Genomic DNA, 72,089 nt, shown 5'->3' on the forward strand with positions numbered 1-72,089 from the left:
CTGTATATCAATCAAAACACGTTTAGAGTCATTCTTTATTGGTGTGTTTGGTGGACAATATCATTAAAACTAAAAACTCATTTTTATGCCACTACGTTATTGACTATAGCTTTGAAGTATTGAAGACTGGAAATCACAAAAAATATTAGAAGGTTTCTACTGGCAAATTGTCTGTAGTATAATACACACAAATTAAATTGTCATGTCAGCTATGCACTGCCGTTCAGTATTGCTTATGGGAAAAAATGAAGAGGAACAAATGGATTGAATAAACATTTCTTTATTTTGCCCATTCATATCATGGTTCTAGATTTCAAGTATTTCTTTTTCACTATACACAAAAAAATGTTATTAGAATTAGAATAAATCCCCAAAATACCACCAGGTCCAAATTCCTAGGTCCATGGCATGCTCATTTTGAAAAAAAGAAGCAGATTTAGAAGGTAAATGTCTAATATTGCTGCATTTTATTCCCCATGTTTAGGCCAAGTGTATGTGTAAGTTTTTGTGTCTTTTGATTGGCAAAACCTCAATTAACCAAGAATGGACTTATATAACACATCATGCACTGTTTGTTAAAAATAACTTTCTGTTCCCAGTTGGACCCACAGTCAAATTAAACGAATAGACCAAAGAGAGCCATGTTGCTCAGTTAGTCATGAAGAAGGAAGGATGCATCCATGCTAGTTTGGCTTTTTCAAGGGGGTTGTAATTTTATCTGTTTTTTCCAAAGGCACACCAACTGTTGATAATCATGGCCAATGACTATTCTCCTTTGAGCCTACCTACACATCCAGACTGACACTGCACTCCATCTTCTCAACATGCATGACTTGTTTGCATGCTTTTTGTAGTTTGATTGGAATTTAATGACAAATTTAATTTAATGATAAATGGCAAACAACTGATCATTAAAAAAGAGTCCCAGGTCCCCATTCCCCCAACAGGGAATTTTACATTGTGATGTTGTCATACAGATGTTCTATCTGCTTCTTGAAATATTCTTTAAGCTCTGGCCTCTTGGCTTTTAATGTGGGGGTCAGCAATCCATTCTCTATGGAGAACATCTCATTATGAATGTAGATGTCTTTTACCTGGAGGTAAAGGAACATTATGAGGTATTAAAAATAAACCAGTTTTGTATTTACTGATAACCAGCTAAAGGATTATCAAATATGGTGTACACTATGTCACACATTTCAGCAATGCACTTACTTGCTCAAATGAATGGAGGCCACCGCCTTTGCCTAAACACACCAAGTCATCCAAGATGGCTTTCTTTAGTTCCTTCAAAGTAACAGGGAAAATTCAGTCACAGTAAAATAACTGGTAGGCTTACATCTTACATACAGAAACTATTTCATTTACACTGTTTATTTTCTGCATGGTACATACCACATTTTTACACAGGTCATCATAGCATCCATCAATGCCCCTTTTCTGGGCCCATGATGGCATCACTTCAGGGTCTGGAACAACAATCCCAACCAGACAAGACTGCAAAGGAATAAAATGGGTAAATTGCATCTTTAAAACAAAGGTGAAACCTGTTATTTTAATAAAGGCCAGTTCTTTTGCTCTGACAGAGCACCAACCTGCAGGCTGTCTCCATGAACATAGAGCTGAGACACAGGCTCACTGCGAATATAGATGTTCTCGATCTTCTCAGGCGAAATATATTCCCCCTGCGCAAGCTTAAATATGTGCTTCTTCCTGTCGATGATCTTTAATGTGCCATTCTGAAAAACAAGAACAGCTAGCATTTAATGCCAGTGTAATAACATTTACACAAATGTATGTTTTTGTATGTTTTGTGGGTTTGTAAAGTATTCATGCCCCTTCTGTTTTTTAACATACACTTTATTTTATTATATTTTTATTTATTTAAATTAATATTTACTTATATATGTTTTATTTTATATTTTTGGCTATTAATCTGCATAAAATAATTCATAATCATGTTGTTTATATATTTAAATATGTTTATAGATTTTTTTTGCAAAGCAAAAACTGAAATATCTTTTTTATTATTAAGTATTCAGACCTGGCTAAGGCACTCCAACTTGAGCTCTCATGAGCTCTGGTTTGAGTTTCTTCTAGATCAGACATGTCAAACTCAAGGCCCCTGGGCCACTTCTGCCAAGTGGACTCTGCAAACAGGGGCTTTCAAGACAGGTGAGTATCTGAGAATCTGTTTACTAGCATTAAAGTTAAACCTGTCTGTCTTGTTGGCAGGGTTGATTTGGCCGTACTTACAGGATATAACATAAGACGGCACAGTGAGACCAGGATAAGTACAAGTACCTGGACAGACAGCAGAAGCTGCAGAAGGCAAAAAGAGTCTAGTGTCAAAGCAGACTATATTCACAAAAGCAAAATCACAAAGTGAAGCTACCATAAATGCTAGTTTTGTTGTGGCAGAAGAAATAGCTAAATCAGCCTGAACATTTACCAAGGGAAAGTTTGTGAATGATTAAAGAGTGCAATGTCATATGTTCAGACAAAAGCAAGCATTTTTTAATATAAACATAAGCAGAAATAGTGTTGCTGATCATGTACATGAGCTTTACAGTAATTTACAAATGCAGTTAAGGGAAAAAGGTAAAGACTTCATTGCACATTCCTTTGCGGTGGATGAGAGCACTGATACCACTGACACTGCATAGCTGTCAGTCTTCAACCATGAAGTGGTCCCTTCAACTCTGGATGTTGACCCTGTTTAGCCCTCTACTTAGACCCAGTATATAATTTTGGCCCCCTCTATGACTGAGTTTGACACCACTGAGTTATTTGATCTTAATGCCACCCTTTATACATGACCAATTTCCCAAAATTTACATATCACTTTAGAATTTTGTACTGTATATATGTTTCAAATTTTAGGTGTTGCTTCATTAGAATTTAACATGAGATGTACATATTGTTTACAAAGATCAACATGTTTTTGATAGTTATTGAGTGTTGATAATTATTTGATAATAATGATTATTGATAGTTATTTATCAATTATATTATCACATTATTATTATATATTTATTATTATATTATCACACTAGTAGTTCTCAAATGTTTGCATACTCTGTAAGTGGGCATACCTAAATGGCTTCTGTGTGGTATTTGGGGATTAAAAAACAGTGAGCACAGTTTCATGGTAACACAACATGTTTTTGAAATGACAAAATTGTCAGTATAATAAATAACACACTATACAAAAAAGTTAGCACACCGGTAACCATTGTCCAATATCTCCTGTGTGAAGCCAACCATCCGGATCCAGTGTCTCTGCTGTCATAACTGGATCCTTCAGATAGCCGATAAAGACATTTGGTCCTTTGACACACACCTGCAATTAAATTATAATGTTTTTGAGGTGACTCAAATGGCCAAGCTACATAATACAATATTAACTGGTAATGTAGGTAGTCACAGGTTTCCAAAAATGAAAATTATTAGCATGAGATCATATTATCTCTACCTCCCCCTTTCCTTTTGAAGTAAAGTAGTTCTTCTCTGGCACATCCACGAGTTTAATGAGGTTGCATGGTAGTGGTGCACCAACATGACCTACAAACACCAAGGGAAAATAACGATCATGCAGGCAGGATAATAAGCTAACAGCTCTTCGTACAAAATTAGGTGTTGTAATGAAATGCTGTGCTATAGCAGTGAATTTTGGGAAGTGAAGTTGCTGGCCAAAGCTGTCGGTCACTGTTCACTGTTCACTTCCCAAAATTCACTGCTATAGCACAGCATTTCATCATGTGTATGTACCCGGAATTCAAATCACACACAGTTATACCTATTCGCACATGTGCTTGAAATAAACCGGAAATTTAACTACTCATTAAGAAGTCTGGCTCCAGCATGTTCTGATTCAGTGATGGTATTCTTGATACTTATGCTGTTGCTTTGCCACATGTTTTGGTTTTAGGCTGTTTGCTGATTGCCTGATCTGTGCCTGTTTCTTGACCTTGATTTTTAAATTTGTTCTGGATTGTGTTATTGACAACCCCCCAAAACCCTGAACTGCATATCACTTTACTAACTCTGTGAGAGGTACAGTGTATGTTAATTTTTGTTATTCTTTTTATAAATGTAGAACACTTGGTAGATTGTATAAACGCTTGGTAGATTAGATTAATTTCTTTTTTTGTAGTGACATTATTAATATTCATACAAACATTGGCTTACCTGAAGTCCAATCTCCAGGGGTGGTGAAGGTGCAGCCGGCTGTGCACTCTGTCTGTCCATATGCTTCATACACCTTTAAACATGAATGTATGCAACATACATCAATATTCAGATGATCTGCACTTAATGAGAGTTGTTTTGTTTGGTGATGTGAATGTATGTGTGAGCCTGGGTTGGTGTTCTCACCTGACAGCCCAGAGCTGCTCTCAAGAAGCTGAGTACAGTAGGAGAAGTCGGAGCAGCACCTGTTATAACCATGCGAAGCTTCCCACCTAAACTGGCCTGCAAAGCAAACATTCTGATTAGTCCCCAATAAATGTAAGCAACTTAAATATCACACGTATCAGCATACCGACTCAATCCTGACCATTCAAACATGCTTATTCACACTTAACAAAATTTAAGTTGTGGGATGGACACAAGATATGGATCTATGGAAACCGGGCTTAGGCTCAGACACATACCTGAATCTTGCTGAAAAAGATCTTATCCCAAATGCTGTCATTGCGGATTATCCCGCTGCTGACCTCTTCTCCTTTTTTCTTTGCAGCAAAATTAAGGAGCCAACGCTTCACAGGGGTATTGGCCTGAGTGAAGATCTAAACAACAAAACCAAGAAACTATTTCAATTGCCATTCTGTGTGCCATGTGAAAAAAAACAATTACACAGCAATGGTTCACACCTGACATGGACCTTAGAAGATTCTGGTTGCTGCCTTTTCATTATATTGTTTGTTTAGAATGCAGCACTGCAAGGATTAATGGGGCTAGAATACAAACTGTCACTTATTGGAGTAGTATAGCCCAAGCTCTAAAAGAAATGTTTTTAATTGATGATGCATTATTCTGTGTGGTAATTTGCTGCCAGGGTTTATTTCTATGTTCCCTTTAAGTTACCCTAAAGTATTAATCACTTACTGTACTTGTGTCTTTTTTTTCTTTTTTGTTTTCTTTTTATTGGTATTTATGCTGTCATCCAACATTTGTAATGTTATTATTTAAAAAAAACAAAATAAAAAAACAAACAAACAAAAAAAAAAAACAATCACAAAAAAATTAGGCTGGATTTCTACATTTCTAGCTATTGATCAGCCCACATCAAGGCTATGGTATGTATGAATATATGAAGGTTTCTAATCTCTTATTCCACATGGGAATAGTACTTCCTCTCATAAGATCCAAATAGAAGATTATCACACCAAACTGCTGATGTGGCTGTTGATGTTATTATGTATTGTGTGTGTTTAATCATTTTAGTATCACTCACCTTATCATACATGCGGTTGAGAAGCCGAGGCACCACAGGGAAGACTGTGGGGCGCAGGACCTTCATGTCATCAGAAAGGAGACGAATATCACCCTGAAAAAAGCCAATCCTGCCCCCATGACAGTATACCACTGCCTGAAGACAAAAACATCTTAGTATCCTTGTGAGAATCTTCAACTGACATAAGTAACATAAATAATGACCTAATCATAATCACTTTTAGATTCTTAAAAAAGTTTTTAAAAAAATTAAAAAATAAAAGTAAAAAAAAATGTGTGTGAGTGTGTTGAACTCTGTGGCTTAAAGGCTTTATTATTTGTTAGACTGGATGTTTTACTGCTAATTCAGCTGTGAAATGTGAGTCAGGAGTGACTGGTATATACATGGGCTAGCAGGCTTAAGCCCCCCATCTTTCAAAGATAAAAATACATCATAAGGACTAATTTTTAGCATCCTCATCAGATAATTTGTGGACAGGCTTAATGTAAGGCTTTAAGGTAGATTATTTTCATTTTACGCAAAACTAAGTTAAATAGCACCTTCAGTGGCCTTAAGATATATTTACAGAATTATATAAAATCTTTCACTAGAGAGTAGATTCATCATTAAAAGTGTGAAAGTAATGTGAATTGTGGTTTATATATTTTAGCCCCTGTTGTTTATCCATTCATAACATGTCATCAGTGATATGAGTAGATGGATCAGTCCTGCTACCTCTCTTCTGTACATTATACATTTCCTCTCCACCAGTGATCAGTCCGATGACTGTGGTGTCATCCGCAAACTTAATGATCCTGGTGTTGGTCTGGGAGGCCACGCAGGTGTACAGCAGTGGGATCAGGACACAGCCTTGGCTCCTTGTGCTCAAAGGTTCTGATGCCTGATGTCCATTTTCCTACTCTGGCTGACTGGTGTCTGTGCGTCAGGAAGTTCAGCACCCAGTTACAGAGGGAGAGTGTCAGTCCAATGGTGAGGAGCTTTTCAGAGAGCCTGTGTGGTATGATTGTGTTAAATGCTGAGCTGTAGTCAATGAATAGAATTCTCATATATGTTTCCTTACCCGCCAAGTGTATGAGGGCTGTGTGAATGTCAGTGTTGACAGCATCATTAGTGGATCAGTTTTGTTAATAAGCAAACTGTAGTGAGTTCAAGGTGGCTGGTATGGTCCTTTTTATGTGGGACATGACTATCCTTTTATGTGGGACACAACTATCCTTTCAAAACACTCTCAGTCACTTTTAGTCATTCAAGCAGGTCACAGTGTTTTTCAGTGTGGTGGGGCACAATGGTAATGGACTTGAAACAGGTGGGTACAGAGGCCTGAGTGAGGGACAGATTGAGGATGTCCTAGAGTATGTCAGCCAGCTATGATGAGCAAACCCCGAGTGCCCACCCAGGGATGTTATCTGAGCCAGCTCCCTTCTGTGAGTTCGTTCTCCTCAAAGCCATGCATACCTCCACTGAAGACACAGTGAGTGTCATATATGATGTGCCTACTGAGGTCTTTGCTGTTGGCGGGTATTGAGGGCCTTCTCTGCTGGTACTCTGTGATGTACTTCAGACCTTGCCAAATGCACTGGGAATCTGTAGTGGTGTAATATCCTTCCACCCTCAGCCTGTAATATCTCTTGGTCTGAATGATTGATTTGCGTTGGTTAATTTTGACAAGACAGAAGTTCTTGTACTAGGACTACATGCAGCCAGAAGTAAGCCTTCTGATTACAGAGTAACGCTGGGTGGTATTTCTGTTTCATCATGTGCAGCATTAAAAGCCCTTGGTGTGATAATTGACTCCAGTCTTTCATTGAAGCTCATGAAAATAATATCACAAGGACAGACTCCTTTCAATTCAGAAAAGACATATATTGTCCCTACATGATGCAGAAATAATAGTTCATGCTTTTGTTACCTCTAGGTTGAATTATTGTAATGTAACTAAAACCAGAAGATATGAACACATCACTCCTATCTTATTCACACTGCATTGGCTCCCAGTGAAATTTTGCCTGGATTATAAAATACTACTACCAACCTATAAAGCACTAAATGGTCTTGTGCCACAGTACCTGAGCAAACTTTTGTGCTTTTTCTGATCTGCCATGCCTACTTTGATCAAAAGGTGGAGGTTATTTATTAGTGCCTCAAGTAGTAAAGGCTACAGCAGGGGGCAGAGCTTTCTCTTACCCTATTCTCTTACCCATAACTTCCCCTGCAGTTATGGAACAGCTGTTCAAATAGTGTTCAGGCCTCAGACACAGTCTTAGTGTTTAAGTCATGGGCATGGAGTGGTTTTGTGAACTGTGTCACATTCTGGTACTCCCTTTTTGCCAGAGTCCATGCCTGCACCTTGCACATAATGTACATTGTCTTTAACCAATAAATGATCACAAGCATACCTAATAATCTCTCCCCACAGTTATGGAACAGCCTTCTAATTAGTGTTTGTGGAGTGTGAAGTGTTTGTGGAGTGTGCTTTATGTCCCAGTAAGCCCTCATGTCTGTGGCACCTTCTGGCTCTCCCTTTTAGTTATGCTGTCATAGCTAGTCTTGCCTAGTCCCCTAGTCATACCGAGTCTCAAGTCTCTGAAGACTCAAGGGAGTGCTATGAATAGAACCACTTGGAAATTATGGCGCCAGTGTTGCAGCGGTCAGTTCTGCACCTGGGTCTGCACCACATAAAACTTGATGGCTTCAGCAGGAAGGGACTATTACCAAACATCCTTACATATTTGTCAATTTTGCCCAGATGGGTCATAGACAAGTGGCTGACAAGCTAGACAAGCAGTTAGGATGGTAGGCATACTGGAATGGGTTCAATGTGTTTTGTGAGCAGTTACTTGAAGCACTCCATGATGATATGTGTGAATATAACAGGTCTGTAGTCAGTGAAACGGGAGAAATGCAATTTCTTTAGCACAGGGATGATGGTGTTAGTCATGAAGCACACAGTGACAGCTGCATGGCTCAGGGAGATTTCTGTTGGGTCAAATGATTAGCACAAGTCTTGTACACCTGGCCAGGAATGGTGTCAGGATCAGCAGTTTTCCATGGGTTAATTCTGGACAGAGTGTGCAGGCAGAGGTGTTACTCTACTTGGCACCTGAAAACAGATTCCATGCGTTTGACCATGCACAGAAATCTTTCAGGCTGTCTGGGAGAAAAGCATAGTGCCATATATGCTATGTGTCCTTGGTTTTTGGAAGTTGCCATGGATTCTTTGTGCCTTGTTGCTCTTTGCCACCCTGATAGCCCAAACAGGTAGATCCTTGATGTGCAGCAGGCTGCCTTGTTGTCTGACATGAAGGCAGAAAATAGACTTTTGGTAATATTTGGCTTTAAATAGCCTTTTTGCACATAGGCCTGACTGGCATCATCACCTCACCAAAAAGAACTGGATGTTTTCAAATGAAAATTATGTTAGTGACCAGACGGTTCCAGAACACTTATGTGGTTAACCTGAGGGTTCTTGGCTACGGTTATATATCTCAAATTTTTAAACTAATGATTGACCTTGCATTTTTATTGAATTTGGGAATTAGGTGCACTTCAATGAGGATCTCAAATTGTGAAAGCTGGTGTATTGTGGGTGCCTTGCCTGAGCAGTCATGTAGTGTGCATATCACTATACCCACAAAGCAACAGACAGCAAATAATTAAATTAAAGTATTGTGAGCAGCACGGTATTTTTGAAATATGTCTAACAGACATTAGTTTAGGTTTTAATTCAGTTACTGTGATGTGAAAGTTTTTTAGGCAAAGTTTATTATACATTTATACTATATACTACTACTTCTATTATACTATTATACTTAACTTTTGACCCAGCAGTAGTTTAGATAAATTACTCAAACTGAGTTAAATTTAACCAAGCATTTATAAAGTGTATACTTGATAAAATATTGAATAAAATGTAAAATGAAACTAAAACCCTCTCCTCCTTTTTAAAAACACAACATGCACACATGCAAACATGCATGCAGTCTTACCTCAATGAGCCTCTCAAACATGTGTGCGAGAGGCAAGAAAGAAATGAGAACATCTTCTTGATTTGGAGATATGACTTTCTGCAGGACAGACAATTACTGAAGTTAGATTCAGTCACAAAAAGATGGTAAAAAAATTAATTAACTAAAGTCAGTCAGAATAATATTTGAATTCATGTTGAACTTACATCTGTTGCTTTGAGAAAGCCAGAAAAATCAGCAACAATGTTTCCATGTGTAAGCATCACACCCTTTGGGTTTCCTACAGAAAATAAACACACAGTCATACTAACAAGTGACCTTGTGAACTATGCCACTGTGTCAGTGCCCTGAAAACTACAGCCCATTCAAATGTCCACTCACTGGCTTATTTCTGATCATGTACCCTACAAAATTCAGAGTAAGCCTTTGTAGCCTATTGACTGGATTATCTAATATATATGAGTTTATATCATTATTATTCAAGCATAACCTTTGGAATGTTTTTATTTCTCAGACACAATGCAATAAATGATTTGGTCATTGCAAAGAGAGCCTGGGCATGGCCATGGTGATGATTCTTTAAGAAGCTTTAAATATTTTTAATGTTGTAAATTAAATTTTAATTCCTATGTAGACACAGGGCATATCAGTGTGTGTGTGTTTGTTCAGCACAAGCTCATCATCATTGTCAAAATTTATAGCATCAGCAGTACAATTCAGGAGATATACAATAGGAGACACGAAAAAAGTTTTTCAAATGATCTTTTTACATTAATTAATTAGGAGGGGTTTTGTTTATGAACCAAATTTAAAGTCATTTTCCTCTATCACCCTTAAAAAACTGCTCTTCTACTTCATTAAGAACACCTGTTTTTACCTACTTTCAATTGAGACTCTGAAAAGTTTGCAGTGCAAATTGCAAATCTGCTGAAAAATCTGCAATGAAATCAAACAGCTCCAATAGACCCTTTGACAGCCAAGCCTGAAGCTCAGTGTTTTGTACGGATGAGGAAAGATCAGAAATAAAAGCAATGGAAGCTATAATTGATAAATCATTTGTGCTGCCTAAAAACTTCCTCACATTCTTCCACACTATCTATTTGACATGGTAAAGGTATTATGCAATGGTATTATGCAAGGTATTCTTTTACATGTACTACAGAGAAAATAAAGGAGAGCATAAAAGTCTTGAATGAAAGAGTAAATCCTAGCCTAGAGGGATTCAGGTATGTAAAGTGACCAACTCAACAGATGCTTAACTTGTGACAACCAGTAATATAACTAATGACTAGATAGTTTCAGTTTAAAAAAACAGAAAATTATAATCTATACCTTTGATTCCAAATATACCTAAATGCAAGAACTGAGATAGATTTAAAAATAACACAGTATTTAATGAGCACGCAGGCAGAAATACAGTCAGTATAGACAGGGAACACACAGGGGAAGCCAGCAGGCAGGCAGATAACAGCCACAACTGAGTCCACAATAACAGCACAGACGATGGTAATAATCTGAACACAGGGTTAATAAGGTATGGAGTCTGAAGCAAAGCAGATCCAGAGGATAATCTAAAATTGTAACCAATGGAACATACAGGGGAAGCAGGCAGAAAGACAGTAACAGCCACAACAGAGTTTCTCACAGAAACACACAATAATCCATAATAAATGTCATCAGCACATTAGCATACAGGCTTGTACAGACTTTAGATGAAAAACAGAACGTAGGATGGATTCTGGGGATCTTGGGGAGCTTGAGGCAGATGGCTACTGGGTTGAGGACCTTGGAAATCAGGAATGGTCTTACGAAGTGGGGAGCCAACTTATGTCTGGGAACCTTAAGTGGCAGATCATGGGTGTACAACCAAACTCTCTGGCTGGCACAGTAGGGAGGCGCTGGACAGTGTTCGTGGTTGGCCCATCTGGCATAGCTCTTGGGTGCCTTGAGCAGGGTAATGTGGGCCTTTCTCCAGACACATGGACAGCGCTTCACAAGGGTGAAAGCAGAGGGGGCCGAGGCCTTCAACTTCTAGTTGGTGAACTGTGGAGGCTGGTAACCATAGGCCTGGTGGAACCATGGTGGCTGACAGTAGAGCGTTGTAAAAATATTCAACCCACACCAGGTAAGAAGGCCAGGATGCTGGCTCCTCAGCACACAGGATGTAGAACCCAGTCTCAAGTTCCTGATTCAGCCGCTTGTCTAACTGTTAGTCTGCATGTGAAAGCCGGAAGACAGACTGATGGTTACACCCAGGAGCTGGAAGAAGTTTGAAGTAAACTGAGGGCGCCAGTCCAAGACAATATTACAGTGTGTATATAGACAATATTCAGGTAAAAGAAGTAAGGCAGCATCAGCTGAGCAGTCTCCTTGGCAGAGGGCAACTTGGGTAGCAGGATAGCCATGGACCATCTTAGAAAATTAGTCCACCACTGTGAGGATGGCGGTGTGGCCGGCTGATTGAGGGAGACCAATAACAAAGTTCAATGAGATGTGGGACCAGGGTCGCTTGGTATATCAAAAGAGGGCAGAGGTATCAGCAGGGGGAGACTTAGAGGTCCTCTGCTGAGCACAGACAGGGCAGGCTGCCATGAATTTGTGCACGTCCTTCTTGGCCACCAAAAATGTTGCTGCAGGAAAGACAGGGCTCTCGTTGGCTTATCGGCTTGTCACTCTCTGATTCGGTTGTTGATTCTGGTGGCCATAGTAAACAAGTCAAAAAAGATATGGTGATAATTCACAGGCAGCGAGTTCATTCTTGACTTCTGTGTGGCAAGCCCATGGTAGAACGCATCGTAAAGAGATCTGGCAATCCATTAGCTGTCTATAGCTGCTGTATGAAATCCTATCGCATATTCTATGATTGAGCAATTTCATTGGGCTGACTTGAACACGGTCCGGGCTGCATCTTGCTTGGGTATAGTGGTGTCAAACACCTTGCAGAGTTCCTTTGAGAAGGCATTGTAGATCATGCAGATGGAGAACTAGCATTCCCATTCTTCAGTAGCCCATAGCCAAGCCTTGCCAGACAATAACAAAATGACATAGGCAACCTTGGTGCACTCAGAAGGGACGGTGTAGCATAATACAGTTTCCTGAGAAAATCACTCTAGGGGAAGCAAGTGCGGCTGGGGGTGGAGCTGGAGCTTCAGACACAGAGAAGAGCGTAAACTGGTTGAGGCACTGAACCAGGTCCTGAGAGAAGTTGGATAAATCCTGCATGCCACACTTGTGAGCAGTGGAGGTCTGAAACAGGGAGTTTAACACAGCCTGAATGCTCTGGGCACCTGCTGGGTCCATGTCTGGCCAGATGCTGTCATCAGAATGGCTGGCTTGGACCCAAATGCAAGGATCGAGACAGATGTAAAAATAACAGGCTTTAATGAGCACACAGGCAGTAATACAGTCAATATAGACAAGGAACACACATGGGAAGCCAGCAGGCAGGCAGATAATAACAGCCACAACAGAGTCTCCACAATAATAATCCAGACCATGGTAATAATCTGAACAATAATCTAAATAATAATCCACAATAACAGTCCAGACAACAGAAATAATCTGAACATGGGGAGAGTGGGGTAAGCAGTCTGAAGCAAAACAGATCCAGAGGGTAATCCAAAATCGTAACCAGTAACCATCCAAGTCCAGGCACATGGCGAACGGAGCATCACAGGGTAAACAGAGAGCAGGACTGGAGAGCAGGCAGGGATCAAACGGGCAGAGTATTCACAGGAACAAAGGCAGGATGAATCAGTGGTACAAAGGCAAAACAGATGAGACCAGCTGGTGACAAGAGATTGCAGATAGCATCCTTATATGTGCTAGGGAGCATAAGATTTTGGCTGACCCAGAAGTGCTTTGTCCAAGATGGCTGCTGACCCAGAAGTGCTCACCACGATGTACCTTGTAGTTGAAGAATTAATCCTATTAAAAATGTAGTTAAATCACATGGTAAGCATTGAAACAAAAAATAAACCTTAAGAGAACACTACTTTGTATGTATTATTCCTCCCAAATAAAAAGGTTGGCTGAATTGACATTGAACCGGTCTTCCAAATTAGGTGTAACATTATTTAAATTATTTAAAGTATTTAAATCCTGAAAATGTTGGATGAAAGAAGTAACCCCAGAAGGGGCATGCATAAATAAAGCTAATGATTTCTCCAAAATTAATTTTTTATTCTAAAAAAAATATCAATTACTCTGAGAACTATAGAGGTCTCTGTATATTTGAGATATAGCTGTACATCAACTGCAGGGATTCTTGATGCTCCACTCAACCTATTTCAATGCCACAAATTTTGGTTCCAATCACTTCAGACAGAAGTTCTATAAATAATGTAATCAAAGGTGGTGAGAGTGGGCAACCTTGACATCAACCTTTATTACCGGTATAATTTTATACTGAGTTCAGGCCAGAACTCAACAGTAAAGCCATTCAACACGGGAGCTTTGTCAGAAGGCACAGACTGGATGGCTTTCCAAATTTCTTCCTTGGGAAAAGGGACATTTAATCAGTCTTTCTCAGTGCCTTTTATTAAAGATAATTATAGGTTATATCAAGTCATGCAGGACACTCAAACCAAAGAAGAAATGACATAGTTGTGAGTTCCAAAGAGCTGTTTAGAATTGTTAAAACGCTTAGGACACAACAAAACACTAAAACATCTCATGGCCTGTTACTATTGGCCAGGTATTCTCAGCAATTCTCGCAAGTGGTGTGCAGCAACTGGTGTGCAGCATGTCATGAATGTCAGCTGGTGAATCTGCAGGTGACCCCCAAACATGCCGTTGTATCCCTTACAATTTCATTAATCAATTTGACCGTTGAAAGAATTGACATGGATCTTGTTGGGATATTAGAATGGACTGCACAAGAGCATCACTTTTATTAGATGTGATACCCAGAAGAAGTGCCTCTGCAAACTCAGCCCATAGCATTAAAGTGATCAAATTTATTTGTGACAATACTCACAAAGTGGCAAAGGCCATTGAGGTTACATGGTGAGTCAAGGATGTCGACTATGAGGTCAGGCAAACAGATAGAGGAGGGAGCTACAAATTTCCCACTTCAGTCTCCTTAAACCCTAGAGTCACACTAACCTCATAGAACACCACACTGAGACACTGAGACAGGGATTGTGGTATGCAGTCAACCATATCATTTGCCTGAACACAAATGCTTGTTCGGGAAGAGCTCTTGGCCATGCACAATATGGTTGGTGACTCTGACAATGACTGGTCCAGCCTGGTGGTTTTGGTACCAAATGCTTTAGAAAAATCAACACAGTGTCAATGTATACCCAATGCCTAGCACTGACAAACTGCTTTTACAAACTCACTTTTATTCAACACTGGATTTAACAAAAGGATATTGGTAGATCCCTTTGACTCCATAATTTTTCCTCTGAAAAACCACATGGCACTCCAGTGGTCCCACCACATGAAGGATGCCAACACGTAGATCACTCATTGGTTTATGGTATTTCAGACATTTAAGTTTGTGGAGTAACATCTCACCTGGCATCACACCGCCAGAGGGAGCCCTCACCCGAATTCTAACGGCACCCACAAAGGAACACTTCCGGGGTGCTTGGACACTTAAGCAGCATGCATGCTGCATTCCAACGAGAAGTATTGTTCTCTCGAGACATACCAGGCCACTTTTCTCTCTGCGATTATTGTATTATCTGTGTATGATCCGCCTTGTTTTCTAGTTTTCATCAAGTACAGTTTTGTGATTTCGGTTTTGTTTGCCTGAGTATTTGCTTTCTGGTTTTGACATTCTTTCTGATATTGATTCTTGCCTGCCGAATAAACTGCATATGGATCCTAGATCTTCCGCCTCTGGCACGTCATTACACGAGGTGGTTCACAGGCCAGGGGTACAGATGGCTGTGGCAAATTTTCTCTCCTGTCAGGGTGGGATTCTGCTGCACCAGAGGTGAGAGTTGGGCAGTGGGGATATGTGATATAATTATTAACACACAAGTAATGTGGTGACCATACAATAAATTCTTCTCACATTGTACATATGTTGCACTTTCATACTTCATTTAGTTTTTAATGAGCTTTTTTCTCTTCAGTATTGAATTATTCTGTGATGTTTACCTTACAATTATGGCCAACGGTAGGGTTCTTTATCATGGCAGGAATTATGTGTGAGGAGACTCACAAAGTATAGTGTTGCCCTTGTAAGTAACATATTCAAAACACTGAATTTTGCAGCATTGTTGTGTGCGCTTCATTATTCCATGTTCATAATGCATAGTCATGATTTAGGTCTTCATTAACGTGCATATATGGATTGAAATGCTGTTTTCCTGTATGCAAGCTTCATTATGTCTCAGCAAAAAATTCTGGGCAGCTTCCATATTTTTGAGATTCACTTTCAATCTGATCTATTGAGGATTTTGGATTGAGCATTGAGGTTCTTTAGCAACACAACAGCCTACCCCATCTTTAGAAAAGTGATGCCATTGTCTGAGTCCTGTGGAGATGGCAGATATTCATGAGCTGTGTCAACGTCTAGGCACTGAATATCTCAGAAAAATACGTAAATATGCTATAAGATAGCGTACGGAATCTACACCCCAGTAAGGAGTCAGAGATGAGCCAAGTGACACAACCTAAAAATGGCTGTTAGCCATACACAGGTAGATGATGGATAATGACTATAAGAAAGCTAAAGAAGAGTGTTTGAATTGTCTGTCTCTTTGACAGGTCTTTACTCATTAAGACATAGACTTCATATACCTACCTTGTGATGTTGTATGCTGAGAAATGGTGGGACCAGTTGAGCAGTGCTAGAAGATTTGAGGGAGCTTGGTGCAATGCAAGGAGTGATAAGAGCTTTGAGGTTTGAGGGTGCTCAACCATTTTTGGCTTTGTAGGCATGCACCCGTGTTTTGAATCTGACGCATGCAGCTGCTGTAAGCCAGTGGAAGGAGTGAAGCATTTGCGTGGTGTAAGAGAATTTAGGAAGGTTACATTTAGAGGTAGAAGAGAGAGTTCCAGTAGTCCAGTCTTGAAATGAGAAGAGATTCAAGAAGAACTTGAGTGGCCTGCGTGGATTAAAAAAGGCCAAATCCTTCTGATGTTATAAAGAAGGAACCAACATGAGCATGTCAAATTAGCAGGAAAAGGACAGTTTTTTTTATCCATGGTTACCCCAAGGTTGCAAGCAGTGGCTAAAGGAAAGATCAGCAATTGCAAGATCCTGACCTAGGTATGAATCCCATAAAGCACACTGACTATAAAGCTAAAACTGACTTTAAAGCTTATTGAATGTTTATAGTCTTATGATCACTATCAACTTTATGATGGGCTGAGCCTCCAATGGACACAGGCATTGAAGGTTAGGGCCCAGTGGAATTGAAATGCCATTGAAACACCACTTTTCCTAAGAAAGCCATTTTTTCCATCAGTTGCCCTCATCTGAATCTTTTAAGCCACTCAATTACACAAGGTCATACTCAGTAGCACTTTGTAGCACAACTTTCCAGGGTTGATTTTCATTATAAAGTAATTATTAAACAGTTAACAGTTATTAAACAGCATTTAAAATCATTGTGAACATAGGCATAGAAGTACAACCATATTTGGACTTTCTGGAGTTACCCATACAACTGTGGTGAACATTAAAAAACATTTTCTGTCTAACATGGGCAATTCATATAAGTTTACCAACAGTTAGCCTGACTTAGGTCAGTGCAATAGTGCACCAGTCTCACTGCCATGAAAGCACACCCTTGCACCCTAAGCAAAACCTTCTGTAGGCACCATGTTTAATGAAAGCCAAGTACAGCATACCACCAAAAACATCCCATACCTACTGTTAAACATGGTGGTGAAGTAGTGATGATTTGGGCTTGTCTTGTACCCACAGTGCCTAGGAAAACTGCAGTCATTGAGACAGTGATGAACTCCATAATGAATATTTTTTAGACAAATGTGAGACCAGCATCTTTAATGATAAACTCCTACAAGTACATGTTGGTTTCATCTGACTGCTGAAACCATGGTCCAGAACAGTATGTCCTTCCAGAACAAATGAAAGGACAAGAAAAAGCTTATTCAGGAGGCTGTAAAGAGACCAATGGTAGCATTAAAGAAGCTGCAGGAATATCTAACAACTATGTTAAAAAATGTGTTATGGTCTGATGAGGACAAGCTAGAACATTCTGGGCATAATTCTAAAAGATGTGGGGTCCAGAAGTCTGAGACCACTAGTGAAACTGTATCTATTCTGGATTGTTTAAAATATAATCAAATCCACCTGAGTGTTATCTAAAAGTGTGCTTCAAAAAAGACATACAAATCTGACATTTTGTACAAAACAAATATCAAGATCAATATTACATATTTGCGACAGAGAAATTGTGCAAAACAGAATATACAATATTCAAGTTATTGATTTACTTACTTTAAATTTTTTTTTTTTTTAAAATATTCTAAAACCTGTTTATTCCCAATTTGTAAAAAAATCACAGAATTTTTAGTGATTCCCATTGTAGCCTATCCTCCCACCAGAGGGAGCTATTGCCTGAATACTGACTTCACTTCCTGGTTTTACTACATTTAAACCATGCTCCCATCTAGCCATGTAGCAAAGTAACGTCATTTGTATTCTGATTTGAATTTGTTTGTCGCTGGCTGCTTGTTTGTGTTCTAACCTCTGCCAGTTTTCTCTGTTCACAATTCTCATTTCATGTCTGGGTTGTCTGCCTTAGTCTTGTATAATAAATGTCTGCATATGGATTATAACATGCTTCCAGCTGTGGATTTATTAAAAAATACTTCACCTAACATGAGTGGACTTGGAGTTATGCAGCTCCAAGCCGCCTTATCTTATCAGAGTGAAATGCGAAGGCCTACCCAGGATTGAGTCTTATCCTACAAGTGAAGCTGGTATGTAAGGACAAGTCCGTAACTCTATCACAGTACATAAATCTAGCCATCAAGCTTGACAACTTAATCAGAAACCAGCAATCATCCAGTTTCCAATGTGCATTCCCATTTCCTCCGTTGAATTGCCCTGTTGTGCTACCAATTAAGCTCCAGATTGGACTGTTTCACACTGAGTAACTCAGCTTGTTTGTCATCTCATCCCCAATCCATGGTTAAAACTACATGACCCACAGATTTCCTGGAGACAAGATGAACATGCAGTTCCCACTTCAGACTACTAGGATTGAAAGCCCAGAGCCTCAGAAAACTGTTAACATTGCCAAAGAAAACCAAGACCTGATAAAAGATGTCAACAAGGAAAAAAACAGCCAATTACCATATCACCAACTCTGGGATTGTGCTCTTGACTTGCTACCCAATACCTCAGTGCATAAAAGTAAGGTTCACCCACTTCCATGCCTGAAACCCAACTAATGAAGGATTATATCGAAGAGGCATTAGCTTCCGGCTTCATTTGCCAAGCACCTCACCTGCCGCTGCTGGCTTCTTTGTTGAGAAGAAAAATGACAACCTGCCCTCAAAGATTTATGTGAGGCCAGAATTTTTACAAAGTTTACAAAAGGAGTGCAAAGTTAAAACAGTCACAAAATGGCCAGCACCTAATTCTATCAAGGAACTCCAAATATTTCTGGTCTTTGCCAACATTTATCGTCAGTTCATTCATAACTATGGTAACATAATGACACCCCTCACTTCAATTGGAGAACAAGGAGTTCAAGATTTCTTTTTAAAAATCCTCTATAAAAACTTGAATAGCAACATTAGAATAATCTTCTATACAAGTGAGAAAGTTTCTACAATGCCAATATTTTCATTTGCTTATACTTTACATTGATTATCTCATATATTTTTTAAATGAAGGAACACTGCAATAGAAGAATACCTAAACCTATGTTTAGTATGGATTTCTAGCTATAAATGAAGACATATATTAAATCATATTACTATGCAATTTGGTTTATTAATGTAAATAAAATATATTTTGTTGATGATCTACTTGTCCATGAGGGTCTTAAATAACAACTAAAAAACTTTAAATCACAGTATATAACATCATAAAATCATTAGTTGCATTTAAATCATTACTTAAAATTCAATCATTATATCTACATTATATATACATTTGTGGTCAAAAAGCAATGTTTAATCCAGTGAGTTAACATTATACTGTAAAGATACTGTATACTCTTTATGTCAACTTACCTGTTGTGCCACTGGTGAAGCAGATTATTGAAAGGTCTTCTGAACAAGGTGGCTGTGTGAATAAACATAAATGTGCAATTTAGTGGTAAACTGAGAATAAATTAATTAAATTAGTATGTCTATAAATAACTCTTAAACATGTCCATGACTGTGTCTATTTCATACATTTTTATACTGACTATACATCATGTAACATTTTAAAGTCCTGTATTTAACACAGTGGCACCAAGGCCCTCAACCCTCAATTATTTTTAGAATAAATATCATTCTGATAATTCTTAAATATTATTTTTATTCTAGACAAATTTAATATTAATCTATATAATATAATTAGTCCATTCTAAATGCCCAATGTATGTTGAGACCATTCAGTTATTTGAAATATGAGTCTTTATCTTCCTGTCCCAGATTTGTTGCTCACAAATACCTTGATTAATAGTATTTTAGTCTGTCCAATTTATTAAAGAATATAAATGTAAATATGTTATTTTTAACTTGAGTAAGATTTTATTGCATAACCCTGTGTAGATGGTCTCCCTCTTACCCCCACTTGGAAGGGGTATCTTCCTCAAGCTTAGGTCCTCCACCAGAGGTCTGGGAGTTTGAGTGTTCCACACAGAATCCTAGCTATCCTAGGACTGCACACTTCTAGACAGAAACCTCATATGTTGTAGAATCTAATGTATTGTAGTTCTGACACTAAAACAGAGAAAACCTGTCTGTTTGTCTTCCGCAAGGTCCCTAAGGGGACATGGTAATGTAAAAATATGCAAGATGGAATGGACATGTTGTGTTCCACTAAGAACTTTGCATTCTTTCACAATGATATTTTCACTTTCTCACATTTTTGAGTGTCCTCTTGTTAGAACTTTGTGTTTCATTATTGGTCAACCAGCCTACTTTTATATGCAGTATGGTGGGCCTACATATCATAACATATAGATTCTGGTGTCTCTTGTATGTTGTTGAATCAGAATTTATATACATTCCTTAAATTGTCCACTGGTCTACTAGTAATAATGTTATCATATAGCATTGAGTGCATAAGTTTGCATCCCTCTTGCAAAACCTACAAATAGATGGAAAAAGAGGGATTATAAAAATTGCACTGTATTTATTTAGTACTGCCCTGATGAAGCTATTTTACATAAGAGTTACCTATGTGAAAGAACTTTTAAACTCTCTGCAAGAGAATGCGAAAAAAATGCAGGAGAATGCAAGTGTCATGAATGAAGGCAGATGCAAATGCAGAAATTGATTTATTAACAGTGCAAATAAATAACCTACTAGGTAGAAATAGAAATTTAAACTAAGGAAAGTGAACATCACAGGTAAAAACAAAACATCACAGGTAAACAAAAAACTCTAGGCTATGCATGACAAGACAGATATCAAACAGAAGCTAGACAAAAACAGTCTGAAATGAAGGGGATTAAATAAGGTGGAGAATTACGCAATACAAAACAACAGAGCATAATAAACAAGGTGTAGTTTAATTGAAAAGGAGGCTTTAGCATACTGGAGAACAATAACTTTTATTTACTATTGCAGGTAGAAAACTCTGAACACTGCATAAATGTGCTCACTCTTCCCAGAAACCAGCGACATACAGGAATGTGGTAGTCTGGCTTCACACCGACTAACTGAATAACAAATCACTTATCTACACAGGGGAAATAAAACACAAGTGAAGAAGAGCTGAAATAATATATGCCTGCTTGCCCTCTAGTGTTCTGGCAGGGAAATTTGCGAAGCATTCATGAGTAGAGTCCCCTTTTTAAAGCACAGCTCCCAAAGTACCTATAATCAACCAGGCCTGGAAATATCGGTGGACCTAGGAACACAGCAACACTAGAGGATAGCAATGAACACAACAAGGCCAGAGGGGGGAGTAAGGAGCATGGCAATGCCAGATGTAGGAGTGCAAAACATGGTGAGGCCAGAGGGTGATAACACTGTGATTATGCAAGGGGCAGAGCAACATTCGACACCAAGCAAGTAGTGATGTGTCGTTCATGAATAAGCCAGCTCTAAGAGCCAATTCATTGTTGTGAATGAGAAGAGCGAACTCCCGTCAGGGAGGGCTGAACCTTCAGCCACTCCTGCTCAGCTCTTCTGAGAATCCATGCAGGCAAGGACGAGACTTTATTTTAATGGTCACACCATGCAGCCAATCACATGTGAGGACAGACTAGGGTCATACCATTAGGTGAAAGAAGGAAGGGGGCAGACGCTCCGAAGACAGTGAGTGTAGTGGTACAGGCCAGTGCAAAGTGCAAAATGAGTGAAGTGCAAAAATGCAAAATGCAAAGTGCAAAATGAGTGAAAACTGAAAAAGAAGCAGCATATGGCTGCATTTCAATGATAGTGGAGACTGCAAAGCTTAGTGCAGAATTTGTAAAATGAAAATATCCGTCAGAGCATGATCAATAACAAACCTGCACAGACATCTAAGAACCACCCACCCATCTGTGTATCTGGAGGAAAGAGGGCAAACTCAGGGCAAGCAAGCTTGCCACCCACTGACCCTGGAAAAGTGTCCTGTTTTGAGCCAAGTACTTCTGCTGCAACATCTACTGTCTTGCCAAAAACTGTATGTATCAAAACAAATGAACCCAGCCAGACAGATAAGTGTTGATGGGGAGTTAGCTAAAATGATAGCCAGTGACTTTCAGCCAGTAAAAAAAACTTGTCCCAACAATTGTTCCACAACTATATAACATGGAGCATGCATTGTGGCAAGACAGGGTCAAATAAGCTTCAGCGGTTTGCCTGACAGCTACAGCTGGACTTCCAGAACGACATGCTCATACATGTCTGTCACTTGTCACTTTATTGAAAACCTTAAGATGAAATCCTTGACTGTTTTGAGTTTGCAGAGAATCACACTGCAAAAACCTGGCAGAAGAGCTACTAAGAGTGGCAAAAGAGTAGCATTTAGTAGTAGTTTACAAAGTGGTAGTGTTACTGATACTGCAGCAAACATAAACAACCCATGTCTTGCGTACCCAATAAAACCTGATGATTAAAGATGTGCTGAGGGTGGTGAAACCAACTGTGGACAAGGTGAAGGCTATTGTAGAGTTTTTCCACAAAAGCATGGTGTGGTGTGGTCACAGAGAAGCTAAAGCCCATGCAATGCCAGATGGGGATGCCAGCGATAAGGCTCAAACAGGAGTGTGCTACAAGGTGGAACTAAACATTTCATATGTTTAAACACATCCTTGAATCAAAATATGCCATCATCGCCACCCTGGCTGTCGTCAACACTCCTGTTGATACTCTAAGTCAAGTGGAATGGAAGGCAGTGAAAGTGGTCTGCACCATTCTGGAGCCCATTGAGGAGGTGGCTATGGACATATGTGCAGAAAGGTGCCTTGAACAATTTTTTACTTTACTACTATACAGTTAAAGATGCACTGGACCCACGGTTTACAAAATAAGCATTTAGCAACAACAGAGCTACTCCAAAGAATATCTGCAGCAGCAGCAGGATGCAACCCCAGCAGCCTGTCAGCTCCTCCATCAGAGGGCCAAGAGGAAGAAGTTGGAGCAGGGGTGGGTTCACAGGAACCAAAAGCTTCTGCTGTGTGGAGACTCTTTGATGAAAGAGCAACAGGAGACACTGCAAGTAGAAAAAGACCCAGTTCTGACAGCAGTCCTAAAGCATGATGCTGCCACATGAACGGAAGTTTGGGGGTTTGAACATCAGCATGTCAAGATGCCATTGCTGGGCCTTTAAGCATGGCCCTGAATCTTCTCCATGCTATCATGGCTGACTCCAAACTAGTTTGGAGTTGGTTTCCCAGGGTTGGTTTCTTGCATATCACTGTCCAGCTTGGTGACAGCAGAAACACGGCAGTAGATGTTGGAAGTGCTGACATTCTTCTGTAGAAATTAGGGTGCAGCCTATCTGAGTCCTCTTCTCTACAGGCCAGTTTTGCCTGGAGTGTAGGGTTTAGGCCCTCCCGGAAAGTGGCCTTCAATGTAGGATCATTCCAACCACTTAGGGATGCTAGGGTGCAGAATGTCACCACATAATCTGCCGCTAAATCAGAGCCCTGGTGGTGATTGAGAAGGTTTAGAGAGCTCATGGCCACTGGTGGAGTACTCGAATTAGCTGAGCGAAGTGGTGATAGGAGGTTCATACTTATTCATCTCCGTCTCAGACTGCCCTCACCCAATCCAGCATCCTTAGGAGTGTCAGGAGGAAGGTGCACTTGGTGTTATCACTGCATAGGTGTCCGGCTGGTCTGAAAAGAACATGTCACACTGTCTGAGAATGGCTAAAATGGCCTGGAGTTCGGTTGGATCAAAAGGAGGTGAAATATGCTATACCCGGTTGATTAACAGGATCCATATGCAGTGTAAATCCATTCAATTAATGTAAATACAGAACAATCCAAAACAGTAGGTAAAAAGAGAAGTAAAAAAAAACGGCAGAAGATCAGAACAAACCAGAATTTGTCCGTGAGGCAAACAAATCCAATAAGGCAAAGACAAATAGTGATTAATCCAAATAAACACAGCACAGGTCATACACAATGGCAAAACAAAGAACAATGAACAAAGGCTTGGTATGCAGTGCTAAACTGAAGATATTTCATGTCGAATGCCAGTGTGAGCATGGTTGTTAAGTGTGTATAGCCAGAAGCAGCAAAACCAAACGTAACCTGTGCGACCAGGAAGACTATAGAACTCGGTGAGGGTTCCCTCTGGCAGACTGGAGGGAGAGTTGCGGGATATTTGTAACACAGGCACTCAGAAGCTACCTATCAATGTTAGCTAATATTTTGGTAGATATATCAGTTTGTTCCTTGTGCAAGTTTCAATTTCCACCTGCTTGAAGATGACCACCATTGTACCCCTGCCATCAAATAATGAAGCAACTTGTTTCAATGACTACTGGACTGTGCTTTTAGAAATTCCTAATGAATCACATCCACACCATCACACCAAAAACACTGGACATTTCACATGCAGGGCCCCAAAAGTAGGGAAGGGTGAATCTTTGTATCTGTTCTTAAAATTACTGTAGATTACAGCTGTAGGTTAAAAGTGGTTTTCCTATTCTAGGAAGTTGTAAATGTTAGTAAAATTCTGAAAGCACAGAGGTTGGCAAATGCCATTGTGGTGGGCATCCTTTTGTGTCTTTGAGCATATAGCCTAGAGCTGCTTTGTTGTTAGCATCTGGTGGAATATAAATTATAGTAATAACAACTGCTATAACAGCAGAAACTGTTGTGACAAAATTAATTGGTACTATTACAAAATAGCATGTAATCTTGTTAGAACTGCCATTTCTCCACCTTAATAGAAAATAACATGAATCACATGATTGAAGATTGGGGTTCAAGCCCCAGAACTGCCAAGCTGCTGTTTTTAGACCCTTAGGTATGGCCCTAAACTCTCTCTGCTCCAGGGCTGCTGTATCATGGCTTACCCTGTGCTCTGACACCAACTTCTAAAGCTGGGATATAAAAAAAATTTCACTATTGTGTAATGTACATGTGACTAAAGGCATCTTCTTCTTAATCCTAGATTTCTATTTAATTCAATAGCAAATATCTAGATTGAAGGATGTGTGAAGGACATTAGACAGTGGATGAACATAATTGTTAACTTATCCACACTGCATTGACTCCTAGTCAAATTTCGCACTGATTATTAGGGATGCCACAATACTCAATATAATATTGAACTGTTCGGTACGACCTCCACGGTTCAATATGCGTATGTGAACCGCGGTTTTTCGTTTTTTCCTCAAAACAATAATAACCAGGCGTTTTTTTTTATTTATTTTTTTTTTACCATGCGCTCTATTACTCTCTGCACTGCCTGTTTGTGTTTGCCTGTACTGTAGGTCTACGCGCTGAGACACGCCTCCCCATGAGTAAATATCCAATCAGTGAGTGCTACAGTTAGGGGTGGTAACCATGCTTGTGATGCTGGTGTCAGATTTCACTCTAACCCTGGAGAGGGGTGAAGTGAGACAGAAACACGAGGAAGCAGCTCCGTCATTCAGACACACCGGTTCCGAGAGACACAAAAAATAATTATAATATAATAATTGGTAATGATTTGCAGCCGTTTTCTGTGAACGGTGATGTGGGCTTTCGACAACTTATAAAAGTGCTCGAACCGCGTTACACACAACCGACACGTCTTTTTTTCCCGACCTCTATGAAAAAACGTGCAAGGCACAAAGCCTTGCTCTAATAACAGATAGTTGGACCTCGTGGGTAACAGAGAGTTATCTCACTGTGACTGGTCATTACAGAGCGGATTGGGAATAAAGAGCGCCGTCCAAACCCGTCTCCTGTAATAAAGTCATACATGCGCTAATTTTTATATCTCACTATTGTCAGTACACTTTCATTGTGTAAGTTGATTTTTGCATTTAAGTAAAATAAAGAGAATTGCAACTAAAACCATTTTTTTCTTCTTAACATACTTACTGTTCCTGTCACCTAAGCAAAGAATAATGAAAAAAAAAAAATGAACCGAAAACCGTGGGTAAAACCGCGGTACGTATTGAACCGTGGGTTAACTGTATTGTAGCATCCCTACTGATTATAAAATACTACTACGGACCTATAAAGCACTTAATGGTTTTGCACTGCAGCACCTGAGCAAACTTTTGGATGTTTATGATTTGCCATGACTGCTTCAATCGAAAAGTGCAGGCTATTTGGTAGTACCTTAAGAAGTGAAGTCTACAGCAGGAGGCAGACCTTTCTCTTGCAAAGCCCCACAGTTATGTAACACCCTTCCAATTAGTGTTCAGTTCAAGTTCAGGCTGAAAACACATTTGTTTGCTTAAGCTTTGATCCATTATGGATGCCCTTAATGGATGGACTTGTGGAGTATCTGGACATATGATATGACTGGCATGAATAGAATCACTTGGACACTATGGAACAGGCTTTGAACTGCTGTTGGGAACACTTCAATGAGGAAGTTGTGTCTGAAGCTATGTGTGCACACATGCCAATATAAAGGCTTGGATAGGACAAGTGACAAAGGGAATATGCACCAATAAGTCCATATAAGGGCATCTCTGTCACATACTCCAGCTTCTATTTGTCTGAAGGAAGCATGAGTGGATGCCCAGGGTGTGGCAAGCGACGCAGCGTCTCATTCCCTTCTTAGGGAACCGGGCTACACACATAACCTGGTGTAGTCCCCTTTTGAGGGAAATCAATGCTGCGTCATAACTGACGCTATGGGAACGTCAATACCCACGCCGGTCGATGTCTGTCCCAGGGGGTGTGAGAGAGCATGAGAAAAGCAGGAATAGAACATCAGTTAGCCCTGAAGGACCTGGTCCAGGTTATAGAACCTGATAAAGATGTGTGGAGAGGACCAGCCTGCCGCCGCACCAATTTCCTGGATGGGAACACCCCTAGCAAAGGCACTGGATAAGGCAATACCCCTAGTACAGTGAGCTCTAATACCTAGAGGCAAAGTAATACTGTGCGCCTCATAGCCCTGGGTAATGGTCTCTACAGCTAAGCTTGAGTGGTGGACATAAGTTCTCAGGGTCCTTACAGGGCAAAGCAAGTGCAGCCTCTCCTGTTCCGATGACTCATGGGGCAGAGGACAGAAGGCCTGCAAGATAACTGGATGACCGGACATCCTGGGCATGTTGGGGACATATCCTGGGGTGCAGGATAGCCTTGGACATGCCAGTGGCAAATTCCAAGCAGGTGGGGCCGACTGATAGAGCCTGCAGATCTCTTACGCTTTTAAGGGAGGCCAAGGCTAAGAGCAGAGCCATCTTAAGGGTCTTGTGGACTCTTTAGAGTCTTGTGGACTCGATTGTGGCGCACTCTGCCTAGGACTTCTGGGAGCAGAGCTACCAGGGGAAAGGTGTACAGGCATAGCCTCGACCACGTCTGTAGCAGAACATCCAGGCACAGAGGGAATACTGAAAAAGGGAATACCACAGTGGGTCGACTCCTTGGAGGTGAACAGATTCACTTCTGCATGCCAAATGCTCTCCACCACCTGTGGATGGAGACGCCACTCCCTGGGGCTCAGCACCTGCCTCGACAGGAAGTCTGCATCCCAATTTATGTGCCCTGGGATGAAAATCACTCTCAGTGAAAAAAACCTGGTCTCTGCCCAGAGCAGAATCTGCTACGCCAACCTGAACAGAGGGCGCAAACCCAGACGCCCTGATGATAGGAAACTACTGTAGTGCTGCCAGTGCGTACCAACACACAGTAGCCCCTGAGGTGTGGGAGAAAGTGTTTTAATGCTAGAAACACGGCCCTCATCTCCAGGCAATTTATGTGCCATGAGAGATGAGGGCCCTCCCAGAGACCCTGGGCGTGGCGGCCATCCAAGACTCCTCCCCAGCCCGAAAGCAAGGCGTCTGTCGAAAGAGTCTTGCAACAATGACGCGCTCCTAGTGTGGGACCCAAGGTGAGAACCCAGAGTCTTTTGCACATAAAAAGGGTACAAAGCCTGCAGCACATAACCCTTATGGCACTGAGGGGATGCCTGCGGGGATGAAAACCAGCACCCCTGAGCCAGAGCTGGAATGGCCTCATGTGAAGCAGACCCAAAGGGATAACTTTGGCTGCTGCCACCATGAGGCCAAGCACTCTCTGCACCTTGGCGGCAAAGAGGCTTTGGTCAAGCCGAATAGCTTTCGCCACTGACAGTATGGAAGCCACCCGAGCAGGAGACAGACATGCCTGCATCGTGGTGGAATCCCAAACTACCCCCAAGAAGGTGGTTCTCTGAAATGGAGAAAGTACACAATTTTCTGGATTCAACTTGAGGCCTAGAGACCTCATATGGGCAAACACAGCATCTCGATGACTGGCTGCCATGGCCTTTAACTTGGCCAGGATAAGCCAGTTGTCCAGGTAATTCAGTACACAGCATCCATGTACTTTGTAAATGTGCATGGCAACAGGGCTAGACCAAAAGGAAGAACACAATACTGGTATGCTTCACCCCCTAAGGCAAACCTGAGGAACTTCCTGTGTTCTGGCAGAATACCTACATGAAAATTGGCATCTTTGAGGTGGCACCTGATTTGCAACACAATAAGTTTGAGTGTAAGCATCTTGAACATCTTCAGTGCACAGTTCAGAGCCCACAGGTCCAGAATTGGATGCAGCCCCCCGTCTTTCTTGGGAATGACAAAATACCAGCTGTAAAAGCCAGAGTCTCGATCTGGTAGGGGAACATGTTCTATGGCCCCTTTCCTCAGAAGTGAGAGAAGTTCCTCTTGAAGGAACGTGGTCTGGTGTTTGCCAATGACAGTGGGCAACACTCCCTGAAAGGGACGAGGACGGGTGGCAAACTGGATCCTGGATCCTTTTTCTACAGTATCTAGGGCCCAATAAGAGACACCTGGCTCCACGCTGCCAGGCTGTCTGAAAGAGGTGCCACTGCTCCCCAGTGCCCTAAAACAGCAAGCTGGCAGGCACAGACCTGGGGGATAGATTCATGCAGGAAAGAAAAAATGAGGGTGGACCCTACTGACCCCCGAGACACCAGAGGCGGCGGGGCAGGAGGTAGGAGAAACCTCCCTAGGGAGAACGCTCCTAGGAACCCTAGCCCTCGGGTGTCTGGATTCCTTCTTGGCCCGCCTGGCAGAGACACTACCCCCTCTTTCCACTCTGAGTGAGCTAGAGGGGGGCAGGTGTGGCTGGAAGACGGCCCAGGTGGAAAAACAGCTCACTAAATGTTTCTCTCTGGTAACATGGTTAGAATCTTAAGTAACTGATTTGACATGTATTCGCCTATACTTTATTCTCTTCCTTTCTGTTTGTCATATCCTGATGAATTTGCTCTGGGTCCTCCAATTTCTTGCAACTCCCAAACTTTCCAGGCTCATTGGTTAAGTCTGTGGGTCAGAAGGTTGGGGGTTCAAGAACCATGCCAAGCTGCCATTGTTAGGTCCTTAAGGGTCACTTTATCATGACTGCGCTCTGACCTCAGCTTCCTAAAATATACTGTAATGTATATGTAACAAATACCTTTAGGTGGATTGTGTAACCATATTGAATAAGTGAATGAATAAAAGTGTGAGTGAGTAAGAGTTGCCTATGCTGGACTGGCATTTCATCCAGAATTTATCATCACCTCTTGTTGGGATAGGCTCTGGATCCACTGTGACCCTGACCAGGATTCAGTTGTTACTAAACATGAACGAATAAAGGTTTATCTACTGGTGATACCTGCAGAAAATAGTAGAAGGATATTCTATATCTCACAACTGTCGAAATATTATCAAAAAACTGAACTTCCTTTTGTGTCTAACCTTATGTTGTGATAATTTGTGATGTACACATACAAATCTAGGAGTCCGTGAAACTTAGACATTACCATAAAATTATTTCAAAGATTTTTTTTCATCTTTGAGAAAAAAAGAATAACATGAATGCAACTGTAAACAATATTGTTAGTTCCATTTATCACTGTCGCTTGGACAGTTAAGAAATTATAAACAGGGAAATTCTCATTAAGAGGCCTGGTTTGAAAATACCATGGATGATTGAGAACACAATATGCAAACACTAATATCAATCTTGGACTGATGTAAACACGTTAATAACGGATTGATAATAATGGTTGAAAACACACTGATTTCTTATTTACTCACCACTGGTTTTCTGTAATGCTCTTGCCCCAAGGCCTGCAGGAACAAAATTATTAAACACACGTCTTAGCTGTCACATAACATGTTAAGCCCACAATCGTTATTATAACTGTGCTTGCTTGTAATTTTTGTTGTTAGGTATCTATAATACTATATATATAAATGGGGACCAAAAGTCTGTGACCATTTGTGAAAATGCTTCTATTCTGCATTTTTGGCAAATTCTTTAATACAGACAATTTTCACTAAAAAATATACTATTAACTATAATACCTTTGAAATGTGTAGAATGGGTTTGCAGTATGAAAGTGCCCTTGAAAAATCGTCTGGAATTGTATGATGGAATCATGTAAACATGGACCAAAATATCAAAGAAATTATGGAATTCTTCCATAATCTTGTGGAATCGATGAGGCTGTTTAGAGAGCAAAAGGAGGCCCTACCCAGTATTCCTAACTGTTCCTAAAAAAGTGCTCAATAAATGTATATTTATACATTATAACAATTTTACTAAATATAAACTATTGAAAAATAATTCTGAGGAAAATTCTAATGATTTGGGTATTTGGCATGGGAAAATCCATCAGACGATCAAATTCTTACATTTTCTGCTATATAATTCTGAAAATTCTGGATTGTTGCACAGGATGTGTCAAGTATTTGGATATCTCTCATTTGTCTGGCTTTTGTCAGACATTTCCATACTGTTTTAATAAAATATATTTAGTTATAAATTAGTTTACTCTTTAAATATATAAATTTATATGTTGCTTGAATACAGAAGAACAAACAAAGGCATTTTAGCATATTTTTGCTGTTGATTCATGGCTCCAGATATACACTATATTGCCAAAAGTATTCGCTCACCTGTCTTGACTCACATATGAACTTAAGTGACATCCCATTCCTAATCCATAGGGTTCAATATGACGTCAGTCCACCCTTTGCAGCTATAACAGCTTCAACTCTTCTGGGAAGGCTGTCCACAAGGTTTAGGAGTGTGTTTATGGGAATTTTTGACCATTCTTCCAGAAGCGCATTTGTGAGGTCACACAATGATGTTGGACGAGAAGGCCTGGCTCTCAGTCTCCGCTCTAATTCATCCCAAAGGTGTTCTATCGGGTTGAGGTCAGGACTCTGTGCAGGCCAGTCAAGTTCATCCACACCAGACTCTGTCATCCATGTCTTTATGGACCTTGCTTTGTGCACTGGTGCACAGTCATGTTGGAAGAGGAAGGGGCCAGCTCCAAACTGTTCCCACAAAGTTGGGAGCATGGAATTGTCCAAAATGTCTTGGTATGCTGAAGCATTCAGAGTTCCTTTCACTGGAACTAAGGGGCCAAGCCCAGCTCCTGAAAAACAACCCCACACCATAATCCCCCCTCCACCAAACTTTACACTTGGCACAATGCAGTCAGACAAGTACTGTTCTCCTGGCAACCGCCAAACCCAGACTCGTCCATCAGATTGCCAGATGGAGAAGCACGATTCGTCACTCCAGAGAACGTGTCTCCACTGCTCTAGAGTCCAGTGGCGGCGTGCTTTACACCACTGCATCCGACGCTTTGCATTGCACTTGGTGATGTACGGCTTGGATGCAGCTGCTCGGCCATGGAAACCCATTCCATGAAGCTCTCTGCGCACTGTTCTTGAGCTAATCTGAAGGCCACATGAAGTTTGGAGGTCTGTAGCGATTGACTCTGCAGAAAGTTGGCAACCTCTTCACACTATGCGCCTCAGCATCCGCTGACCCCGCTCCGTCAGTTTACGTGGCCTACCACTTCGTGGCTGAGTTGCTGTCGTTCCCAAACACTTCCACATTCTTATAATACAGCTGACAGTTGACTGTGGAATATTTAGGAGCGAGGAAATTTCACGACTGGATTTGTTGCACAGGTGGCATCCTATCACAGTTCCACGCTGGAATTCACTGAGCTCCTGAGAGCGACCCATTCTTTCACAAATGTTTGTAAAAACACTCTGCATGCCTAGGTGCTTGATTTTATACACCTGTGGCCATGGAAGTGATTGGAACACCTGATTCTGATTATTTGGATGGGTGAGCGAATACTTTTGGCAATATAGTGTATATTCAGTGCATTTTCAGTAGAATATCAGTAACATTTAAGTAGTTCTAGGTAAGCTTTTAAAAAGTAGTTAAAAAAAGAAAATGCATTCTAACAATCTTAAATATGATTTGTGAGCACAACCTCGCTTAAGGACAATATTGCGTGTTAAGACAAAAGAATGGAGAATTATATAATTCCTTTTTTTATTATGTCTAAAGTCTTTATTTAATTTGGCAAATCCTTCCATACCTCAACATCTTTCAGGGCCTGGATGTGCACACCACACTTCTTGCCCTGCTCCACAAGTTCTATATCAAATGGGTCCATGAGGATAACCTTCTTCAGGGTAGGTGTCCTCTGTCTCTCTACATTATCTAAAAGCACCTTGGCTTTTTCAGGTTTATCACAGATCACTGTAGATATTTCTGCTACATATTTAGCACACACACAAAAAAAAGATTTAAGGTTTAAGCACTGATGATGACAGAATTATTACATATAAAAGTATATAAAGTATGTTTGCCTTTTAGAAAATAATTTCTGCCATTATGCCACAAATGTGTATCCAAAAAAGGATAATTATGGACTTTAATAATTAGTCAAATGTTCTTAATCTAGTGTACAATATAACTTGCTTAATTGCTTAAAAATGAAGCTTGTCTGAAGTGCATATTCTTTTCTATTGTTAGAGGGCAAGTTAATCAATTAAGCAATAACAAACATAATAATAGTAGCCAAAGGTCTTACCCGTGTTGATTATGTATCGAATTGCATCAGGCCCCAGTGTGTCATAAAGTGGTACCACCACCATGGAATAGGTGTAACAAGCCAGCTCTGAAATGATCCACTATTAACACAAAGAAAGTAAAGAAGTCAGAATGGCATGGGCATAGGTTCATTAAATGCATTAAAAACAAATGCACAAAACACTGTAACGCTGTGTTGTTATGTTGCACTTTGACCTCTCACCTCTGGTCTGTTCTGTGCAAACACTCCAATAAATTGCTTGGAATTGGGCTGGCAACCCTGAGAAAGTAAGCCTGAACCCAGGTGCTCCGCCCGAGTAATGACCTGTGCAAATAAAACAATTAAAAGTCAGTGACCAAAGAATTGCATTTGTCAGTAAAGCACACTGAAAGTGTGGTGGTTCAAGAAATCTAAGGGAAATCCTTAAACTTCAAATGCTCAATTATCTGTATATTTTGACTGTATTTGCGTTCATGTTTATTGCTTTTGATAAATGTATCTGTCAAATAAACTAAGATAAACATACAGTACATACTAAGACACCACTAATATCAGAGAATTTGAAATCCCTTGAATACACCTGTGCATTTCTTAAATAATTGCCATGATTTAAGTATCGGCAATCAAAACTACAGACAAGTTATTGTTTTACCTGTGACAGAAGAGTTTGAACAAAAACAACACTATATAAATCAGACAGATATATAAATCTACAGAATGGGATGAAAGCAAAAAGGATGGTAAAAAAATTTATTGCCTCCTCCTTTTTTTAACAATTTAACCAAATGATTATTATGATCGTATGGACTATTGCATACAAATAACCATTAATTTGTTTAAAACCTCTAAAACTATTGGAATGACATGGTCAATTCTGTTAGTTTTGGTGTAGACTGAAAACATTTTGGTTAGAGATCAAAAGATAATATAAAAAAAGAGTTTATAATTTCAGCTTGTAGTTTCCAGAAATGATATGCACTTGTGGTTAAGCAACACTTTAGATCTGACCACCCAATTTTTAGGGAAGCAAAAATATTGGAACATTCGATAGACAGGACTTCGATGTCCTGTTATGTCTTGATCGTTTAAACATTAAATAGTTCTGAACATCAACTCATGGTTTTAACCTTCAGTTTTACCTGTAAAGTTTGCATTTGTTGTTAAAAAGGATGACAACATGAAGGTCAGAGAGCTGTTTGGAGCTGTTAGAGCAGTTAGGAAAACACTGGACATAAAATAAAATAAACAAAATAAAGAAAACACTGGTGTAGTGAGCAACATTAAGCTTCTAAAAAAATCAATTCTTCCCTGAGCACTGCATATGTACCTAAATCCTGTACTATGTTCCTTGTCCTATCTAGCAGTTATTAAACCCCTGGATTAAAAACTTGACCTCAGCCTAGGTCAGCTGTCTATACTGTCAACTATAGGCAAATATCCAATCTCACCTTTATCTCAAAGATTCTAGAAAAAGATTCATACCTACATAGGAATAGTATTTATGAAATCTTTTAATCAGGCCTCATAAAACAGATACAGCACTAGTTAAAGTAAAAATTGTTCTCTTTGCTTTTGTTGCTTGACCTTAGTGCAGCTTTGGCACCATTGATCCTATTATTATCCTTGATAGACTACAAAATGTGAGAGTTAAAACAATGGCCCTCTCCTGGCTCTAGTCTTATCTGACTGTTTGTTATCAGTTTGTCACATATTTTTTATAGCACAGTTGAATTCTTAACCTAAGCCTTAACTGTTAAGCCATCCCATGTAAATGTTAATAGGGACTCGTCATATGCATACTAAGACAAAATGTGTTACCCCACAAAGTTCTGCTTTAGGTCCACTGATCTTTTCTCTATATATGCTACCTCTGGGTAAAATTATAAACTTCCAGCTTCTAGCTGTCTGTTATGATGATGATGCAAGGTTGTATGTTTCAGTAAAACCACATGAGAGCTTATTAATGTAGCTTTAAAAAGTTGAGGAAACTGTAAAGGAAATAAAACACTGGATGTGTATTAACTTCCTCCTACTTAGTTCTAAAAAGAAAGAAGTACTTGAGAAGGCATTGTTCTCTTAAGAAAGGCTTCTGGTAAAGGTATCTATGAGGTGGGGAGTGGAACCCCCACTGAAGGAGGGGGAGCAGCTAGGAGGGTGAGAGGAGGAAGGTGGCTGTGATACTCTTTTACAGCTCCGTGCTGAGTCTGAGGGAGGCATTGTGGGGGGTCGCTGAATCTAACCTTTTGAAAAAAACCTTATCTACTCCATCAGCTCAACTGCCAGCCATTCTGAAATCTGTGATGGTTCTCATGCCACCACAGAACTCTCTCATATTGTTTTGTTAGGGCTTCCACTCCAACTTCCTCCTGTATTTCTCCTTGGCCTCCCTGATCGTCACTTTCAAGTCTACCTGGATCTTATTTAACTCCTCCCTGTTACCAGCACTAAAAGCCCAATTTTTAGCATTCAAAATGTCCTTAATGTACCTTGTTACCCACGGTTTGTTATTCGAGTAACAATGGACAGTTTTTGTTGGGACAACAGTGTCCACAGAGAAATTATTGAAGCCTAATCAATGTCCTTTCCATGAGATTTACAGAATGCATTCCAGTCAGTCACCTCGAAACATCCCTTCAGTGATACATAGGACTCCTCAGACCATCTCCTTCCTGTTCTGGTGGTCAGAACTTGTCTCTTAATTAGATGCACATAGCAGCGTTTGAGGTGGACCAGATTGTGATCTGACCTGGGGGAGGGGAGAAGAGCTGCATGCATCCTTCATATTAGCATATACCAAGTCCAATATCTTATCCTCTCTTGTTAGGCAGCTGAAATGAAGTGGCAGAATTCACAGGAATAGAATCCATTTGATTTAATAAAATATAGCAAATGAACAGCTCAATATGCAGCCATACTGACAATACATCACAGCATAGAATAGCATGTGTGTGGCTTAAATATCCATAATGATGGGGGTTGATACAATGAGCCAGAAGTGCTACACCTCATGTGATGATTCCCTCTGGTTGCACAGGGAGTGCAGGTTAAACTGTTACAGACCCCCCCCCTCTATAAACACCTGCTGGTGGGTGGGGTGTGCTTGATGAAAGTCCCTTGAAAGTGAAGGGTCAAGAATGGCGTCCCTGGTATTAACCCATGATTTCTCCTAGGGTCCATAGCCCTCCCAGTCCACCAAGTACTGTAGGTATCCTTCCCTTCTCCTCGAGTCTAAGATCTCTCTTACCAGATATGTTTATCACGCCATCTTTGAACTGCCGTTGCCTCAGGAACGAATTAGTGCTAAGTCAATAATAAACTCAGTAACTACACTGACCTATTAGGTCCTCAAGAGCTCTTGGTTGCATGATTCTTTGTTACTATAAACTGCTGAAAAAAGGACATTATCAAAATTAATTAAATTAAGTTCCCTTCTGAGCCTGGTTCCTCTTAAGGTTTCTTCCTTACATCATCTTAGGGAGTTTTTTTATACTGTACTTTATAATGTTTTCTATGTTTCTATAGTTTTGTAAAGCTGTCTCATTGTCAGGGTTCTCACCGGGATGTTCATGGGCTGGCTTGAGCAGCGAGACAGGTAAAGAGGAAGAGATGCGATATTCCAGGGGAATTTCAGTCGATAGGTTACAGGATTCACACGTCTGAGTGTCTTGAACGGGCCGATGTATTTGGGGCTCAGTATCCTTCTGGGCAGATGGAGGTGGAGGTTTTTTAACACCCGCTGGCCTGGTTGGTAATCTGGGAGGGCATGAGGAGGCACACAGGTTACAAGAGACTGAATGGGTAACGAACTGGTCTCACCTTTTTTCTGATGTTCCTGTCACATTGGTCTTTGCTAGCTGCATGAGTTCCACAGTATCGGTGTATGTGGGAATGGTCCGTGGTGTTGACCCCTGGCTCAGCTGCAATAATTGCACAGAGATGTCCCTTCCACCTGTCAGATACTTAAATACATCTCTTATCTGCTGGGAGAGGTATGAGAAGGAAGATTGTACCTGCAGGTCACTGTCCCATACTGCCAACGCCAATTTTAAAGCCTGGTCGGAAGTGCTATGGGATGGTTCGCTCTGGTGGCACGGGAGTGGGAGGGGAGTGCAGGTGGAACTGTTATAGCAGCTCACATACTGTGTGTTATTGGTCAGTTCTTATTTCATGGTGACATGATTAAAATCACCTAAGATGATGATGACCGCACTAGGGTGTTTAGTCTGCAGTTTTCCAATGATGCTGTGAGTGACGTCACATGCCGACGTCGGGCTGGCAGAGGGTGGAATGTACAATGTCACAATAATAACGTGGAAATTTCCTGGGCCCATCAGTATTTTCCTTGTTCTGCTGTTTTTATTTGAAGCCAGCAATGTGAACACAAATTCAGATATTGCTGTGATGTCCGCCCCAGTATCCAATTTCATTTTCAATGGTTGATCCGAGATCTGAATGGTTGTGCCTCAGCCTTAAGTATAGCTCAAGACCATGCTTTTCCTTGATCTGAATCACAGTTCTCTTTACATTCATGAAGCACAGTCCTGATTGGCATTGGCCTGTCCTGATACACAGGATCCTTTACATGGTTTCATGATTTTGCACATCTCATACAGCATGATTTCTTGTATTTTTCTTTATGGTTTTTCTGACATCTTGGCCAAGTTCTGCTTTTTTCTCTTCTTTGGCCTTTCTAGACAAATATCTTTGACTTGAATTGATTCAACTAGCTCTTCCTTTTAGGTGTTTTGAAATTTTGTACTCTCATAGACCACAAAAGTTTACAGCTACTGGAAGTAGGTGACAGCATGATAGTGAAGGACTTTAGAAGAAAGACCTGAAACCACCACAGGTAGAAAGTACTGTGGCAAGTCATCCTGACCACCCCCTCTTCTATCCCTGTGGCTAAATGATACTTGTAAACATCTTCACTCACATCAAACAAGCTTCTAATTCAAGAAGACGAAGAGCCTCCCAGCAAGATCAGTGAAAGTCTGGATAGGTGAGGAGGAAAATGGGGGCCAGAAGGGCAAACTGTTTTGCAGTACTCACTGCAAACCAACAGAAGAAAGACTGCTCATCTCACATAAGCCATCTCACTCATCCTATTTTCCAACACACTTCTAAAACTCAACAGAAAACAACAAAACTCAAAGCTTTCACACTGTCAGGTTCAAGTTCATACTTCTTGGCTTGTGTATGTGTGTGTGGGTGTGTGTTGCAAGCTCTGTCAAGTTGCATCACACTCTGCCTTGCTCTCATTAGTGGGTTATGAGACTTATTGAAAGCACAAAAAGACACAAATATGTAAACGTGCAGTTATAAGACATCACATGTTACCTGCCAGTTTGACTTGCCTAATCTCCATCTGCAGTTGATGCTCACCCATGCCCCCACTGTCACTCCTGGGTATATGGGACAGGGCGGTATGCAAGATTTGTAATATCATTTATTCCTTTGGTGGCAGTGGTGTTCATTTTTATTTATTAACTTCCCTGTATTCAAATATAAGCTATGTGCAATTCCTTTAGTGACTTGATCATGAGAGTGTATATGACTGTTTGCAGATGCCATGAATTTGTGAGTTACTTCAAACCATATTGTTTCATATTGTTTATGTATTTAAACACCTTGCTCTAGCAGCAGCTTTCCATTCTCTGTGTAATGTTTTATTGGGAAGGTGAGTTGTTTTGTTCTTTATACAGTTTCACATGCCAGAGCTCAACATAGCATAGCATTTTTTATAGAGAGGCTCTGCAGTGGCACAACGTATCAGGACCAGAAGAAAATCTTCAGTAATTCCGAGGGCAGGTTTGTCTGTCCCTTATCTGTGGCTGAGCAGTGGGCTATGAATTTTACCAGTCTACTATCTCATTCCTGTGTTAAGAGATAAGCCCTGATGGAGTGTCAAAGGACCAGGCCAAAGTGCCAGCTATGTTGATTCCACTGCCCACTCCACTATACTCCTGGTCCCATCTAACCATGCACTTCCTCAGTGACAATGTCTTTCATTATTTTGGTATTCTTAATGACAGAAAGTTAAAGCACATTCAATTTTGGGTGTGTTAGCTTATAGAGAATTTTGGGGTGACAGTCAATCTCATGTCTGTATACAACCCAGAGTCTAATGACCAATTTGAGCAAGCCAAACAAAAAACTGATCTGTTCCTACATACTGTACATTTGACAGCACAAACCTAGTTTCTGCCATAGGCAGAGTATGCCCAGAACGTTTATATCATTCTGCCATGCAGCTCACACAAATTCCAATATGTATGCACTGCAGAATACAAACATAGCCACTACATATACCATTTACCAGAACACACAATGCCTTGCTCATCAGTACCAAGCTTCTGATTGAGCATATCAGCCACACACATGAAACACATGACTTTCATTCACAGTTGAAGTACTTGCTCAATGATCTATACCTGATGATACCAAACTTTTTGATTGTTCATTGTCTTCCTGGTTTTCACGTTTGCTCTTGCCTGCCATTATCATAGATGCTTGCTGATTGCCTGATCTGTGCCTGTTCTTGATATTTGAGTTTTGTCTTATGATTTAAATCTGTTCCAATGTTTTAAGTGCAATTCCATAAGTTGTGCTTTAACAATTATTAGCTAGTCAATTGTTACTGACCAATAATGGCTATGTTTTTAAAGTAATCAGGTTATCATCAAAGATTTATGTGCAGATTAGAATGTAGATCCAAGTAAACACCAAGTTTCAGCTCATTTGGATACATGGTTGTTTTGAAACGTCTGGAATTAACTTTGCATATGACCTCAGGCACTTGCCTTTAAATCCCTGCAGACATATGTTGGTTGGAGCTGGATAATTTAATACGGCTTCTCTTTGTTAGAATTAATTGACATGTGTCAGCTATATTGTTTACAGCTGTCAACAATTATTTTACAAAAAAACTAGAATAAGCTATCAAAAATAGGTTTTACCAAATGTATGTAACCCAGTGGAAATTATTAGAAAGTCAGTAGGACAAAGCAGAAGACCAAATATCAGCTCAGTTGTTTCATAAGAAACAGCTTTTTGAATTTAATTCATCCTCCAACTGACCACCATACCCAAACTTTGCACATCTCTTCATAACATTGGCCTTAAGATGCCTTTCATTATTACCTACTATTCAAGTTTCATGAAAGTGGGTCAGTGTTAACACTGAAAATTACAATTTAATAGGACTTATGCTTCCTGAAATATAGCTATTTGAACAAAATACACAAACTTCCTCTGTAAGGGGCATGGCACTTTGCACCCTTCCCACTAGGGAACTCTGTAAGAAAGGCTATGTCAGCCACTGGCATGAGTTTTGCTGGGAAGGCCACACCATTGGCCACTGGAGGAATCTCTGCTGGGGAGTCCACCCAGTCACTTTTGGAGGGATAAGGGGAGGCCACTCTGTTATTCTCTGGAAGGAGCTCTACAGGGAAGGCTGCCATGTCTGGTTGGATCATTTACGTTTAGATTTACATTTATGCCATTTGGTAGACAAAGTGCTTTGAAGTCTCAAGAATACATCAACACTGGTTCAGTATGTTGCAGGAGTCTAATGGCTGGGGAGAGCCTTCCTCTATTCATAAACTTCCCCTGCAAAACATTTTACCAAAAAATGTTTAAATTAGCCATCCAATAAATTACTCTCAGGTGACATTAGATTTCCTCCCTGCTTCCTAGGCCCATGGTTCCAATGGTGACAGAAAGCTCTGGCCAGTGGTGGGCTCCAGTGTTCGGCCTGCACAACAAGAACTTCAACCACTGTTTCTCTTTGGGCTTGGGGACTCTCAAAATATATTTAAGCAGGAATCTTTTCAGAAGGTGTTCAGTGACATCACATGGGTCCGGATAGTCCACAGGGAAAAACAGGCCCGGTGAATTTCAGCATTACAATGTTCCAGCATTACTGCTTTCCTACTGCATCCATAGGGGCGGCAACATATGGCAGACAAAGTTTAAAACGCGAGTTAAAATTGAAAAAGGAAGCTGGCAGAGGACAGGCAAATGACAAGCAACAATATCCGAGATATACAAAACACAAAATCCAAGGGATGGCTCAGGGTCAAGAACTAGAACAATGCTACACAGAAAAACCTGAATCAGCAAAGTCAGAAGCACACAGGTTTAAATATACAAACTAATTAAGGGCACTGTGGGCTACTCATGTGAACTGAGCACCTCTGCTCTGGGTGAAGGGATCTGTGAATAATCATACCCCACTAGAGGGTCTTTAGACAAATTTGTTAGAACCATTAATCATCTGCAAAGTGTGGTCAAAATCCATCACACCATTACTGACATATGCCTTACTTTCTGTTTGGCCACTGACTAGTCAAATTCATGGACACACCATCCCACACTACAATGCAAGAGACTAATTTATCAGAGTAATTTTGCTATACTGTAGGATGAGTTGGGTGAATTAATTTTTCAAAAATTAAAATGGACAAATCCAGTACTTCCTGGTATGGTATCTACTAGGTAAACAAGAGGAACAAGAACCTTAACTGAATGTTACAAATACATTTGCAAACATATTAATTACAGGTGAATAATGACAAGCTTTTTTGGACACCCTTAGGGTGAGGTCTTCCAGTTATATATAATGGATGGTCAAATTATATCTTACTATTTGGACACTTCTCTGAGAAATTTCTCCTCTTTGGGTATATCAATATTGATAAACTCTCCAACACATCAAAAACTAAATAGCCTTATGATGCCGCCATTCAATTTAGTGATGATTGGGTTTGTAGGAGAAGAAGATAAATCCAATTTTGCAAAAATTGACATCAAAGTCACATCCTTGAGTCAAAGAATCATAAGTTATTATTGTAAAAGTAGATTCAAATGCAGTTGAGGGCATGAGTTTTGTACATCAAAACTGCTGTAAAGACTGTCCTATATCACTATACCAAATAAAAAAAATACTCCAATGATAGAAGAAGAAGAAGAAGACGGTATTGGTAGGGGAAATGGATCTGTTTATGCAGGAAGCCCCCAAAAATACAAGGAACGTACCAACAGTATAATTACAACAATGTATTGAACATCATTCTTATATAAATGTCCGTTTTTATAATTTAGATTTTTTTAAATAAAGATTAAATAAGTTATCCTAGGCAAAATAAATTTTGCTGGGCAGCAAAATTTTTCCTTTTTCATACTCACCTCTTGATAAGAAAGCCATTTGTAAGGTTGATTGGGGAGGCGAGAACCTAAGAATGGTCCATCACCTGAGGAGACAGCAGAACACATCTCATGAGTTATGTCAAACAAAACAATTTACCAAGAGCTTTGATTTAGTGTGTTATGTTTGCATCTCTTAATCTTTAATGGCTTGTGGTCAAGATCACTTTTCACAAATACTTTTCACTTCTCACTGTCACCTGTCACATGCTTTTTAAACTGCAAACTGGAATCCCCCCAAATATATTTTAATACAGATGCAACACAGACAATACAGATTTTAACACAATACAAAAATCTAAAACAACCATGGCATTTATACACATCACAACTGTGTGTGTGTGTGTGTGTGACTGTAGATGAGATTGTCCATTTAAATAATGTTAATCGCATAACAAACAGTGTAACAAACAAATCTGCTTCTGAAGTGTAAAAAAGGCATTATCATTGCATTTGGCTCAATGGGTTTCTTACATGTGATTTAAACATTTCTGTACAGAAAATGGCATAAACACATGCACATGATTTACTGGAGCTTGGCAACACCTGTTAAATGTAAGGTTTATATCTGTATAGTGCCAGATTTGGCACCAAACTCCAATCAGTAGAACACCTTAAGGCCTACACTCTTCTAAACACAATTCTGCAAACTGGAATGTAATGTCCTTTTTAACTTTTTTTGACCCTTTAAGTGAAGATTAACAACATTTTTAATTGACTGGAGTTCAGATTAGATACCTAATAATGCCTGAATGAATATCAAGTGCTACTATAATTTACTTAAAAGACATAATGGAAAAGAAAATGTTTATGTCAAATTCACACATACCCTAAAATCCTTTGTGAATAGCTGTACTTACCATTCCATATATATATATATATTCTGAGCTACAGAATGCTACAGTTGAAAGAGTCAAAATACTGTACAAACCAGTTATATGCAGTCCCCTTTGAAATGCTTCATACAAGGTTTTGGTGTCTTCATAATATCGTGTGAACGGCTTGTCAACCAGCATTGATCTATGGCCACCACCCTGAAAAAGATGTAAAAAATGCATTAAAAATTTACCTTTTGTTAATACACAATGACTGAATCACATTTTGGACAATATACATTAAAAAAATACACCTTGTGATTCAATTCTGGTCCATTTTTCTCTTAAATTACCTTCAAATCCCCCAAATTCACTAGGATCTCCCTTATAGACATACAATTAAAAAAAGTTAAAAAACAATTTTTAATGGGAATCAATTAAAGACATTAGCTAGGCCATCCTAGGCTTCAGGAACAGCTTGACAGTTCCCTGCCAGACCACTGGAGGGGGTGCTGGCAGGTGAATCACTGGAGCCTGCTTTATCATCTGTATTTTGTGCCATGCCTTCCCCATTGTTCTCATTCCCACAGTGTCACCTGTTTCTCATTAGCCCTATGTTTTGCCCTATATATAGGGATCCTTTTGTTCCTGTCTTTGTCGGTCATTGTTTCTGTTTTCGTTATCATGTCTTCATTATTAGGTTAGTCTTCCCCATGTCTTGTGTTTATGTTAATAAAGCAGTGCTTGTCTGCATCCCGCGAATGGGTCTGTCTCCATGGCGTGCAGGCACACATGCCACCACGGAGGTCCGGGTTGACTGGACGTTACACTAGGCCATGTTTTCAGTGACTCTCTGTGACCAGAGAGAGGAACAGAGTGTGGTCCAGCCACCCATACCAGTTACATGAACAAAAAAATGTGGTTTGGGATGAACTCAAAGCTATGCTTGACATGGGAGTAATTCAAGAGTCCCACAGTGACTGGAGCAGCCCAGTGGCTGCCCAAAACTGACAGGTCGGTCTGCTTATGTGTCAACATGGTGTCTAAATTTGACGCATAGTCAATGCCTCACATTTATGAATCCTTTTTAATAAATTATTTCTTGAATTCACTGAGCTCCTGAGAGCAACCCTAGGTGCTTGATTTTATGCCTAGGTGCTTGATTTTATGTGCCTGTGGCCATGAAAGTGATTGGAACACCTGAATTCAATGATTTGGAGGGGTGCCCCAAAACTTTTGGCAAAATAGTGAACATGCTACACAGACTCTCCGTTGTGTCCCACAAGGTTCAATCCTATTCTGTTCTTCCTCTATATGCAGTCCCTTAGTGAAGTCATATCCTCACATAGGTTTTCATACCAATGATGTGCCGATGACACTCAACTCTACTACCTTCTCTACTACCCTCCCTCAGAGAATGTTTCTGCTCAAACATTGTTCAAAATGTCTGGTAGATATCTCATCATGAATCATCATCAGAAGATCATGAGAAGAATTTTAATTCTTCAACTCACTGATCTTAACGTCATTCACCACACACAACTTTGGGGTAACCATTGACAATCAACTGGCCTTTTCCTCACACATTGCTAATATGACACGCTCATGTTTTTGTTTTACAATATCAAAAGGATTTCACCATTAATATTCACCCATAAAGAAGATTTGACCATTTCTATTCACTCATATCCTCATATATATAACAGCACAGTTGCTATGCTCCCTCCACAGACTTCCAGTAACTGTCTGCATCAGCCCACAAAGTCAAAAACATACCTCAAAACACTGCACCATGAACCCTCCGATATCAAAGAACTGCTCAACTGGTCACACCATCTCTCAAGGTACAGGGAAAGAATGAATTAAGACTCTTCTCTGTTCTGGCACCTACATGGCATGAAAATCCCATAGATGTCTGAAGAGCCAACACTGGCTCGCTTCAAACAACTTCTAAAGACCTAAATACAAAGTAAAACTTAAAAAAGTCTGTCTGCTTTTCTTGCTATATTACCTCACAACAAAGTTTTGAGACTGATGGTGTTATTAATCAGTGATCTGTTGATGTATTCATTGATAGAGAGTTCAAAAGACTTCTGAAATTTGATCTTGATAAGGGCGTCTGCCAAATGCCACAAATGCAAATGCAAATGCAAATGTAGCGACCATAAAATTATGCATGGAAGCAGTAGCATGCTTGAGCATCAATTTGTGAATGGAGAGCAGCACCAGAGAAGGTGAGTGCTAAGCACTGCACACATGCAGGGAATTAGACTAATGAATTTTCTGTATTGCAATGAACTGTGATGATAAAAATAAGAGAGATCACCTCCAGAGAAAGTGTGATCCAACCATTAAAATAAAAGCACTGAAAAGCAACAGTTAGAAGACAAAGAATAACTTGTTCCAAGCCTCCAGATTCCTCATTCCCTACACAAACCTAGGGAGTCACCTAATTGGCCAGTGGGGTCCACCATTTATGTTTTTTTAATAAATAAAATGGGTAAGACATCTGTAGTACAGAGATAGTATGGGAACTATTTTTTTTAACTCAGCTATTTCTTTTTAACATCTAGACATAACAACCTCCAGTTGTTTCCCAGTGGATACAGATTGGCCAGCACTACAGATACACACTCACAGTGTCTACAGGTAGTACAAAAATCTCTTCTGTGTTAAAACTATATTTGGATGAGTAAGTTTCCAAGTTTTTTAACACAGTTGTTAGTGTCACTCATAGTTTGTGTTTCAAATGAATTTACGGTTTGAACATTTATTCCTTAACTGGATCATTTATGCTTATATATTCAGCAGCATCTAAAATTAGATGATAAAGGAGCTGACAACAACACAACTGCTCAATCGTTTATTTCTAGCTGTGAGAAGGAGTGGTCAAAAAACTCTTTGCCCTAACAGAAATGGCAGCCTGCAAAATCACAGACATGTGATGTGGATAGGACTAAAATTTTGAAGTGGTTTATGTTAAAAAAGGACGCAATTTGAGCTGCAGTTTTCTCAGGGGAGGAGGGAGAAACAGTGACAAAGCGATTCCAACTGTACATAAAATTACCTGGTAGCCCCAAGTAATTGTGGGTTTGCCTAAATTCTTAAATTAACCCCTACAAATATGAAACAAATATAAATACCTCAATTTCTTCAGACTGGTGGAGAAGGTCACATGGGGGCACGGTGGCACGTGGGCGTGTTGACAGCCAGTAGGCCAAAATGCCAGTCAGAGCACCAAACCCAAACAGCACAGCTGTAGGTGTTGAAGAGATCAGATGAAACAGCTTTTCCAATTCCGATTGCCACCCACTAAGCATCAGTTCCTGCACCTGCATCCTCTCAATCAGTGTACTGCTCAGTTCTGAGAGGATAGGGGAAGAAAGAGAAGCAGAAAAAACTTTGAAATAGGCTTACAGAAGCTATACATATATTACATATATTTCATTCTGAATGTATTACCCTATTCTGGATGTATTAACATTATTTTATGGGGAAAATATAAAGTATGCACAGGAATGATCTGAAATGATGTCACAGAGTAACTCTGATGTCTACAGCTGTGGATTAATGGTTGTTTTTTACCCTCCACTGTGGTAGGTGGCTCTAGAACTTCTGGTCCCCTGGCCAGAAATCTGACTTCATCTGTGAGACTCTGACAAGGTCTAGTCCTTTTGCCCTCTCCTTTTTGTATTCCATAAAATCTTGCTATGTACTGACTGCCTTTAAAATCCAATACAGATGAAACCCACTCTAAATATGTTATACATCAGCTGTGTACAGTATTCTGTCTTATTGTCAAATCTTATTGTCACAAGTGTCAATCACAAGTAGTCCCCTTCTCTGTAAACCCCCCCCCCAAAAGTCAAGCAAGTGGTGAATTCTGCTGTATTTTCTAGTATTCTCCAAGGTCATCCTGTTTTTCTGATAAAAAATGTTTTCTCTCTCCCACTTTATACAGTAGAATGCCTGTATGTGTTATGCTTACTTAGTGCAACCCAGGAAACTGAGAGAAGTATTTGCCCCTTAGAACTGCCCTCCATTCACAAACTGATGCTCACTTTAGAAGATGTGAAAGGCAGCAGTTCTTCATGCCAATCAAAAGATATATGCTGAGTAAGTGATATGTTAATGGATATGTAAATTTTTGTGGTACAGTGTAAGAATTAATCAATTTTAACAGTTTAAATATTTTTTTTCTCTGTATTCCTATCTATAATTCTGGTTCTTCTCAAAAGCACATTATTCCCAAATTATGTGGTTCTACATCAAAAATTGCAACCCATGAAAATGGAAGAAATTTACTGGGAGAAAAATAAAATAAAAAAATATTAAGTAGAATAGAATGTTGGTTCTAGCCACAAGAGGAACAACAACAACAACAATAATAATAATAACAATAATAACAATAATAATAACAGCTGCAAGAAGCAATTAATTCAGTCAAGCACTTTCTGTTCCCATTCCTTAGCCATGGAGGATGACCAGAATCCACTGGGACCATCATCACTACTCTGAAGGACATGGTTAAGCTTGTGTTTAATGTAAATATATAAAAGCTTTGCTAAGCTCCAATCCCTCTTTGGTGACATTAGACTAAATGTGTAAGACATAAAAACCTGTATGACATGTTAAGTTACAAATTCATTACATATTCATTACTTTTCACATCTGAAGTCTCAGCACCTTGCAAGGAGAGAAAGAAGAATCGTGAATGAATGAATGGTCTCAGGTTAATTATAACACTCCATAGAGGGGATTTAAACAGTTAAACAGTTTTTTTCAAAATCCATCACATATTACTTTCTGTTTGGCTACTTTATATCATATTCTACCATATTAACTTGACTGTTATGGATGAACCATCCATCGTATCAAAAATCTGTGAAACATTTTTTGATTGGTTTCCTGGCCACATTTTATGGTTATTCAACAAAATAGGGGAATAGTAGAAGAAACAAAAACAGCTTTTGTTAAAATAATTTTTTTTTAAACTTTCTGTTTGAGAAATCCCAAATTCCATAGATCAACAACAAGAGAAACTTGATTTGATGTTGAATGGTTTAAAAGCTTCGGCCACTTTTACAAAGTTGCAAATTATGTTGCCATCTAGACTGTTGGAGACCCTTAGAATGAGGTCCTTGGGTTAACTATAAAGTTTGACCTAAACATGTCACATACTGCTTGTGCCCTCACTTCCTGTTCACTTGCCATCATACTTGCTTGTACATGATTGACAAACCATGCTGTTTATCAAATATCTGAGAGACTACCCTTTTTCATACTGTTCTCACAATTAATTTAGTGATGATTGGGACAAGATTTGTAAGAAAAGAGGCAAAAGGACTGCATCTATTTGCTAATGTGAAAGTGGATATAATGAATGACCTAATGAATAAAAAGATGGAAGCCATCAGCCAATAATAATAATAATAATAATAATAATAATAATAATAATAATAATAAAAAAAATAAAAAAATAAAATAAAATAAAAAAAAATAATAATAATAATAATAATAATAAACTTTATTTATATTGTAACTTTCTACAGTGCAAGGACACAAAAAAACAAAAAAAAACAAAATCACGAGTAAACAAAAATAACAAATTAAAGCAAAATAACATATTTGTACAAAAATATACCCAAGTGTCTTAAGTATACAGGTTAGGGTCTTTTTTTTCTACCCACCCATAGCACCACAGTAGTATGTTTGCTCAACTTGGTAAAACCACAAAAAAACCCAAAACAACACACTGGCTGCTGGTTTAAAAGGACAGGCTCCGCCCCTATTCCGGGACACCACCAATACCAGGTAAATTCCATATATTTCTACATTTGAATGCGAATCTAATACCTTAACATGACAAAATAAAACACAAAATAAATGACCTTAATTAAACAATAATGGTAAACATAACTGTTTTCCATAGTGACACAACAGCAAAATTCTCTGTCTTCTTACAGCCTTGGTACCTCTCACAAAAAACAAACAAACATGCTTTAACTGGTTTCGCAGCACAGTCTGTGACACCATATCTGGCCGCCCTCTATGTGCTTGTGCTGGCCAGCACTCCTACCAGTAACCTGATTACACCTTCAAATAAAACAAGCGACTAAACAACAAAGCAAACCAAATGATAATGTGTATGTGTGATATATACAGATTAGGGCTGTATGGACCTGTCACATCGACACCATGGTAAGGCAGGCCCACCAGCATCTATACACCTCTGATGCTTCAAGGATTTCAGACTGAGCTCAAAGGTGCTTCTACACCTGCACTGTAGAGAGCATCCTGATGGTTTAGGAACAGCAACAAGCAGCACAGACAAGCTCTACAGAGAGGAGCTTCTTTCTGCAGGCCATTCGGGCCTTTAACCAGGTGTACACCAAGAACTGAAATACAATCTGACTTGTTTCTTCATGCACACACCTTCACACAACAACTGGACAATCATAATATTGGACATTCTACCCATTATGAGTATTCATTCATTATCAGCTCATTTTCATAAATCCTATTTTGCACCAACTGTTATATAACTCCCAGAATAAATATAATTTTATTTATTCTTGTGCATGTTTTAATTTATTTTATTTTAATTTATTTGATTTTTATTTTTTACTCTTTTTTACCATATCTGTACTTACAACTCTACCTCAGTACTGTTGCGTAACTGTTTTACTCTCTCTGATGTATTATTAAATGAAGCCAGCCCACCCAGATATAGTTACATATATCAGCCTCATTGAATAGCCGTGCAGCCGTGAAGGTGTGCAGTTATTTATGATGGTAATCTAGACATCAGCATATCTCTCTACCCTAATTGAAGATAACTAATTGAATTAATCCTAAATTTTTATTTAACATTGTAGCAAAACTAACTGAGAATAAAACCACTACAGGAAAATGCATGCCATCAATATGCAGCACCAATGACTTGTTTAATTATTTTAACTGGCAAAATTGAGAATATGATGCAAAAAATTCAGGCTATTATTTTAAAATCAGACAATTTTATAAATACTCCTGTAGATAACAGTATTACTATAACTGATGAGCACTTTGAACTAATTGGACTAATTTCTTCTTCAAAATCATCAACTTGTATACTAGATCCCTTACCTATATGTTTCTTTAAACAGGTAATACCAGTAGCAACTGAAGCCCTTCTAAAAACGAATTAATTCTTCCATTATTACTGGCTATGTGCCTAAATCTTAAACTAGTGGTTATCAAACCCCTGAGTAAAAAACCCAACCTAGACCTCAGCTGTCAGACTATAAACCAATATCAAACCTCTCCTTTATATCCAAGATCCTAGAAAATGTTGTAGCACATGCTCATACATACAGGGGAAAACATTCAGGAAATGAATTAGTCAGGATTCTGAATTTAGGCTTCAACATAGCCTACAGAAAGCACTGGTTAAAGTGGCATATGACCTACTACTGACCTTTGATCAGGGTTCAGTCATCTTGCTAGTGTTTCTTAATCTTCTTGCAGCTTTTGACACCATTAATCATACTATTCTACTTGATAGGCTAGAACATGTTATTGGTGTTAAGTAAACAGCCCTATCCTGGCTCAGAAGAGCAGCTCCTTGTGGTAATGCTTGCATGGTTGGTGTTTGTGTTTACATCAACACAGAATGGTGCAAGAACTCTGTGCTTGTTTCTAATTACTGCTCATCGCTAATGACTTTGTGACTGTTAGATGCAGGCCATTTTATTTAGCATGGGAATTCACCACTGTTTTGTCTGAGTGTACACTCCCCCTAGCACTAATGCTAAGGAGGCACTATGTGTACTCTGTAGGGCTATTAGCAGTCTACAGAATGCTCAGCCTAACGGACTGTTAAACAAACCCTGATGAAATATTATGGAATATTTAATATTATGGAAATATTATGCTGGAGATTGCTGGAGAACCATGCAAATCTCAAATCAGTGCTCCCTAAATACCATCAGCATGTGGACTTTGCAACAAGAGGGGCAAACACAATGGATCTTGTTTACACAAACGTCCCCGGCATGTACCATGCAGAGTCCCGCCCCCACCGCTACTCAGACCACAACTCTGTTATGCTATTTCCAGTATACAGACCACTCATCAGATGCTCTAAACCGGTTCTGATACAGGTGAAAACCTGGCCAGCAGGAGCCACCTCTGCTCTTTAGGACTGTTTTGAGTGGACTGACTGGTGAATGTTTGGAGAACTCTATGTGGAATTAACCCACAGAAGTCTGCCAGACAAGACAACATTCCTGGCAGAGTGCTTAGAGAATGTGCAGAACAGCTAGCAGATGTCTTCACTGACATATTGAACAGTATATTTTCCCTGAGCAGTGCTGTTCTTCCTACGTGCCTCAAGACCACCACCATTGTCCCCGTGACAAAGAAGTCTACAGTATCCTGCCTCAATGACTATTGTCCTGCTGCACTCACACCCGTCATTATGAAGTGCTTTGAGAGGCTTGTCATGATGCACATAAAGTTCAAGCTGCCACCTTCACTGGACCCCCTACAGTTAGCGTATCATCCAAACCACTCCATGAATGATACCATTGCCATGACCCTCCACCCTCACCCACCTGGACAATAAAAACACATATGTATGAATGCTGTTCATAGACTTCAGTTCAGCATTCATTACAATCATCCCTCAGCACCTGACTGAGAAGCTGAGCCTGCTGGGCCTGAATCTCTGCAACTGGATCCTGCGCTTCCTGACTGGGAGTCCTCAGTCAGTCCAGTTCAGGAACAGCATCTCCACCACACTGAGCACTGGGGCCCCTCAGGGCTGTGTGCTCAGCCCACTGCTGTTCACTCTGCTGACTCATGACTGCGCAGCAATGCACAGCTTAAATCACATCATCAAGTTCGCCGATGACATGACCGTGGTTCTCATCACCAAAAACCACAAGTCAGCATACAGAGAGGAGGTGCAACAGCTAACAGCCTGGTGTAGATCTAACATCCTGTCTCTGAACATTGACAAAACTAAGAGATGGTTGTTGACTTCAGGAGAGCACAGAGCGACCATTCTCTACTGAACACCAACAGATCCTCTGTGGAGATCATCAAGAGCACCAAATTCCTTGGTGTTTGTCTGTCATAGAACTTCACCTGGTCATTCAAAACCAGCTCTTTCAGCAGGAAATCCCAGCAGCATCTCTAATTCCTACAAAAGCTGAGGAAACCCATCTCCCTCCCCCCATCTTGACCATGTTCTACAGAGGAACCATCAAGAGCATCCTGAGCAGCAGCTCATCTGGTTTGGGATTTGCTTAATCTCAGATTGCAAGACCCTGCAGTGGGCAATGAGGAGATCATTGGAGTCTCTCTCCCCTCTATCACTGACATTTACACCACAGGCTGCATCCGCAAAGACAACAGCATTGTTTATGACCCCAACTGTGTGAACTGAACTGAACTGTACCAATCTCAAACACACACTCAAACACTAATTAAATCACCACCCATAAAAATAAAGCACCACCCATACTGAAACTTTTTACATGCTGTTTTTTTTGCACATGCTGTCTTGCACATTCACTCAATAGCTGTTTTTTTGCACACAACATTTCAATACTGCCACCAACTGCTGCTATTACATAAGTGTATATATGTTTACAAGATCCCTCTTTGTTTACAATTCTCTTATTTTTTCACAATGTACTTTATAATATACAGAATGTACACTGTTCAGCACCATTTTGTGTATCTGTCATGTAGTGTTTTGGACTGTCTGTTTACACTAGGTTGCACACAATGCACTTTATGTTGCTAGGACAACTCACTTTAAGTCCTTAGTACTATGTTGTTTTATGTAGCACCAAGGTCCTGGAAAAATTTTGTTTCATCTAACTATGTACTGTGTCAGCTTTATATGGTTAAAATGACGATAAAAGCTTATTGACTTAACTTGAATTAAACATGCAGCCAGATAAGCTTTCTGATTACAGAATAACACTGGATGGCCTTCCTGTTTCATCATAAGCAGCAGTAAGACCCTGGTGTGATTACTGACTCCATGCTTACTTTCTTTTAAAAGCACATGTAGATAATGTCACTAGGATAGCCTTCTTCCTGTTCCAACATGTACCAGTGCACAAAGCAAGGTCCATAAAGACATAGATGAGTGAATTTGGTGTGGAGGAACTTGACTTGTCTGCAAAGTCCTGACCTCAACCCGATAGAACACCTTTGGAATGAATTAGAGCAGGGACCGCGAGCCAATCCAAAACTGGGATGTCTGCCTTTACATGCACATCAATATAATATGGAGTTGGCCTGCCTTTTGCAGCTGTAAAAGTTAAAAATCTTCTGGGAAGGCTTTCCACAAGGTTTAGGAGTGTGTTTATGGGACTTTTTGACCATTCCTCTAGAAGTTCACACAAAATTGGGAGCATTATATTGTCCAGAACGTCTTGGTACACTGAATCATTAAGAGTTCCTTTCAATGGAACTAAGGGGTCAAGCCCAAACCCTGAAAAACAACACCCGAATTCAATGATTTGGAGGGGTGTCCCAAAACGTTTGCCAACATAGTGTATCTGTAAAGCTGCTTTACAACAATTCATATTTTTAAGAGTGAACTATGGCCTCCTTTTCACATTTTGGGAATGGGGTCTTCCTCAAAGTCAAATTCTCCTACACAATACATTTACCTTACACATAGTGACTTACATTGACCTTGCTCAACAGCCCAACAACAATAGGTTGGCAGGGCTGAGTGACCTTCCAGTCACATGTTTGGACACTCCCTGTCCACAATACTCTGCGGTATCTTGCTGCCCTGCAGTATCTTCGCTGTTCCTAGGACTGCACTCTTATGGATAGAGACCTCAGAATTTGAAGTGACTGATGTTCACTACACTCTTAAATATGTATCTAGATGAGCTGACAGAGGGGTTTCAGGTATATGCAGAACAGGAGTGAGGATAGTTTATCACACTGATACACATCCCTGGATGAAGCAGTTCAGCTTGCAGTGTATCACTTGGCATACAGACATGTCTTTCTCCTGTCTTTCTCTTCTTCCCCCAATCTCAGTTTTCTCCCTTTTCCTACTTGTCTGATGTCTCCTATGGCCCCCACTCCACCAGGTAGAAACTTCTGCACCCACTATGACTAAAGCACAGTCTTGGCAAATTTCTTGGCATAGTGGAAAAAGCCAGTGCATGGGGATGTTCAGTAATATTAATTACTAATTTTACTTATTTTTGGCACAAATTGGACAGGGTTTCTGACATTAGTAATAGAAATGTTTGAGTTTTTGCAGAAGTGAGGTAGTCCAAGGCTGTTGACATCAGTTGTGCATCAGGGAGACCTGGAAGGTGGGAAGGGCTCTGCCCCTCATCAGTTTGTGACTATGCCCCACTGTGATTTCTCCATGGATCCAGCATAATGGTATTCTATCCCACCCATAATTTTTTACATATTTAAGTAGGTCGCATAAAGTTATACAGGACACTCAAACCAAGGAAGTGACAGCCTAGTTGTTGGTACTGAAGAGCCAATTCAAAATGAGAAATATGTAAGCACAGTTGTACAATTAATGTTATCGTTTAATAAAAATAACTATTAAAAAAACATGCTTACATTGTACAGCAGTTAGTGTATTTAAACATGCTTGATACCAAACACATCCCTCATTAAAATCATTATTAATGATCAAGTAATGTCAAGTTCAAAATACTAGTCAATTTAGTTAATTCATACCTTCATGTCCCGACTGAGTTTGTTTGAATGTATGTTAGAATGTAAACAATAAAGTAAAAATTTATTTTGTGATATTTTGTGAAGCTTTTTTTTTTTTAATTTTCCAATTCTAAAAAAATATTTGTTTGTTGTGTAATATGTTAAAAATGGTGTGGTTGAATTCTTTTCAATAGTTTAAAAATGTTTGAAGAGATCTATTAAAGTAATTGTTCTATATGTAGATTTAAAATGATCAGTGATAAACTAATGCATCGTTCAGGCCTAGAAGTGCTCAGTATTGACTATTTTGGCCTGTCAGTCATGTAGGGGGAGCTTTTGCATTTTTCTTCATTGCAAATTAAGTGAATTGAGACTTCAGTAGGGAAGTTTGCAAAGCTTATATTATTAATTATTTCACCTATTTATCTATTATGGTATGTTTAAAGGTACTAATATATTATATAAAAAAGTATGCTTTGCCGACATTCGAAAAAAGCATTTCATACATTATGCAAGTGTTCATTAGTTTTTTTTGCTGAGCACATTGTGTAAGCCAATAACACAGTATGTTTAGGCTGTAATGGCAGGCTCAGTGTAAAGTTTCCTCGATATAAATGGCAAAATTCAGTGTTTAATTTATCTTTACTTGTATGGAAAATGTACACTTGTAATTCATAGCAATTGTAATTGTCTAATTGCATGTTCATGTTTTAGGTAATGTATTTAAATGAAAGACATAGGAAAGCTATTCTAAACTTTGTTAAGTATGGTTGATGCTTGATTGTTATTGTATATTTCTTTTTGATCGTACATAAAGACTTCAATTATGAAACATCACAGATCTTGGTACCATTCATCATTTCACCTAATATTAAGGAGGGTAGCAGCTCTACCTCTGACCCACCCACACCCTACCTCTGACCAACCCACACACCCAAACTGCAAGATGTCAGCAGCACTCATGCTGTTCTGCATTGCCGATTATGGCCTAGATTTATGAGATTGCCAGGGGATATGATTAATTTTTGCTGTAGTCCTTTAATTAAATTTTAAGTTTGTATTATCCTCTGTCACAGCAGACAGATTTATCCATTCTGTGCAGATTCATTAACAATATTTGATTTCCTCACACAGATCTGTACACTACTCAACACTACTGAATTTCTTTCATATAGTAAAATTAAGCCATCATTGGATAACCTCTAAGCAAATGTGTTCAGTATTACAAGGGTTTTTTTCATAATTACACTCTGAAATCTGAATAGTCACAGTGTTCTATTAATCACTGTGGAAACCTGCATCAAAATGCAAGCAACTACATTTAAGACTAATCATCTACTTACAGAACTGATGGAGACAGATGGAGTGTACGCATATGTGTCTTGCATTTAGCAAACCTATGACAGCCTCCTATCTTTGGAAGGTTAAAGCTGATAAGGAGTGCTGAGTGGCAGAAAGAAGGATAATACCTAACGCAAAATTAACCCAGCCTTGCTGGCCACCGTATCACACCACACTCAGCTGACGCAATTCTCACCCCCTCCCCCTCTATAATCTGTGCCGCTCTCTATTCTTGGCTATACGATACTCTGGTCTTGTACCGTCTTTACAAAGCACATCAAAATGCACTTTCAGTAAACATACTCAGATATCAGAAATACACTACCAGGACATAAGTGGTGCAGCCTTTGAAGTAAGGGCAATTTATCACTCCACTCTAGACTAACTAGAAAGTATTTGATGAATCCTTAATTTTCACCTTTTTTTCTGTTAACAAAGTCACAACAGTTCCCAAAATGTCAGAATATCCAGAAAACTTCTCCATAGCAAACATCTTTTCTTTTTCATGACACAGAATCGCTGACAATATTCTAATGCTTGAATATAGAGCACATGATACACATCAAATTTGTTGGACTTTTATTTGCAAACAATTATTTGCCCCATGAGCTAAATTTAGCACTGATCAAGGTGCCTTTCTCCAGATCACACCCTCTGCAGAATAAAGAAAATCTACAATGTATTACATACTTTAACACTAAATATCTAATATATAAATATATATATATATATATTAGTATAGTATTTACCTTTTTGTGTCTATACAAGTCAAACTGAAGTGCGGTACCGTGCCGGATGAAATACAGGGTCTCAGACACTTAATTATTGAGGAGGGTTTAAGTTCTGTCTCCAGTTCTAACTGGCTCGTTGCATAATTGATAGGGTGCAGTACCACATAGAGAATCATGTGGGAATGTGCGTGTGTGTGTGCGTGCGAGGCCTATGTGAAGAAGACCTAATGCTGCTCGCTAATTTTCAAAGAAATATATTAGAAACCGGTTGTTCAAACGGTTATTAACGACAGGCTTGCATTCTGGTATTGGTTTTCAGAACCGCCATTGCGTGGACAGCTCCCTCCAATCAGACCCAACCTCACAGTTTCGCTACATCAACGACAGCTAACGCTAGTGTAGTTTAAAAATGCCGTATTTCGCTAATCACAATGTGCAGCACATTGTCTTCTTAATTTTCCGATAGGCATGGATTCTACCAAGTCACAGTTTTTAATCATATGAGAATAAATTATATGCGGGCAGATATAGCCTACATAACGTGGTACGCAGGTTATTCTATGCCGCTTTACACGGCCTGTTCAATAAGCTACACTGTATTAAACACAGCATTGGTGTACGCCTTCCTAATATCTTGTCTTGCTAGTGTGTGAATGATTTTTATCGATATTGTTCCCATCGATACATTTGTATCACGTTATAATTTCAAATACGCTGTATTTTTCATTGGCCGCATTGTCGCATATCCTATGCGTCTCAACCTTTCAAAGTAACGCAACAGCTCCGATTTTCGGCAATATTTCTATTACAATGCTCCACAGATAACCGGTCTACAGATTTCACACTCCTAATATCCAGTGTCGAATGAATTGATGCAGTATTCTTTAGCGTCTGCTATTAATGAAATGAACACTGTTTCTAGCCTTGTGAATGCACGGTTAACCCAAGGTCGTCGTCTAATACACCGTCACACCCTTTGGAAATGAAGATACTGAACTTACCTAGTATGATCCAGAGGGAGCCCGCCACTAGCGCAAAGGCGAACATGGCTTGTCATTGAGAGCGCAGTCTCAGCAGCATGCCGCATGTATTTCAAGTCGCAGATGCTAGCTGCGAGATTACATGGAGCAATGAAGTAAGGCTGGAGCTCTCACCAGTGGCAGTAAGGGAGAGCGGGGCACAGCCTAACGCGGGGCACGTTGAAACAGACTTTAGTAATATCCACATACACCGGTATGACGACATTTCCTGTCATTACTGGTTCCCATACCATCAATTTTTTTTAAATATAGCCCCCAAAATTTACAAAACTTTGGAAGATATTAAGGGAAGATCATTCAACTATAGGAACAAATGTTATAAGATAACATTTATATAATCGATTTTATACATATTATATATATATAAATATATAATAAGGGAAATATAGTATCATTTTACTCATAATCTCTCGGTTATAATCCTACATAGACTTTAAATGCTTACCCAGCGGGCACATTGATATCAATTTGATGTCAAATATTAGTCAAGACTTGATCAAGATGCTGTATAACATTATTTTAAATTCAGTTTGGAAGGCAATTTCTTCCAGTGGTAATTGGTTTAAAATAGGAAGTTAATCCTACACTGAAATTGGTTTATTATATATGTAGGCCAAAATGTTTGACGTTCAATTTACATCAAATCAATGTCATGTTTAGACGTGAAATTGATGTCATATTGACATCACATTGACATCAATAATTCAGCTGTTTAGCACTTTTTCTTAAGACCTCATCATTTGGCATCTGCTGACTTTCCCGTTAATCTCAGTAATTTAAAAAACAACAACAAAAATATTTCGGACTGGTTATTATTATTATTTTTTTAATGATACCATAATGCTGTGTAATTACAATACTGAAATTACTATATTTTTTGTAATAATGTATTGCCAGTTAATTAATTTACAGTAAGTAGGCCTAATTTTTCACAGTGAAAAAACCTTGACATTTCTTGTCTGAATGACAATAACAGGCATCCCTCCAAATTTAAAATAAATCTAATATTTATTTATTTTATTCCCTGCAATTATTCCTTTTGTCATTGACAAATGCTTTCTCTGCTGTTCACCGCCACACCTGTAGATGGCGCTTTGCAACGGGGGAGGGGTGACGAGATCCATTTGAAGACTCCAGAATCAATCCTAACAATCCCTTCCCTTTCTCATTAACGTGAACTTTTATCAGGCTCACTGACTCGCGCTGTGTCTTTTTATCATGTAGGTAAATGTGTTGACAACTCATAAAAATGTAGAATATAAATTATTTTGGGCAACTTTTAAACGTTTTAATGAAATATGACTCTGTGCAAGGACGTTTGGTACTTTTTGTCTCTTTGTGCTATTTTCCAACGTTTTTATATCCTGTATTTGTTTAGCTTGGTGTGGCTTATGTGAACTGAATCATTTTAATTTTACCTTTTGTGTACAGACTAATGGGCAGCCTGGTGGCTTAGTGGTTAGCACTGTTGCCTCATAGTAAGAAGGTCCTGGGTTCGAATAAAAGTGAGTGTGTAGTTGTCTGTCTATATGTGTGACCCTGTGATGGACTGGCAGGGTGGTATAGGCTCCCTGTGACCCTAATTAGGAATAAAGCTGGTATAGACAATGGGTGTGTTCGGACTAAGAAAGTGTTCCAAAAGGGCCAAACTTTGTGATAAATAAAATATTTCTTACTTTAACTACTTTTGTGTCATTATTTTGGTGTTCAAAATAAGATGTCAATTTGATTTGCATTTTTGACTTGTTTTTTGATGTATTTTTGACATAAATTTTTGACATTATTTGCATCAATTTGATGTCGTTTCGATATCAAATTGCCCACTGGGTATATAGCCTGCGGAATTGAGTAGTCGGGTCTAAATCTGCTGCAAGTGTGGGCAAACTGTTATGCTGTGTGTATTATTAAAAGCAGTTAGCCACGTAGTTCACACAAATCCCTTTTATAATTTTATGTACTGCAGCATGAAAAACAAGCAAAGAAAAACAAGTGCCATATCTGTCCATAGCTTTCATGTGATAGATTTAGCTTTCAGTCCATAGATTTAGAAAAAAGAAAAAAAGAGGCAAGAGTGATTAGAGAACTCCTGTTGCAATTGCTCCTGTCATCAGCAAATGACAGCAAATGACCAACCTTTTGACAGCATCTACAATGTAATATGGCTTATGTCCAGTGGATGTGGGTAAAACAGTAAAAGAATAATGTATGCCTAGATTTACATAGATAGCCTATAAAGACAGACAATTAAGCAATAAATAAATAGATAAATAAATAATTAAATAAATAAAACCCAATTTGCTTTATGTTCATATTTATAAGTTAATAGATGTTTTTACTAACATAATACTATATCTTTTATGGGGTTTTTTTTTTTCATTAAATCTGATTAAATTTGATTGGTATTTTAAGTAATATTGACATGTTACAATATAACCCTCGCAGGTTACAATGTTTTGTTGTTCTAATATTTCACTTCTCTTCTTTCCAGGTAAATAATAATAATAAAAAAACTTTTAGTCGTGATACCAGACTACATTTTTGTACCTGACCTATATACAGATAATGTGAGAGAAGAAAAATGCTACATTTAATTTAGGACTGAATGTAGTAGTTCAATCAGTTTTCCCCAAAAAGTACAAATAAATCATCATTCTGAAAAAAAAAAAAAAAAAAACCCTCTGTGAAAGCTAGACTGAGAAACGTATTGATTTCACTCAAAACATATTAATACTACCTTGCTGCTAGCTGAAGCACAGTCTGGATGGATACACAAGATGGCGCTATATTACTGCTGCCTACTGCTGTCTAGCACCTCTCTATGAGAAGGCACAAGCTTTCCATGCCAGCTCGAGTAGACACCGCCATTAAAGCAAAAAGAGATCATAGCAAATAAGCAACTCTCAAATTCATATAAATACTACAAAGATTCTACTTCAGAAACAAGTTGTGGTCAATAATATAATTTGTAATGAAAATTTCTTTTTAGAAAACAATGCAAAATTAAAGCATTTCCATTCTTAATATTTTCACTGACAAGGAAAAACCTGATGACACAAGATGTGAGAAAGAAAACCTTGAAAGGCACTCCAGAAGTGAACCTCCTTATCTGTGTTACATTGTATAGTGTGATTATAAATAATTTCTCTTCTATACTTGTATACTATATAGTGCAATTGTGTAAACAGGAACTTGGAGAATTTGATTAATGGAGATTTGAGGGCAAATTGTCCTTAGCAATTGTAGTCCTAAAGCTGTGCAATCAGTAATGGAGATTTGACGGCAAATTGTCCTTTGCAATTGTAATCCTAAGGCTGTGCAAGAAAGAACATCCACAGTTATCTTTATGGTTTCTGTGTGTGACCATCCACAGTAATGGGGATGTCTAAGCTGTCCATGTGGAGCCCTCCTAGGTAGCAGAATGTAATTCCGAGCTATCTTTTGGATCAGCTGTCTATGTTGCTGACAAACATGTCATCCATAGATTGCCTGGAGACTTTCTTGTTGCATTCTTCAAGCTCTTTATCAGCTGGTGCCAGTCATTATTACATTTTGGGAGGTGTTGGACTACATTCTGGAACTGAGAGCAAAACTTTATACTTTAAATCACTACACAATTTAATAAATTGAATTTGCTTCAGGCCTGAAAACAGAAAGGTGAATTATGAGAGCAGGTGTACATATAGAGGCAATGCACTTTAAATACACCAACTCCTGAAACTACACAGAGTGGGTACCTGGGACTCCACGCGGGAGCAGCTGGGACTGAAGGCAAGTCTGAAAGGTGTGGCCCATTTCACCCCGTCCTTTGTGCTAATCACCTCTTCCCATCTCAGAAAGCAGAGGTGCAAGGGGGATTTTCAGATGTTTTCACCTCTGCTCCAGGCATGGTGGTACACAACTGCCTGTACTAGCTACCTCAATACAAAAAATGTTCAGGATAAATTCAAATCTATGCATGACATAGAGCAAACCAGAAGTCCCAAAGTGTTTGGAGCAGCCCCATAGTATTGGTGGCTAAGACAAGTGACACAGTCTGCTTTTGTGAGAATCGTGTGATTGGATGGTTGGAAGTACCGTATCTTGACTTCCACTTAGGCCATGAGCAAATGTGTCCACAAAATGACAGCAGTGATTTAGGATTGCCCAAGACCCAAGACCAAAAAGGGAGCACCAGTTATGGTCTGGTGGATAGAACCATGTGAGTAGGCTTTTTGTCAAGTAAAAGCTCTTTTGTGCAAATGCCCGCTGCTGCATTCTCGCATTCATTTTTTGTCTTTTGAACCGGCGAAAGAAAACTTAAGATGAATTTGGTGCGTTTTGTTTGTGCATGTGTATCTGGGAATGGGAAAATGCTGAAAAGTGCAAACAGACGAAAAAGAAAAAGAATACTTTGTAAAATTAGTCTTCCTTCCTACCCACATACCAGAGTTCTACACAGCCTATTATTTAGATTATTAATATGGATTAATTATGGATTATTAATTTTAATATAAACTATTTTATCCATTTTCAAAGAGGATAACAATGTACAACATCCATTATCTCTCAAACATTATTGTGTCTTCTCATAATTATTCTGTCTAGGTATAATATCTATTTGAACATCACTATTTAGCTTATTTATAGTTTTGAACATAGAAACAAATGAAACACTGAAACAATTAAACATTCCAGTATTTAACATTTCACCTGCTCCAAATCTATCCATGATGACCCCCATACATCACCATCAGAACTGGAAATGCAGCAATGGAGGAAGGTGGCCTGCTGAATCACATTTTCTTTTATATCATGCGGATGTCCTGGAATGTGTGCATCACTTTCATGGGGGAAGAGAAGGCACTAGGAGATATTATGGGAAGAAGACAAGCAAGAAGAGGCAGTGTGATGCTCTATGCAATGTCCCGCTTGGAAATTCCCTGCAATTACTGCTCTTCAGGGTATTCCCTAATAGCAGTGGTCTCTTTCAGGACCTGCCAAACTGCAAAAACTGTTCAGAAATGGCTTGAGGAGCATGACAAAAAGTTTAAGGTTTAAGGCAGATCCTTTAAATTCTGTAAACCTCACAATTTACAAGACTTAAAGGATCTGCTGCTACCGTCTTAGTGCCAGAGCACAGCACACCTTTACACACACACACACATACACACACATACAGACAATCAAGACACACAAACAGATTAAGGAACAGCCTCTTCCCCAGAGCTGTGGCCTGTTAACCCACCTCCTTCTTCCACCAAGTTGCTGCTAATCCACTGAACACCTTAGGACTGTATTGTTATTATAATTTGTGCAATACTTCCCCATTTTCGATAATACCTGCTGTATATATTGTTATACTTATATTTAAGTGCATTTTTCTTTTGTTTATTCTGCTGTGTAATTATTCTATTGTGTAATTTTTATATTTTCTCTTGCTGCTTGTCTCTGAGTGCTACCAAACAAATTTCGTTGTATCACTACAATGTTAATAAAGTCTCTCCTTACACTTACTCTTTTATTAGAATATTATACCACCCCCTATAGGCCAATCATGAAATTTGAGAGCTGGCCAGAGAGTGTCTTGCTGAATTGTATCAGTTGTTATATGTAAAAAGATGTTTCACTGTCCTGTATTTTACAAAAGATATGCTTGTTTTAATGTGCAAAAACAGAAACAGAGGCCAAGATCAGCACATCAATTTTTAGCACCACAATTTTTAGGGGAACAATAAAGGGAGCAGAATTCCATTTTTCATTTTCGCGACACTAGCTTAGTGTTTAACTTGTCAAATGCCTGATCCACATGTAGATTCACATACCAAGTTTTAGCTAAATCAGATGTAGAGCTTTTGAGAAAGATATACCTGACTTTAGCTCAGCCACTTATTCATAACTACAACACAAACTTTGCATATAACCTCAGAATCCTGTCCTGTATATATGTTTTACATTTTGAAAATTTAAAATGTGTCTTAGACATGATATATGCCATTTGCCACTTTACTGTGTCTGTGCTACTGCAGTAAGATTCACCAGTAGTCTCACAAACTTATCATCTATAATTGGATCACCATCCGACCCCACAGAACTGGATGAGGGGATTGATTACTTAGAGTCACTGTTTCACCACACCCTAGATAATGTAGCCCCACTTAAAATAAAAATAATTGGAGAGAAAAAACTAGCACCCTGGTATAATGACCACAGACACACACACACACACACACACCTTAAAGCAGCCCACTAGTATATAAGAACTTAAATAGCATCAAACTAAATTGGTAGTTACAAGTAGCTTAAAAGGAATGTCTCCTGAGCTACAGAAAATCTTTTAGTGCTGCTAGATCAGCATATCTCTCCTAGGAATAAAACGTCCATATGAAACACCCGCCATCAATATGCAGCAGCAGTGACTTTAAAACTAGATAATTTGATAACTTACTGATAACAATATTATTATATCTAATCAGCACTTTCACTCCCCTTCTAGAGACTTAACTTCACTAATTTTTTCTTCAAAATCATCAACTTTCGTGTATACTATTAGTTCCTCATGAGCTGTTGGTTGCACAATTGCATGTGAATATAAACTGTTGAAGAAAGGAGATTATTTACATTTACTTTATGATGCTATTCTAAATGTTATGAAATCATGAAACAGCTTCACAATTGGGAATCAGCAAGAGCAGAAAAATGGTTAAAGAGATAAATCCTGATATACACAGAAAACTGCACAGACAGTTACCAGATAGACTCTTGGTGAGAGTTGCTGCTGACATCTGTGAGGCTGACAAAAGTATCACCCTAGTGGTTGACTATTTTTCCAGTAGTCAACATTGTTTATCTTCCAAATACATTAGGAATGACAATACATTAGGAAAAACGATCTTTTTGAGCAACCTGTTTGCTAAACGGTGTTGCCAATATCACTGACAATGGTCCACAATTTCACGAAGTCTTATGGTTTTCATCACATTACCACAAGCCAGCACAGAGAAAGCAGTGGCAGAGAGGGCAGTGAGAACTGAAAAGCACATTCTTAGGCATGAGGATCCTTTTCTTGCTCTTTTAGCTTATAGGGCTTATATAGGGTTGCAAATAACCATGCAACCAGTTTTGTTTCTAGAATGTCAGCAGATGCCAGCTGACATCCGAGCATCAGCTTTGCAGGGCTACATGGTTAGTGCATATATTGCTATACGGCAAAATAATTCCTAGCATACATGCAGGTAACTGGTAGCCTACCCAGGAACTCTAGGATTTAGACGTTCACCTATCACATTGTGTAAAGAGAATAATGGGTCTGTGGTAAGCTATTTATGATATTAATAATAATAATAATAATAAGAAGAAGAAGAAGAAGAAAAATATTCATATGTTTTATTTTGGAACATTGCCTTCATCTGAGTTTTGGAGCAGCTATGTTTGAGTGATGCAGAGCATGAATACACTAGAGGTTCTGAAACAGACAATGCTGACTTTGCAAAAGAGGGTGGAGGATGGGGTGCTGGATGTCCTCATCGATTTGTTTGTAAATTTTGAATAAATCTTCTTCACTGGTCAGTGTTCTCTCTTTTTAATAATTTCTTTTATCAATGGTCTGTTGTATATAAACACAGATTTTGCATACAGCAGTTTGGATAGAATGAATCTGAAACTCTGGCCATTATAGTCTTTGGAGGTCTCAATGGCGCAACATTTTCAGCAGTCTCATCCCCAGCACATGACGAAGGAAGAATATTCTTCTCATGCAAACGCAACAATATTCTGTCCTTTATTTCTGCCTTGCGACTTTGTTTATTCGCTACAATCTGATAATGGTCAGCTACCATTAATAAATCCTGCTTCCTACAAATACTCAGTTGTTCTAGTGTCGGGTTTAGAACAAAGTCCTGCAAACTGAAAGCCTCCATCACAAAGAAGAGTTAACTAGGCACAAGATCCCTACCGCGTACACGCGCACTTTACGCACCAACGTCAATTGCCACCAACATACACAAAATGATCACCATTCCAGGTATCACGAAATTGATTATCCCGGACGAGCCCCCATAAATGTTACGACCTCAAGATGGTAGGTCTAAGGGTACCAGGAGTAACATTTAAGTGGTGACACATTTAACTGAGGTTGGTAGCAATTGACAGCCGAACCACCATATTGCAAGGATAATAAGAGTTTTTTTTATTGTTTACGGCAGAATCAGAACAAAAAACATGAATAGATAGGTCTACAATAATTTATCCTCCAACCGGAAGGGAAATGAGAGGATCCACAGCGGCGCCAAATGAAAGAAAGAAATATAACAAAACAAAACTAACTCGCCACAATACTCTAACCTATCTAGGAAAATAAAAGGGAGAAGAAAAGGTCTTCGGCGTTTCCACGCCCTATCTAAACTACTCTAACTAACCCAAAACAAAACATACAGGGAGTGGCGCTTGCTCCTATTCTAGTGTCTCTATACAAAATCACTTTCCTACGTGTAGCACAATCAGTTACCAGTAACTTTCTATCCTCTTTTCCCGGCGGTAGATCAGAGTGAAGTGAAGTGAGGTAGGCAAGGGAGAGAGCAAGGAACAACAAGAGAGAGGAGAGAGAGTGAGCGTCCACACAGGCGTCTCTTTTAAACTGACGCGGATCTCAGGGATTGGCAGCGAACGCGGTGACGTCACACAGGTTAATGATGATAGATGTCTCCGCTGACGACTGGGATTCCAAGGGGGTGGGGAACCTAAGAGGCGGTGAGAGCAGGAAGAGATAGAAAGAGAAAAGAACACCGGCACAACCTTGGGCCGTAACAGTAAGGGTAATGTCAAAGGACAAACCGTAACTGGTCGACACAAGAGAAAGTGATGTCCAGATACTAACAAACAGTGTGTCAAAAAATAAATAAATACATAAAAGCAACTCACCTGAAGGTGTACCCTAAAGGTGAAGGTGCAGGGCATCAGGATGATACACACATACTAATACACACAGCAAGACTAGTGACCGATTGATGTGATGATCATGAAACTAAAGGTAAACATCTCCTCTCTCAATATTGAGCCGCTTTGGGGTGTTTTGGAGGAGCAAGTCAGGAAATATTTTCCTCCACCAGAATCATATAGTGACCTGAACACTATTCTGCAATTGAAATGTCTTATTCAGGCCACTCTGCATGACGTTAATCTGCCATACTGATGCAACAAACTGATGCTGTATTGGCTCCAGAATGAGGCCCTACACCATACTATTAAATTACTGTTGTCCAAAACTAGGTGTTTCAGTTTCATAGTTCAACCTCTGTACATTACCAGTTAATTACATTGTTTTTAACTAACATTGTTTCATGTTATACATTAGGCTAGTGTGTAGCATGAATTTTTTGTGTGCTAAATACTCAGTTTTGTGTTATCTATAATACAGTGTGGCAAAATTGATTTATTCAGCTCATTCTGAATGCACTTTCTTTATACATAAAAGTTTTGCACCATTTGCACTATTTGGTATATTCCGTTTGCCTCCTAAAATTCAACCCCTCATCCCCATCACTGGAGGTAGTAACACTGAAGCACAGTTTGAACAGCTTGAAAGATATTACTAACTGAAAATGCAAACTTTTTAATTGTGTTGGCAAAAAAGGCTCTAGTAAAAGACTTATGATGACTACATTTTACCAGTGGAATATAGAACTGAAACAAATGGGTGTGGAGGTAGCTCAAGTGGCTCTCTGTGTCACTGACATGAAGATTGGGGTTCAAACCCCAGCACCACCAAGCTACCCTGCTGGCTGACCCTGCGCTCTGACCCCAACCCCCAAGGATGGGATATGTGAAGAAAGAATTTCACTGTGCAGTAATGTAATGTAACAAATAAAGACAACTTAATGAGCACTGTAATCTCCATGATTTGTCTTTTTGATTCAAGATACTACTGAGAGATGCCTTCTAAGCATATGTTTACACATTTGTTGGACCCTCATGTATGTATTCTGTGTAAAAGATGGCACTGAAGAGGTGATCTGAGTTCAAGTTTCCACTGGAGTATAAGTACTGTAACAAAAGAATCTGGAATTACACTACTCACAAAAAGTTAAGGATATTCGGCTTTTGGGTGAAATTTTAGGATGCACCTAAAATGCACTATAACCTTTACAGGTGAACTTAATTTGACCTTCTCTACACTTTTGAATGCACATGTGTAACTGTTCAGTGTTTCAGTACTTTTTGCATAACTTGCTCTTCTCTAACAAGGTGCTTAACGGCAAAATTCACAACTGGTGTTTGATCCATAAATCTGGTTCAATTAGAATTGGTATTTAAACAGTCCTCTTCATCATGCTGTTCACATTTTGACATCATGAGACCAAGACGACACCTAACAATTGATCAACAGTACCTCGCCATTGCGAGGTTTCAAACAGGATGTTCTCAGAGGGAAGTGGCCACTGAGCTAAGAGTGTCACAGAGAGTCATCAGCAGGTTGCGACAGAGATACAGAGAGACTGGAAGAGTCACAGAAAGGCATAGAAGTGGACGTCCTTTGGCCACATCCCACATTGATGACTCCTTCATTGTGAACAGTGCCCTGCGGAACCGGATGATGAATGCCACTCAACTCCAGGCACATTTAAGGGAGGTGAGAGGCACGTCACGTCAGACCATTCCAAACCGTTTACATCAGCGTGGTCTGCATGCTAGACGACCTGCAAGGGTACCTGACCACACCATTCACGCTGGACGAGGGACCAGTGGGCTTCAGTGCTGATCTCTGATGAAAGTTGATTCACGTTGAGCAGAAATGATGGCCACCAATGATGTTGGAAACGTCAAGGAGATAGCTATGCATCAGCCACTGATGTGGTGGTGTTACAGTCTGGGCAGGTGTGTCTACTCAATACAGAACTGCCCTACATCTTGTGAATGGTACAGTGACAAGCCAGTACTACCTGAATAACATCATTAATTCAGTCATTGTGCCCCTGCATGAACAACACAGGCCTAATTTCATCTTCATGGACGACAATGCTCCAGCTCATCGAGGTTGCATCATTAGGGAATGGCATTAGGAATGGGTACCTCAAATGGAGTGGCCTGCACTTTCTCCAGACCTGAATCCTATAGAAAACCTATGGGATCAACTGAGTCGCCGTGTAGAGGCTCTTAACCCTGCACCCTAGAACCTCAATGTCCTGAGGGCCACCCTTCAAGAAGAGTGGAATGCCATGCCTCAGCAGACAATAAGTCGACTCGTAAGCAGCATGAGACGTCTTTGTCAAGTTGTAATTGATGGTCAAAGGCACATGACAAATTATTGAGACATTGACATTTTTTGTTGTGGTATACCCACCACTGTTGTTGGCTTTTGTTTCAATAAGTTGTTTTAGATGAGGAAATCACCATTGCATGCTTCTACTTAAATGCCCTACTTTCATGATATAATATCACTATAGCGTGAAGTTTTTACATTTTCCATAAATTTCACCCAAAAGCCAAATATCCTTAACTTTTTATGAGCAGTTTATGAATGTTGCGAGGACACCTAGTGGCATTTTTTTTTAAACAAACATGTCAATAGCGTCGCCAACTTCCTGGTTTTTTGTTCTGGCTGACAAAGATTATGAGTCATGTAACCTAGAGTCAGTAAATGTAACCTAAAACAATCATGTAAAAAATAAATAAATTAATGAATTGAAAACACGATCTTATAATTCAATTTTTGTGCAATTGCTGTGCAGTTAGATCTATTAATAAACAACAACAACAACAATAATAATAGTAATAATAATAGTAATAATGCTTTTACAGATGACAGTTAATGCAAATGACATTTGTATTTGCTAACTGTACTCATTCTATGAGTTTCAAAACAGGTATAACATTACTGGCTGGAGGATTTAGACATTCACACATTCAGTCTGTGGTAATCTATTTATAATAATAATATTAATAAAAAAAATAATAATAAAAAATAATAATAATAATAATAATAATAATAATAGGTGGAAGTTATACAATTTTGTTCTTTGCACAAATGGATTAAACATTTGCATCATTGTTATTATTAACGTCATCGATCAAATTGAAGTTAAAACTGTTGCTGAAAAACAAAACAAAAACAGTGTTTACATAAATACACTGACGAGCTTATAGTAAAGCCTTCAAACTCTATCGACTCAAGAGCTCCCTCTACAGCTCTAATAAATCAGACACCATTTCCCGGAAAGGCTGTCGTTTCTTACTCTGACCCAGCTCTCTGGGATCCTAATGACACTGTACTGGCATCATTCAGGTTCAGTGTCTGATGTGTATCCTGCTGATACACGTCACCATAAAACTGTGTGTTGTGTTGGATTTTTTATTATATTTTTTGTGGATCTCTCATCAAGCTTTTTTTTTTTTTACCAGAAATGGTAAGCTATTAATCCATTCGTATTTTAATAATCATGCAAAAAAAAAAATCCCAAAACAAACCAAAGGTTTTGTTACTGTCATACCGACATAGCGTACATGTCTGCGTTTGCCGAAACCACCAAACTGTCTTTACAACCTCACAGATCATGCATAGCTCACAACGGCGTGATTTCTCGGAAATCATCCCACTTAAGTTCGAGCGCGCCTGCATTTGGTTACACTGCGCATGAGCAGAACTCTGCCAAACTCCTGTTTGGGAAAGCCCCCCTAAACACAGCTATATAAGAGACGCATAGTCGGTTTGCACACTATAACTCTTACGGATGACTGTATGACTCTTACGGATAGCAGCTTGTTCTAAACCAAGTGGAATAATTTTCCTACTTTCTTTTATTTCATTAATCATTCCGGATACTCAGTAAGTATTCCTGCTTTTATTAACCGTTGTATGTGCGTGTATTTGTTTAACTTGAACCTCACAAAAATATACGGACTTCTGTTTTTTTTTTCTTTTTTATCCTTTTGTTTATGTACTGCATTTTAGTGCCCATGTTAGGTGTGTTTTTGATATTTTTGTACTTTTTAAAATGTGCATTATGACATAGGACAGGCATATTTAAGCACTCTTTACTCTAGCATTTACTTTAGTGTTGTGATCTCTGCTTACCTGTAATAAATATTGTAGGGTTTTTTGTTTGTTTGTTTGTTTTGTGTCCTATTTGTACTTATTTTAGTGCTCATGTGCTATGAGAGCGCGCGGATGTGTGTGTGTGCTTGTGTGTGTGTGTGTGTGTGCTTGTGTGTGTGTGTGTGTGCTTGTGTGTGTGTGTGTGTGTGCTTGTGTGTGTGTGTGTGTGTGCTTGTGTGTGTGTGTGTGTGCTTGTGTGTGCTTGTGTGTGTGTGTGTGCTTGTGTGTGTGTGCTTGTGTGTGTGCTTGTGTGTGTGTGCTTGTGCTTGTGTGTGTGTGCTTGTGTGTGTGTGTGTGTGCAAAACTTGGACTGGACTTGATATCTTTTCTATGTCATGATTTTTTTACAACAGGATTTTATAGGACTGTAGGCTAGCATAAGATATTTTAGAAGTGAAGTACATCCACCTAAATTATAAACAGCTTTATGTCACTGTAAGAAGTGTAACAAGAAGAACTTTGAGAGCTCAAGCTTCATATTGTGTTTGTCCAGGAACCATGCCTGTGTCCAGAATGCGGATGCGACCCTGGTTAGAGGATATGATTGACTCTAACTCAATCGCTGGACTTGTCTGGGTAGATAAGGTAAGGTGGAGGCACAGTTTTTTTTTTTTGAGTACATTTTAGCATGCTCAGTGCTTTTGATTTTGCCAAAAGCTTTAATTAGTTGTGAGGTATTTCATAAAACTTTCTGAATAACCAGAATATCTTGTGGCTTTTTGGACTGTTTAGGAGAAAAAGATGTTCTCCATTCCTTGGAAGCATGCTGCACGCCATGGATGGGAAATGGACAAAGATGCCTGTCTATTCAAACAGTGGGCAATCCACACAGGTGAGAAGTGACTCCTAAAATTAAAGATTTCCTTGCTTTTATAGAAAAATATAGCTTTTTACAAGGTCCTCATAATGTTGTCTATGCTTGCAGGCAAGTTCAAACCAGGAATTACTGACCCTGACCCCAAAACATGGAAAGCCAACTTCCGTTGTGCAATGAACTCACTTCCAGATATTGAAGAAGTAAAGGACAAAAGTGTCAACAAAGGCTGTGAAGCTGTTCGTGTCTACCGCATGCTTCAGGTCATCAAGAATAAGAGCAAGAGGTCGTCTAAAAGCCAGGACAACAGGAGGCGGAAAAAGGTAAGGA

At 39.3% G+C, this 72,089-nt stretch overlaps 2 protein-coding genes across 3 annotated transcripts in view; one reads left to right on the plus strand and one right to left on the minus strand.

Annotated features, from left to right (window-relative positions):
• Window positions 1-264: 264 nt before the first annotated feature.
• Window positions 265-58,058, minus strand: acsl6 (acyl-CoA synthetase long chain family member 6). The gene is made up of 21 exons (XM_058416053.1): window positions 57,841-58,058; window positions 46,202-46,422; window positions 43,175-43,277; window positions 42,226-42,290; window positions 33,262-33,363; window positions 33,040-33,139; window positions 32,542-32,720; window positions 30,227-30,259; window positions 19,600-19,651; window positions 9,630-9,703; window positions 9,445-9,522; window positions 5,459-5,593; window positions 4,656-4,790; window positions 4,378-4,473; window positions 4,192-4,264; window positions 3,476-3,564; window positions 3,227-3,343; window positions 1,596-1,739; window positions 1,396-1,497; window positions 1,216-1,287; window positions 265-1,094 (listed from the first exon to the last, which is right to left on the minus strand). Exons 1-21 carry the CDS (start codon window positions 57,884-57,886, stop codon window positions 954-956), a joined length of 2,157 nt encoding a protein of 718 aa, XP_058272036.1. The 5' UTR covers window positions 57,887-58,058; the 3' UTR covers window positions 265-953.
• Window positions 58,059-70,517: 12,459 nt separating this feature from the next.
• irf1b (interferon regulatory factor 1b) overlaps window positions 70,518-72,089 on the plus strand; it is a 3,203-nt gene continuing 1,631 nt past the window's right edge. For both annotated transcript variants that reach the window (XM_058414717.1, XM_058414718.1), the window contains exons 1-4: window positions 70,518-70,675; window positions 71,439-71,530; window positions 71,678-71,777; window positions 71,871-72,082. In XM_058414717.1, the coding sequence (XP_058270700.1) occupies window positions 71,444-71,530; window positions 71,678-71,777; window positions 71,871-72,082 (399 nt within the window). In that variant the 5' untranslated portion in view covers window positions 70,518-70,675; window positions 71,439-71,443. The remainder of the gene's footprint in view (window positions 70,676-71,438; window positions 71,531-71,677; window positions 71,778-71,870; window positions 72,083-72,089) is intronic.

Source organism: Hemibagrus wyckioides, linkage group LG18 (genome assembly GCF_019097595.1).
Source record: "Hemibagrus wyckioides isolate EC202008001 linkage group LG18, SWU_Hwy_1.0, whole genome shotgun sequence".
Taxonomy (NCBI): Eukaryota; Metazoa; Chordata; class Actinopteri; order Siluriformes; family Bagridae; genus Hemibagrus; species Hemibagrus wyckioides.

Bases quoted from the DNA above. Each gene is read 5' to 3' on its own strand.
- acsl6 (XM_058416053.1), bottom strand. From the start codon at position 57,886: ATGTTCGCCTTTGCGCTAGTGGCGGGCTCCCTCTGGATCATACTAG. The intron at 3,344-3,475 runs GTAGAGATAATA...ATTTAATTGCAG, and splicing joins CTTCAAAAGGAAAGGGGGAG to GTGTGTGTCAAAGGACCAAA. The intron at 1,740-3,226 runs GTGTGCTAACTT...CTTGTTTTTCAG, and splicing joins ATATTGGACAATGGTTACCG to AATGGCACATTAAAGATCAT.